Source organism: Neltuma alba, unplaced genomic scaffold, assembly GCF_004799145.2.
Source record: "Neltuma alba isolate B1F8T4 unplaced genomic scaffold, ASM479914v2 tig00011490_pilon, whole genome shotgun sequence".
Taxonomy (NCBI): Eukaryota; Viridiplantae; Streptophyta; class Magnoliopsida; order Fabales; family Fabaceae; genus Neltuma; species Neltuma alba.
Window position 1 is genome coordinate 79,309 of NW_021636159.1, and position 72,089 is coordinate 151,397.

General features: G+C 33.3%; 1 protein-coding gene across 2 annotated transcripts; it reads right to left on the reverse strand.

The window, feature by feature from the left end:
• Positions 1–29,864: 29,864 nt before the first annotated feature.
• On the reverse strand, positions 29,865–34,749 carry LOC114714186 (bone sialoprotein 2). Of its 2 annotated transcripts, XM_028898911.1 has the most exons (7): positions 34,441–34,749; positions 34,195–34,318; positions 33,967–34,065; positions 31,395–31,465; positions 31,225–31,287; positions 30,090–30,442; positions 29,865–30,053 (listed from the first exon to the last, which is right to left on the reverse strand). In XM_028898911.1, the coding sequence occupies exons 2-6, from the start codon at positions 34,256–34,258 to the stop codon at positions 30,107–30,109; spliced, it is 633 nt and encodes a 210-aa protein (XP_028754744.1). In that variant the 5' UTR covers positions 34,259–34,318; positions 34,441–34,749; the 3' UTR covers positions 29,865–30,053; positions 30,090–30,106. The 2 variants fall into 2 exon arrangements, with proteins under 2 accessions (XP_028754744.1, XP_028754743.1); XM_028898910.1 differs by having other exon boundaries at positions 29,865–30,442; positions 34,441–34,748.
• Between the last annotated feature and the right edge of the window lie 37,340 nt (positions 34,750–72,089).

A 72,089-nucleotide genomic window follows, 5' to 3' on the forward strand; every position in this document is an offset into this window, starting at 1 on the left:
AGATATTTAAAAGACAATCAAATAAAATAAATTAAACACAAATACATATATAACTATATATATACTATATCAAAAAGGAAAATAACAATAATTTAGTAAGAGTACACACACATATATAATAAAAAGGTGAAACGGATGAAATCCAAAATATCTCAAACAACTTGGTTATCTTGAATATCTAGTAGTTTCAGTAGGAATATAAATATATATACATATCATATCAGTTTAATTTACGTGGCTATATGTCCCAGGTATAATGACCTTCTAAATTCTCAATTTTCTGCAATTGTAATCCTAGCTTACACACACACACACACACAACTTTCTCCAGATCATGTTGTACTGTAAATTAACCTTGCATGTACCTTTATATATTTACATGGGTTGCCATTTGATTCCTTCTCTATTTTCACTTCCTATTTGTCACTTTTTCCTTCATGTACACCTTGTCCTTCCTTGTCAGATGTCATAAGTCCCATTAAAACACACACAATAAAATATTCTTGTATATTAATGTTACCTTTGGACACTAGTAGCTTACAGCATTTTTCCTACCCTTTTTCTCACTCAAATGTCACATTTTGATCCTAGGATTGCAGTACCTCTGATTAGATTATTTTAATGTTATCCCTCCTCCTAAACCCCCCCCCACGCATATATATATATATATATAATATATGATATAAGTCTAAACTATGATTTATAAATTTAGAAGATGTAAAAGATTTTGGGTTTTGCAAATTTAATGTTTTCAATTAGCTTATAAATATAATAAACATCATTTTAACCTCCTAAATGGCTAGCCTGAGTATATATTATTATGATTTATAACTTTGAAAAAAAATAGATTTATATAATTTTAATCATGTGAAAAGAAATTAATCGTTTTGGGTCTTTTGGAGAAATTTTAAGGCTATAAAATTTGACCAAGTATTATTTAATAATAATAATTTTATAAATTTTACTTATAAGAATTTAATAATATTTATTTTGGATATAGTTGCTCTAGGATACTTTTAGAGTAATTTAAGATAAATAGCTTTGTAGTTCAAAGTATAAATTAATAGTTTGTTATGTGTGTGATTGTTTTTTTTTTTGTAGACTCTTATTGATTAGGATTTGCTGATTGACTACTTATGATCTTGAGAATACCAGATAACTTGGGGTTTTTCTATGTGTGTGCAGTCTTTATCTATCATGATTAAATTGGTATTAACAGTAATAGATACACATAACTCTATTGGCTTAATGGATACAAATAAATAAATAAGACTGAAAAGGCAAAGGGATAAAATTGTATTATCTTCTATGTTATTTGAATTCTCCTTTAAGTATGAATGTGTTTTGGTTATTTTTGTGAAAATTTATGGTAATTTGTTTTCTTTCAAGCATGTTTGCATATACTGGATTTGTTACATATTCATGACATGCATAGGCGGTTGGACTTAGGAGTTTATGATATCGATATATGTGACAAACTGTGACTACGTGATTTGCCTCCACTTAGCACAAAGTGGTTGGGCTTTTTAAGGTCCCATTCTTTAATTCTTACCTGGCCAGGTTTGTAGAAGGGAAACATGGGATAGTGACACCTCCTGGTTCTTTTAAGGAGGGGAGCCATCGTCTAGGCTTGGGCTCTGTATCTTTGGCCAAATACATTCTAAGTACTGGAGTTGTAACATCTCCTTTAAATAATCCATTATACATCAATTATAATGCATTTCCAAATGTTTCCGGGTGAAAATTTTCAGTTTCAAAATTTCACCTTTAATTCTATCTGTACACTGTTCATCCGAATTTGGGCCAACTTTGAAAATTCATAACTAATTCTAAAAAAATTAAAACGAGGTGGACCTAATTTTCACACAAATCTTTCTAAGAGTTAGAGGAAAAATATTCATTAGACTCAATTCCATCTAGAACAGTACCGGAAAATTTGACAAGGTGCACTGTTTATATGGTAAATTTTTGAATTTTCAGGATTTTAGCCCAACTTTGGAAGGGCGTAACTCTTAGCACAAAACACCAAATTTAATAGTTTATCACTTGTTTTCAAGCTAAAAATGAGATCTATTTGCTTGTTAAATTTCATGCCCAAATTCCAACAATTGCTCATCATTTTACGTGCCATAATTTTGGTATTATTTAGGGAGATTTTATCCCCTAATTCCCTTTTCTTAAATTTTTATTTCCTTTTTTTCTTGTCCTTAACCTTGTGTCATTATACCATTCAATATTCCAACATTAATAAATATCACAACAACATAATTTACATCATAACGTTATCCAAGATTCATTACAACTTAGCATAAAGTTCATTAAAAGCATAACATAACATAACATAGTGACATTAATTCCACAATGCTCTTCTATCCCAACACCAATTCCTTGCCTTGATCCATAGTTGAGCCACTTCTTAAATGAGACATAATTTCACATAGGGAATGAGATTTTATGAAAATCTTAGTAGCATTGAATTACAATTCATATGCAAATCAAGCAAGTTACCATGTAACATATTATAGAACTCCAAGACATCCTCAAGTCACATAAAATCATACTTATTCTCATGCTAGGAAAGGAACATCAACACTTCCACATTAACACCAGTCAATGCATTTGGCCAAAGCATAAATAAAGGTCATTCAAACAACCAATATCACAATACAAGTCTCTTGATCCAAGCAAACAACATGTCACATTTAACAAGTAAGATAAACAATCAAATTATAATTCAAAGCTACCTTTTATCACTTGATCACTAGGTTACTTCAAGGAACAAAGCTTCTCCTTAGTTCCTCCTCTCAATGCCTATTAAACCAAGTATAAACATAGGCCACATTAATCACTAAACAACTTAATTACAATTCTTGAACTTTAACTACATAATTCCCCCCTTTTTTTATTTTTAACAAAGTGATTCCTCCTTTAGAATCAATAACCTGATGACTCATTCCTACACAAATTTTTCATGAGGAATCTAAATATGCAATTAGATTTTTGAAATTCAAACTCCTTCCCCATGAACTTGGTTTGGCCGAATAGGGGGTTATAACTTCCAAAAAATCTATTTTTGATTCCAATAATTTTAAGCACTTCCTAACCATATATCTCTACACAAAAACATGTTTTAAAGCCATTGGAACCATCAAATTAAGCCAAAACAATCAACTCCTGCATGAACAGTGCTTGGATACATAGGAACCCTAAAACCCTAACTTTGATTTTCTTCCACAAATCAATCCATACACCATTTAATCTTGTTCATTCCACTTGATTATTAAAGTTTTTATCCTTCCCTAAGCATCACATGGCTAGACCGAATTTGGCAGCATTTTCCCATGATTTTTCCAAGCCAAAATCCTAATCCAATTAATGTAAAATTTAGGGATAATGATGCTTAAACATACCTTAACATTTTCTTGGTGTAAGTTAGATGATTCCTTGCCTAAAATACTTGAAATTTTTGAACAAATAGGGCTGGAGCTACAGTGACAAAGTCTCCCCTTGTTTTTCCAATTTTCCAACATTTATTTGTATTTTCCAAAGGGGTATTTATAGAAAAATTGGTTTGCCTTTCTCCCCCTGATTTGAATGCCCAAGATAATAGATAAGAGGGTGTGTTGGTAGCCATCAAGTGCAAGGGAAGTTCAGATTTGAACAAGTGTCCAGGCTCTAGATCTTTCCAAATTATCCCTTAATTTTTGCATTTTTCTTTAATTAATTTGAAGCCTCCAGATCCTGCAGAAAATTGGGCCCTTATTGGGCTCAATGTGGCCTCAAAAATGGTTTGGGCTGGTCTAAAAAGCTGGCCCACAAACCAAATCACTATCTCAAACCAATTTAAAACTTTATCGGTTACTATTCACTAGTAACATTTCATAATTTTTCTAGACTTCCAAAAATTTATTTTTCTCCATGATAATTCACCTTTTAATATGAGAACATGATTTAAAAATTTTTAGAATTTTCACCCCCTCTAGGTATTTATTTTGAATTTTCTCTAATTAGGCCTTTATCGGTGTTAGTACGGGAAAGTAAATTCCCTAAAATTTATTCTTGAGCTTCCAAGGCCTAAAATCAATTTGATAAATTCAAATAAATATTTAGATGATTTATCCATCTTTTTTCTAAATTTATTAAGGACTCTAACTAATTAAAATAATTATTTTTCTCTAATTTTCTAATAATTTCCTGAAAAACCTTCGATAACGGGAAATTCTATAATGATTTATTTTCACAATAATTCCACCTTTCAGGCCTCAACCGAGTTTCCAAAACCTCTATCTTACACCTTTTTTATTTTTCATGAATTTTCTCAAATTTTCCTGTTTTACCCTTCCTAGATTGATAATTACAGAAATACCAGCCTGGATCTTATTGTGGTTTTACATCAAAAGTTGTTTCATCTCCCTATCTAGTCTTTACATTGGCCCTCGTCCTAATTTTTGATTTCCTATGTCCAGTTGAAATTTCTTGGGATGTGACAATTCCTCTCCATTTTTAAATAAATTTCGTTCTCAAAATTTAGAAACACACCTTACACGAACAATTCTAGATATCTAGTCTTCATATCGTCTTCCCTTTCGCTAAGCAACTTCTTCTTAAGTTACATCCCTCTAGATAGCTTTGACCATTGAGATAGTCTTGTTTGATACCTGTTTAACTTGTCGATTTATCACTTTTACCGGTTTCACCTCGAAAGTGAGGTTATTTGCAGCTCCATGTTTTCATATTCCAAAATATAAAAGGGATCTGACTGATACTTTTTCAGTTGAGAGACATGGAAGACGTGAATCTAACTAAGGTTATAGGGTAGGCCAACTCTTAAAAATTTTGAAAGGTCTTCGGCTTTACGTATTTTGTCTTTTAGGGTTTGACCCATTCCTGTGGTTGATTCCTCCAACCATAATTTCTAGTAGCCTCCTTCTTATGTCCATACCCTTTCTATCCACTTTATGCGGCTAACGGTCCTTATCAATCATCTTTATTTATTCCCAAACTGGATCATCATTTTTGGACTGTAAACTCTTCTCATACTTATTTCAATCCACTACAGTGGTGATCAATACTTTGTGCCATATAAGGTTTCACACAAAGCTGCTTATATGGTAGGCTAGTAGCTATTGTCGCGGACAACATCTACCTTCAGCAGGCGTATCAGCATCTTCAGCCATCCTTCCTTTTGCCTTAAAGGTCTATCTTCGTACTTTCCCTTTTCATTTTACCACTAACTTGCCTGGATGCACACAGTTTCAGACTTATAGCTTTTGGCCCAATTTGACAATAATGGCATCTGTGAAAAATCAAGGGTACTCTCTCGGTACTAATTAACCACTGGAATGAGCTTCTATATCTTAAACTCATCCTTGGTCATGTCATTATCAAGCCTTATGAGGAATTACCCTCATGACTCAACGTGTCATCCTATGCTTATGCTGTGAGAGGCACCGTCCCCTCAGCTTAACGTATAAGCCCTTTCTCACGTCTCAAGAGGTATCATCCTCTCAGTTTCTACCACACCTCTCTTTATAACCCATTATATGTCAATTGGAACCAATATAAGTTGTTTCATAATACGTCTGGGCAAAAAATTTAAAATTCAAGATTTTACTGCTCATCCTGTCCGTACACTGTTCATCTGAAAATGGGCCAACTTTGAAAATTCATAACTAATTCTAGAAAACTCAAAACAATGTGGTTCTCATTTTCATGCGAAGCTTGCTAAGAGTTCTAGAGAAAAAATATTCATTAGACTCAATTCCATCTAGAACAGCACCAGAAAGACCCACAAGATACACTGTTCATTTGGTCAATTTTCTAATTTTCAGTATTTTTGTCTAAATTTGGAAGGGCATAACTCTTAGCACAAAACTCCAAATTTGATAGTTTAGCACTTGATTTAAAGCTAAAAATGAGATCTATAGGCCTATAAAATTTCTTGTCCAAATTCCAATAATTACTCATTATTTCATGTGTCACGGTTTGGCCTCTTTTAGGGAGATTTTATCCCCTAATGCTATTTTCCTTAATTTATTTCCCATTTTCCTTTTTCCTACACTCTTTTGACATTATACCATTCAATATTCCAAATTTTAGGCATGTCATACAAACATAATTTAGATCACATATTATTCATAATCCATTATATTCTCAACATAAAGTTCATTAACACATTACACAACATAACATAATAGCATTAATTCCATAATGCTCCTCTATCCCAAAATCATTTCCTTGCCCTTGCCATCGGATGAATCATTCCCTATTTGAAACATAATTTAACATAGAAGGAATGAGATTTTCATGAAATCTTAGTAGAATTTGAATTGCAATTATAATGCAAATCAAGCAAGTTATCATGTGACATGTTATCATACCTCAAGGCATAATCAACCATATAAAATCATGCTTAATGCCATGCTAAAAGAGGAACATCAACACTTCCACAATGACATAATCCAATGCATTTGGCCAAAGCATAAACCAATGTTATTCAACCAATTCATGACACAACACAAGTTCCTCTATCCAAGCAAACAACAAATCACATTAAACAAGCAAGATTAACAATCAAATTATAATTCAAAGCTACCTTTTTAACACTTGTGCAATTGGTTACTTCATGAACAAAGCTTCCTCTTGGTTCCTCCTCACAATGCCTATTAAACCAAGCATAAACATAGGCCACATTAATCCCTAAACAACCTAATTACAACACTTTAACTTCAACTTAAGAATTTTCCCCCTTTTTCTTTAATTTTTAACAAAATGATTCCTTCTTTAGAATCAATCATCCCATGACTCAATTCTACATAATTTTTTATGAGGAATCCAATAGTGCAATCAGATTTTTGAAATTCCCATTCCTTCCCCATGAACTCACCTTGGCCGAATAGGGGGTTATAAGTTCCAAAAATTTCATTTTTGATTCCAATGATTTTAAACACTTTCTAACAACATATCCCTACACAAAAACATATTTTAAATCCATTAGAATTATCAAATCAATGAAAAACAAACTCCTTCCCTATGAACAGTGCTGGCCGAAATGAAGAACCAAAACCCTAACTTGGTTTTCTTTCAAAAATCAATCCATACACTACTTAATCTTCCTTATTCCACTTGATTATTAAGGTTTCTATTCTTCCCTAAGCATCACACATCCCAATTGAATTTTTCAGCACTTTTTCAGCATTTTCCCAATCAAAAATCCCAATCCAATCAATATAATACGTAGGGATAATGATACTTAGACATACCTTAATGTTTTCTTAGTGTAAGTTGGATGATTCCTTGTGCAAAACAATCAAGAATTTTGAAGGAATAGGGCTGGAGATACAGTGACAGAACCTCCCCTTGTTTTTCTAATTTTCCAACATTTATTTGTATTTTTAGAGGGGGTATTTATAGACCAAATAATCTGCCATTTTCCCCTTAATTAGCACACCCCAAATGACATATAAGAGGCTGTGTTGGCAGCCATCAAGTGCCTTAAACCTTCAGATCTCACCATGTGGCTTTTCTCTAGATTTTTCCAAGCATTTATCCATAAATTTTGCATTTTATTTAATAAAAATGGAGGGACCTAGAAGGTGCACGAAATTAGGCACTTATTGGGCTCAATGTGGGTCCTACAAAAGGTTCAGACTGGCCCATAAACCAAATCACTATCCTAAACCAATTTGAAACTTTATCTGTTATTATTCACTAGTAACATTCCAAAATTTTTTCAGACCTCCAAAAATTCATTTCTCTCTATGATAATTCACCTTTTAATATGAGAATATGATCTAAAAATTTTTAGAATTTTTCACCACCTCTAGATATTTATTTTGAATTTTCTCCGATTAGGCCTTTATTGGTAGTTCTGAGGGAAAATAAATTCTCTAAAATTAATTGTTGAGCTTCCACGGCCTAAAACCAATTTATAAATTCAAATAAATATTTAGATGATTTATTCATCTTTTTCCCAAATTTATTGAGGCCTCCAACTAATTAAAACAATTATTTTTCTCTGATTTTCTAATATTTTCCCGAAAAACCTTTGTTTACGGGAAATCCTATAATAATTTATTTTTACAATAATTCCACCTTTTGGGCCTCAATCGAGGTTCCAAAACCTCTAACTTATAATTTTGCTATTTTTCAGAAATTTTCTAGAATTTTTCTCAAAATTTTCTGTTTTGCCCCTCCTAGACCAATAATTATAAAAATACCAGCCCAGACCTTATCAGGGTTTCATATCAAAAGCTGTTTCATCTCCCTATCTAGTTTCTACATTGACCCGCATCCCAATTTTTGATTCCCTATAACCAGATGAAAATTCTTGGGATGTGACAATTCCTCCCCCTTTAAATAAATTTCATCCTCGAAATTTAGAAACATACCTTATTTACCAGTTCTAGGTATTGGTCTTCATGTCATCTTCCTTCTCCCACGTGGCCTCTTCCTGAGCTAGATCCCTCCAGATGACTTTAACCTTTGGAATAGTTTTATTCCACAGCTGTTTGATCTGCCGATCTATCACTTTTATCGGCTTCACCTCAAAAGTAAGGTTATCTCGCAGCTTTATATCTTCATATTTTAAAATATGAGAGGGATCTGGTTGCTGCTTCTTTAGTTGAGAAACATGAAAGACGTCACAAATTTGGCTCAAATCAGGGGGTAGGGCCAAGCTATAATTCTTCAGGAAACTTTTGATAGGATTTGGAAGGGTCTTGATGAACTTCAACATCAATTTACGGGCTTTAATTGACCTTTTTACACTCGTGGTTAGAGGTACCTTCAGAAAAATGTGGTTTCCAACTTTGAATTTCAGAGGTTTCCATTATACAATGGCAAAGCTTTCCTGTCCTTTATACAAGCCTAGCCCATTTTTATGACATTACCATGGCAGTGCACCTGTCTTTATGGCTTTTTACTGTACCATGACATTTTGGGTTCCTCTAACATTGCTTCTATTTGTTACTCCTAGCATACCCGGTTGTTTCCATCTTCACTTTAATGGCATGCCTCTTTCCTTTCATATTCTCGTCTCGTATTTAGCTTGCCTGAATATGTACTCTTTAGGACTTACAGCTTGTAGTTCCCTTAACTCTTACTTTTCTCGCCTTCTTTCATTGGCTAGTGTAGAATTGAGTTTAGCCTATTCAATGCTAATGGTGTCTGTGAAAAAGTCAAGGGTACTCTTTTTGTGCTAAGCAGCCAACTTGAGGAAGTTTTCCCATTTTAGACTCATCCTTGATCATCTTATTCCCATGTTCCAAAGAGATATTATCCTCATGGCTTGGTAACCTTCCTTTAGGCTTGGTCTACTGTGAACTTGAGAGCTACCACGCTCTCCTGTAAGCCTCTTCAGGACCTACTGTGACCCTGAATTCTTTCCCTTTTTGTTCAGGCCATGTTCCACTCTTTAGGAGCCTTTAGACTAGTGGACTGGGTTATAGAACAAGTTGCATATCCTCAATTGGTGGCTTAACTGATCATTCCCCAAGACTGATCATAGGTGCCAGTACTATCTTTCCAAATCTGACTCAATTCTTTCTGTCATCTCTGAAATCATTCATCTCTCTTGCGTTTTCTTTTTCCCTCAACTTTTTGTTACCTCAGGCCATTTTCTAATCATAGTGCTCATGAAATTTTTAGGCCACTGGCTCATCTCTATGGCCTTCTGGGCTTGTTATCATAACCATGCCAATCTGCCATGCCTTGCGGTTTTCTTCTTCATCTTGCGAGGAGAGATCCTATAAAGTCATCTCTATGTTCTTCTTATATTTTCCATCCTTTCCTTATTCTTGGCCAGTTTCATTCTTGTTAGGGTAAGGTTAACTCCATGAATCTTTCCTGCTTTTCAGAGAATAGCTCACTCTTGGTAGAGCGGCGTCAGCTCGTGTCAGAGAATCACTCCTTCTTCAGAGAACAGCTCGCCCCCCCCAATGGAGCAACGTCAACCCTAGATCAGAGAATCACGTCCTCTTCAGAGAACAGCTCGCCCCCAATAAAGCAGCGTCAACCCTATATTGGATAATTACTTCCTCCTCAAAGAACAGCTCACCCCAATAAAGCAGCATCAACCCTCCATCAAAGAACCACTTTCTTTTTAGAGAACACTTGCTCTCAATAGAGCAGCTTCACCCTAAGCTGCAAAACCACCTCCTAAAATTTTTTTTTGAAACACTCTATGGCCAAGACAAGTTGGTTGCTTAGTCTCTATCCCGGCATATTCTTTTTATACCATATCCCTATTAAGGAACCCTCTCCACCTACTTCATTCAATCACTATGCCAGTGGCATCCATCCAAACGAGTATTATCTCTTGCATTCTTATTGGCCTGAGTGCTATGGTCACACTTCTCATTGATGCTTGAGGGACATAAAGGGATATTTACTAGTGCCCATCGTTACCATGTATCTAAATATTATCAAACTCTAGGCATTATTGGGAACTTGCTCATCGCTTTCTATATCTCACTTCTCAGTGCAACCATCAGCTATCACATTCTCATCTATTTCCTTTTCATAATATCCTCAAGAGGGATCTTGCCTAATTCTAATTTCTCAATTTACCTCACTTTCTAGCCAATTATTCTTACGGTCAGATACCAACTGCCCTCCTTTGATCACATTACACAGCAAATATTTAATCACCACGCTATGTTATTTAGGTCAGGCACTTAAGTTAGCATTAGTTTCTCATTCCATATCGTCTCATCTCTATCCCTCTTGGTTTATCATGCCTAAGGGCTTTTATCCCTATTCAGGGTCCTAATACAAACTTCAAGTATCTTATCCTATCGTCTTACTTCTATTTACTCAAGTCTACTGCAACCCTATCTTAGGTATTTACCCATCTTTGCCTCCATAATGCAATTTGGTTTCACTTCAATGTGAAGACCAAATCTTCCAGTAGGTAAGGTCAATGCTTTCTTCCTACAATCAAGGAGTAAATTATGCAAGGATAACCCATTCAATTCGAGTATAGCATCAATATCATTGGAAGGCATGCTTATGGGGTTTAATATAGTGCTACAAGGAATGTATTGGAACATGCAATTTAGATAACCATCATAAATTAAACCTCTAGTGTCCATATGATTGAAAACACAAAGATCATGTAATAACGTGTCAAAGGTGAGGCCTATGTGTCTAGCGTCATCATACGATATAAAGGAATGATTGGCGCCTGAGTCAAACAATGCATGTATAAAGAAATCATTCAGAATAATTATACCTCGAGGCATCTTAGGTGACTTACTAGACTCTTTCTTACTAAGGGCAAATACCCTGCCCTGAGTTTGTGGCCTCAAACTATCCATATTCTATGGGCACTCTCATATGAAATGTCCTGGCTTTCCACACTTAAAGCATACGTTCTGGCCTATTAAGCATGGCCTATCCCCATGGCTCTTAGCACAGATCTCACATTCCCTTCCTCAGCGTATAGGATCCATTCCTTCTCGTCTTGCTCTTCCTTCTCACTTAAGTCTTCATGACAAACCAGGCCTTTTTCTTTTCTTGCTATTACCGTAGGAAGTCCCTTCCTGACTTGGCCTCTCCACGACTCTCTCAACCTTTTGGGTTGCCCTAGTTGAAACTTGATGATTCTGGCTATTCTCCGTAATACGGAAGACCTTCACTGTCTTGTTAAATACTTCAAGTTGTCACAGGGCTACCTTTTCTCTTAACTCGAGCTTCAGCCCTCTGATCATTTTCTCCGTGAACCAGCACTCGTCGTTCATATGCTGGAGATAAGTGGAGTACTTGGATAACTTAATATACCTTACCAAGTACTTATCAAAGGGTTTATTCGCTACTTGCCTTATGGTGAGGAACTCTACTTCTTTCTTGCCCCTCAGATCGGGAAAAATATTTCAGGAAAAATTGATCCTTAAACACTTCCCATGTAACAGGGGTTTCGTTAGCCTGAAGGACCAACTCGGTGTTTTTCCACCATCTGTTTGCTTCCCCTTCTAGTTTATAGATTGCCATTTGTGCCTTCCTCTCAGACAGACACTCTAGTATAGCAAAGATCTTTTTTAGCCCAGTTATCCAGTCTTCGACTACCTGCACATCAAAGGTTCCCTAAAAAGCAGGAGGATTGTGTTTGCCAAACTTAACAGTCCATTGCTGTAGTATATTAAGCTCTACAGTAGGTTGGGGCCTCATAGGAGCTATTCCTGGTGGTTGCTGTGGTGGTTATGGTGTAGGTTGGGCTGTCCCGGCTATACCTGGTCTGGGTTGCCATAACTGTGCCAATGTTGCTGCTACTGCTGTAGCTATAGCAACATCTCTCTCTTGCTCTTGCCTAGCCTGAGTGGCCTGTATCTTAGCCATGGTTCTCTGCTATTCCTCTAATCTCTCTATAATCCTTTCCATTAGACCAACCAGGGGTCTTGACAATTCTCCCCTTCCTCTTGACCCTCCTCTTATTCTCACCATTTTGTTGTTTTCGTCTTAACTACAAGAGGAACAGAATCATTAATTTACATAAACGATATGTGTATTACTTTTCAATTTATATATACATCAGGCACAATCAGCAAAAAGTAAGGTCACAGCCTACCACAGTTAGTATAGTATATAGTCATCCTATATTTACAACCCAGCAGAGGAAGAGGGAAACAGAGTAACTAGAAAAGGTTCCAAGTTGTCTAGTAGCTGATCAAAATCACTGGGCATAGAGGATTTGCAGAGCTGTCGAATCTGTGTCTGCCAAACTCAGGTGGTAGGTAATGCCTCTAGGAACACTTGGCACCATAAGGCATCATCTACATACTGACCCTATTCGACTGCTTCATTATGCAGTAACCTCGAGTAATAGAACTAGTCCTAGTAAACTGTGACGTACTGATTCTAAGTCGGATCTATGTGTCTACCGAGTTCAATGAATTCCTAGAAGAGACTGTTATGATCTCTAAATATCTTCTTTACTAGCAAAGGTCTCTTCTTGATTGGCAGATCCCTGGCCTTAATCTGCTCTGGCTTTACCATTCAGATAGGTACTGCCCTAATGGCACTGGGATCCGCCTCATCAGGATGTGGCTGAGGTCTTGTGGTGCTCTGAGCATCACCCCTTTCTAACCTGACTAGGTCATTAGAGTCCCCTTCTGAATATATGTCCTCTATCTCCTAAAAAGGATGGTAGTATCCGGATAGTGGAGACGAATCATCGGGGTTGGAAACATGCGAGTGGTACCAGTCTCGGTACGGTTCCCCCGACATCCTCTGGTTTACCATTTTCCTGGAGTCACTACTACAGCAGGCCATAACTTCCTGCACTCAACTTAATCTATGACATACCATTCCACCACAGATATAATCCCAACTAGAAGCATTCAATCAAACAACCACAATTCAAGTTCAAAAAGAACAGTCATAACAATGCAACTACCAAACACTATTCACAATATCAATCATTATGCACAATACATAACAGTAAACACAGTACACAAAAATAGAGCCAGAACCTTTGCTCTGATACCAAAAAGTGTCACACCTCTCTTTATAACCCATTATACATCAATTAGAACCAATATAAGTCATTTCGTAACACGTCTGGGCAAAAATTTAAAAATTCAGGATTTTACTGTTCATCCTATCCGTACATTGTTCATCCGAAAATGAGCCAACTTTGAAAATTCATAACTAATTCTAAAAAAATCAAAACGATGTGGTTCTAATTTTTATGTGAAACTTGCTAAGATTTATATAGAGGAAAAATATTCATTGGACTCAATTCCATCTAGAACAGCACCAGAAAGATCCACAAGATACACTGTTCATTTGGTCAATTTTCCAATTTCTAGTATTTTTTGCCCAACTTTGAAAGGGCATAACTCTTAGCACAAAACTCCAAATTTGATGGTTTACCTCTTGATTTAAAGCTAAAAATGAGATCTATAAGCTTGTAAAATTTCTTGCCCAAATTCGAACAATTGCGCATTATTTCATGTGCCAAAGTTTTGGCCTCTTTTAGGGAGATTTTATCCCCTAATGCTACTTTCTTTAATTTATCTCCCATTTTTCTTTTTCCTACACTCTTTTGACATTATACCATTCAATATTCCAACTTTTAGGCATGTCATATAAACATAATTTACATCACATATCATTCATAATCCATTATATTCTCAACATAAAGTTCATTAACACATTACACAACATAACATAATAGCATCAATTCCATAATGCTCCTCTATCCCAAAATCATTTCCTTGGCCTTGCCATCGGATGAATCATTCCTATTTGAGACATAATTTAACATAGGAGGAATGAGATTTCTATGAAATCTTAGTAGCATTTGAATTACAATTATCATACAAATCAAGCAAGTTATCATGTGACATATTATGATACCTCAAGGCATAATCAACCACATAAAATCATGCTTAATGTCATGCTAAAAGAGGAACATCAACACTTCCACAATGACATAATCCAATGCATTTGGCCAAAGCATAAACAAATGTTATTCAACCAATCCATGACACAACACAAGTTCCTCTATCCAAGCAAACAACAAATCACATTAAACAAGCAAGATTAACAATCAAATTATAATTCAAAGCTACCTCTTTAACACTTGTCCAATTGGTTACTGTTCACCAAATATCTTAACCGCAGGTGGACGGGTTGCAAGTAATATAAAAAGTATCGTTCCCTCAGAGACTAAGGCTAGATGAGTCGAAAATCATAATTGTGTACTTGATTAGGTTAAGTGAAACAATTGTTGTAAAAGAGTTTGTGAAATGAAATTAGGAAAACAATGGTTTAAAAGCAATATAAAATCAACTCAACCTTGAAACAATTAAGAGACTAGGGTTATTCTTCACTAAAGTACTTCATGAAACTGGGTTAATTACTTCTCAAGTAGTGCTTTACAATAAGTTCAGTTAGCCTGGGTTTGCAGAATTGATTAAGCTTTCTCAAGTCAAAATCAAATGTTTGCAATCACGATTAAAACACAGCAATCTCTTGCACTTGTTTGAAAAGGTTGCACTTTAAAAACCAAAACTCATTTAGTCTATGCTAGGTCAACAGATACATCTCTGCTCTATCGACAAACCATCTATTTACTCAATTAAATTTCTGGACTAGCATGTTTTTACCAAAGTTCACGAATTAGTTTAACTTTCTCAAGTTAAACTAATCAATCAATCAATCCAAATGATGGCCAGACAAAAGGAAGCATTAAGCTCAAAGTAAAAAAAACTGAATATTATCATTAACACTCAAGAGATAGTAAAATCAAGTATCAATCCATACAATAGATCAAAATAACCCTAGTAAAACAGATTTAGCTATATATATCGAGTAAAGAACTACAACTATAAGAGTAGCTAGTAGTCATAGCAGAAACAAGAAGGGAAGAAGAAGAAAACCCAGAAAATTCAAGTTACAAGCTTCGAATTTCTTCTAGCTTCAAGCCCAAAGATTCCAAGCCTCCAAAACTCCAAAGCCTAGCAGAGCCAGCCTCTAAAATTGCTCTAAAGTCGAAGTCTCCCCAGAAAAACTGAGTATCCACCTCTATCTGCCCTAATTTTTTAAGTTACCACGTAAAACGCACAATTGCAAGGGGCCAGGCGCCGCGGCGCCTATTACAGAATGACTTTCCTTCGAGGCTCAAGCACCGCAGCGCACATGATAATCGGCCACAGCGGATTATACCGAACAAGCTTCCTCCGAGATAGCTTGGGCGCCGCGGCGGATTCAGTAAGACGCCGCGGTGCCTTTTACAGAGACGCACTCCTTCCTTTCTGTTTGATCCACCGTGGCATTTTCTCCTAAAGGCCGCTACGGCTGCCTTCTTTTCAGCTTTTCTCCATTCTTTACTCTCCTCAGGCTTTGTTTCCTGCAAAATTGACTTTCAAACCCAATAAAAGAGCGTTAAATCAGCTTAACTCAGTAGGAATTTTGAGAGGTTATCAGTTACTTTAAGAACAAAGCTTCCTCTTGGTTTCTCCTCACAATACCTATTAAACCAAGTATAAACATAGGCCACATTAATCTCTAAACAACTTAATTACAACACTTTAACTTCAACTTAACAATTTTCCCCTCTTTTCTTTAATTTTTAACAAAATGATTCCTTCTTTAGAATCAATCATCCCATGACTCAATTCTACACAATTTTTCATGAGAAATCCAATGGTGCAATTAGATTTTTGAAATTCCCATTCCTTCCCCATGAACTCACCTTGGCCGAATAAGGGGTTATAAGTTCCAAAAATTTCATTTTTGATTCCAATGATTTTAAACGCTTTCCAACAACATATCCCTACGCAAAAATATGTTTTAAAGCCATTAGAATCATCAAATCAATGAGAAATAAACTCCTTCCCTATGAACAGTGCTGGCCGAAATGATGAACCAAAACCCTAACTTGGTTTTCTCTTAAAAATCAATCCATACACCACTTAATCTTTCTTATTCCACTTGATTATTAAGGTTTCTATTCTTCCCTAAGCATCACACATCCCAACCAAATTTTTCAGCATTTTTCCAGCATTTTCCTAATCAAAAATCCTAATCCAATCAATATAATACTTACGAATAATGATGCTTAGGCATACCTTAATGTTTTCTTAGTGTAAGTTGGATGATTCCTTGCCCAAAACACTTAAGAATTTCGAGGAATAGGGCTGGAGAGACAGTGACAGAACCTCCCCTTGTTTTTCCAAATTTCCAACATTTATTTTTATTTTTAGAGGGGGTATTTATAGATCAAATAATCTTCCATTTTCCCCTTAATTAGCACACCTAAAATGATAGATAAGAGGCTGTGTTGGCAGCCATCAAGTGCCTCAAACTTTCAAATCTCACCATGTGGCTTTTCTCTAGATTTTTCCAAGCATTTATCCATAAATTTTGCATTTTATTTAATAAAAATGGAGGGACCTGGAAGGTGCACAAAATTAGGCCCTTATTGGGCTCATTGTGAGCCCCACAAAAGGTTTAGACTGGCCCAAAAAGCTGGCCTGCAAACCAAATCACTATCTCAAACCAATTTAAAACTTTATCGGTTACTATTCACTAGTAACATTTCATAATTTTTTCAGACCTCCAAAAATTTATTTCTCTTTATGATAATTCACCTTTTAATATGGGAATATGATCTGAAAATTTTCAGAATTTTTTTTCACCTCTAGATATTTATTTTGAATTTTCTCTTTTCGGGCCTCAATCGAGGTTCCAAAACCTCCAACTTATACTTTTCCCATTTTTCGGGAATTTTCTAGAATTTTTCTCAAAATTTCCTGTTTTGTCCTTCCTAGACTGCTAATTATAAAAATGCCATCCCGGACCTTATCAGGGCTTCATATCAAAAGTTATTTCATCTCCCCCTCTAGTTTCTATATTGACCCTTATCCCAATTTTTGATTCCCTATAACCAAATAAAAATTCTTGGGATGTGACAGTTTCGTATCTTCCCTTCAGGCTTGGTCTACCACGACCTTAGGAGCCACTGTGCTCTATCATAAGCCTCTTCAGGATCTACTATGATCCTCAAATATTACCATTGTCAACTTGCCATGTTAGGATCTTTAAAAGATCTCAGACCATAGGACTATGTAATAAAATAAGTCGCCTCCACTCCGTGGGTAAACTGACTGATTATTCCCCAAGATTGATCATAGACACCCATATTGTCTTCTTGGACTTTACTAAGCCTTTCCTGTCAACTCTAGAATTCTTAGGCCTTTCATATTTCTTTAATCCTTGAGGTGGCTACTTTAGGTCACTTCCTTTTATAGTACCTCATGAGTCTCTAGGCACTGTCTCTTCTTTGAAGTCTATTAGCTTATCATCATATTAATGCCAATCTGCCTTATTTTAGGACTCCACAGTCCTTACTGCTTCTTCTCCACTTAAACAATATCGGGAGAAGGTTTATATTATCACGTTCTTATTATCCATCATAATGCTATAGTACCCTAGTAAGTTTAAGGAGTCGCACATATTTGCCTCATAATACCCTTCTAATACACTTGGCCAGTTTTGCTCCCCTAAGGGCAAGATTCACTCCGTACTTTGGTTTGGCAGCTTCCGCTATCCTCCTTAGAGAACCAGCCCTCATGGACGGATGCATCGTTCTTAACAAAGTAATTAACTGTTCACCATTTCCAGTACCCCTGATGGAGGATATATCACTATCAACTCTATTTGGGCGGTTACTGTAATCCTTGCTGAGAATGATTTGCCCTTGCAAATGGAATAGAACTTCTGTGATGGAGGATCATGCCCACTTTCGGAGAGGTACTTCATGGCCAAGACCTTCCCTGTGCTCAATTCCCATTACACTCCTGGATTCCTTATCCCTATTAGGAGGGAGCCTCTCCCTTAAAATTATGTGGTTCCATAAGTAGTGGCATTCCTTATTGGGAACTTCGTCTCTCGAATTTCACATTAGCCTGGGCGCCATGGTGATATACTCTTAATTGTTCTAGGGATACTAAGGGCTACTATATGATCCCTAACATTATCAACTATTTAAGCATCTTCCGACTTTAGGCACCATTGATAACTTATTCGTCTTTTATTACCTGTCAATTGCCAGAGTAACCATTAACCATCATACGCTCACCTATTTCTATCCAATTCTATCCTGAAGAGGGATCTTGTCTGACACAACCTTTTTAACTTCTTTAACCTTTTGGTCATCGGTCCCCATGGTCAGCTATTAATTATCAGACATTAGTCATATTACATAATAATAGTTTAACTTCCTTGTTTTGCATATCCAGTCAGGCATCTAGCTCATTATCTGTTCTTCATTTAACATTGTTCAATTTCTATCCCTCTTGGCTTACTATTCCTTAGGAATTTTACCATTAGTCAAGGGTTTAAAAAACCTCAAACATTTTTTCCTATTACCTTGCCTCTTTTGAGGTTACATCGATTACTTAAGGTTTGAATTGTCACCCTATTTTCTTGTTAGGGTATAGGTTCCTATCTTCTTCGGGCCTACCCTATCTTAGCCATTCTATTAGGAGTCTTGCATAGAGGAGTCTTTGAAAATCAAGCCCCTTTCTGGCATCCTTTCACTCATAGCCTCTGCTTCCCTTATTTTGATAGAGGTTCATTAACCTCCTCTAGGAATTTCTTCAAATATTCCCTTATCAATGGTATTTCTTCTATCTTCACTTTTACTTTGCCTACATCGAAGAGTTCTCATGCCAACATGCTTGCATTATCTTATTTACCTCATCACATTGCATATTCCTACTTTAACCACGCCCATGTCCAATTATGCACGTGTTACTCGTCCACTCAAACAATTAATAAGACTTACTTTGAAGTAGGCTTGACCGAGTTCTCGCTGCTGGTCCATGATTCCGTGAATCTATCTCTGGTTACTAGTTTTGTCTATCCTTCACAGGGAATTTTTCTAACCTTTTTTAGTTCGAGTTGATCTCTAAATAGTTTATTTTGGCTTTTCTCAAATAGTATATAAATAGGCTTTAAATTCTATCAAAACCAGTCTCAAACCTCATATGAGCATTCATAAAATACAATTTCAACACTAATTCCTAGTCTATCAAACTTATTTAGCATGCAACATAAAGTAAAGTGCAGGCACATATTGATAAAGATAACATACTAGGAATACTCAACTTCTACAATACATCAATACTCAGTTCTTATTGCCTAATATTGGATAATATGAATAAATAATTCATTTTTAATTTAAAGATTATATCCAAGGAATACCCATCACTTAATTCGTACCTCGAGTTAGATGAAGCGGCTCTTGGATCTCATGTTGTGGAAGGGCAGGAGTTCTTTCTTCATCATGGAGTATTAAGGCATCTGTTGTTCAACGGCAATGCCTTATATAGTGCCCTGTTTCACCACACTTGTAGCAGACATTTGACCTTGCTAAGCAAGGCTTCCTCCCATGCTGCTTTCCACATAAGTTACACCCTTTTATCCCTCTTGGTAAATAGAACCTCATTTGTTTACTGCTTTTTCTAGTTCGCCTGCTCTTCCCAGCTCTCTTCTTTTGGAAGTACTTCCTGGTTCAAATTTTCTATTTCTAAGGGTGTCTCCCATCATGGCTTGCAGACTTCTATTGTATTGAAATCCATCAATTGCATAGGGGCTATGCATTCTCGAAGGCTAGGCTTAAGACCTTTAACTAACTTCTCTGTATTCCCTTTACGGCTTGCTGTAAGTAAGTGAAATAATATAACAGATACATATGTCTAGCCATATAGCCATCAATAGACTCATCTTCAGCTTGTCTCAGAGTAAGGAATTCCATTTCCTTTTTATCTCTTTCAACTTGACGAACATACCTTATGTAAAATTGGTTATTAAATACTTCCCAAGTAATTGGGATATTCCTTGCCTATAAAGTTGCTTTCAAGTCCTCCCACCATCGTGCAGTATCTCTTTTTAGTAACAAAGTAGTCAGCGGTACTCTTTGTCCATTAGGATAATTCATGTTTTGAAAGGCTATCTCCAAGTTCCTAATCCATTCCTCCACAATCTGCATGTCAATGCTTCCTTCAAAAATAGGAGGATTGTATCCATAGAATTTTGAAATCCATGGTTGCCTTCCATCCTGTTTCGTAGTTATTCTGGCTTGGTCTGATGAAGGGATTTGGAATTGTATTCGCATTTTAGGGAGTCCTATGATCCTTTGTTCTTGGTACGATGGATGAGTACCAGCCACCCCTACTGCTATTGCAGCTTCCCTATCTTGTCTAGCTTGGGTTGCCATGAGTTGCGCCATCATCTTTTATTGTTCCCCTAGACAATTTACTAGGGGCTCTAGCGGATTCATAGAGGATCTAGCCTACTCCTCTTGTTGTGTTCTCATCTAAATATTAGTATTGAATCTGTACATCCTGATGTCTCCCTTTGCATTGAAAGAAATACAGAGATCACATGTTTACATTATATACCTTTCTATTTATTATTATCATAGCATAGCAATCATAAGGGTTTCATCTTTATATCAAAATAAATAGCCAATAACTCTCTTTTCCCCTCGCTTTGCCTCTATCGAGATCTCAGTGTTTCGTTAGCATATCAAAACATAAGCTACTATTCCTCTTACCTGTTTTGCTCTACTAATGCCATCTCTTTTCGGGAAAGATCTCTTGACTTTGCTTATATCTTATTCAATACTTTCAATTTAATCATTATTTTGCTAGAGGGAAGTTTCTCAATATTCCTCTGTTATCCCTCACTTCTTTTCTTTGTCTACTTTCCCTGAAGTAGTCACCTTGCCCTTTCAATCTTCATGGGATCCCATCCGGGCAACCCATCATTTTTTATTTCTACACTTTCCTTATAATGCATCAACCAAATAACTAAATATAAATCCGATCACACACAATAATCCATCATCAAACAGACACAATCCAATTCCCAAACCATAACAACAACCAATCACATTTGGTGTCATACAGCAATCAATACAGTACAGCTATACAGAGCCAAAACCTTTACTCTGATACCAAAAAGTGTAACACCTCCTTTAAATAATCCATTATACGTCAATTATAATGCATTTCCAAATGCTTCTGGGTAAAAAATTTCAGTTTCAAAATTTCACCTTTAATTCAATCTGTACACTGTTCTTCCGAATTTAGGCCAACTTTGAAAATTCATAACTAATTCTAGAAAAATCAAAACAAGGTGGTTCTAATTTTCACATGAAACTTGCTAAGATTTCTATAGAGAAAAAATATTCATTAGACTCAATTCCATCCAGAACAACACCAGAGAATTCGACAAAATGCACTGTTCATATGGTAAATTTTTGAATTTTCAGGATTTTAGCCCAACTTTGGAAGGGCGTAACTCTTAGCAAAAAAACTCCAATTTAATGGTTTACCACTTGTTTTAAAGCTAAAAATGAGATCTATTTTCCTATAAAATTTTATGACCAAATTCCAACAATTGCTCATCATTTTATGTGCCACGAATTTGGTATTATTTAGGGAGATTTTATCCCATAATTCCCTTTTCTTTAATTTTTATTTCCATTTTTCCTTGTCCTTAACCTTGTGTCATTATACCATTCAATATTCCAACATTAATAAATATCACGACAACATAATTTGCATCATAACGCTATCCAAGATTCATTACAACTTAGCATAAAGTTCATTAAAAACATAACATACGATAACATAGTGACATCAATTCCACAATGCTCTTCTATCCCAACACCAATTCCTTGCCTTGATCCATAGTTGAGCCACTTCTTAAATGAGACATAATTTCACATAGGAGAATGAGATTTCATGGAAATCTCAGTAGCATTTGAATTACAATTAATATGCAAATCAAGCAAGTTACCATGTGACATATTATAGAACTCCAAGACATCCTCAAGTCACATAAAATCATACTTATTCTCATGCTAGGAAAGGAACATCAACACTTCCACATTAACACCAGTCAATGCATTTGGCCAAAGTATAAATAAAGATCAGTCAACCAACCAATATCACAATACAAGTCTCTTGATCCAAGCAATTAACATGTCACATTTAACAAGCAAAATAAACAATCAAATTATAATTTAAAGCTACCTTTTGTCACTTGATCACTAGGTTACTTCAAGGAACAAAGCTTCTCCTTGGTTCCTCCTCACAATGCCTATTAAACCAAGTATAAACATAGGCCACATTAATCATTAAACAACTTAATTACAATTCTTGAACTTTAACTTAATAATTTCCCCTTTTTTTCTTTGATTTTTAACAAAGTAATTCCTCCTTTAGAATCAATAACCTCATGAATCATTCCTACACAATTTTTCATGAGGAATCCATGTGTACAATTAGATTTTCGAAATTCAAACTCCTTCCTTATGGACTTGGTTTGGCCGAATAGGGGTTTATAACTTCCAAAAATTTCATTTTTTATTCTAATGATTTTAAACACTTCCCAACCATATATCCCTACACGAAAACATGTTTTAAAGCCATTGGAACCATCAAATTAAGCCAAAACAATCAGCTCTTACATGAACAGTGCTTGGCCGAATAGGAACCCTAAAACCCTAACTTTGATTTTCTTCCAAAAATCAATCCATACACCATTTAATCTTGCTTATTCCACTTGATTATTAAGGTTTCTATCCTTCCCTAGGCATCACATGGCGAGACCGAATTTGGCAGCATTTTCCCATGATTTTTCCAAGCCAAAATCCTAATCCGATTAATGTAAAACTTAGGGATAATGATGCTGAAACATACCTTAATGTTTCCTTGGTGTAAGTTAGATGATTACTTCCTAAAACACTTCAATGTGGGCCTCACAAATGGTTTGTGCTGGTCTAAAAAGATGGCCCACAAACCAAATCACTATCTCAAACCAATTTGAAACTTTATCGGTTACTATCCACTAGTAACATTCCATAATTTTTCTAGACTTCCAAAAATTCATTTTTATCTATGATAATTTACCTTTTAATATGAGAACATGATCTAAAAATTTTTATAATTTTTCACTGCCTCTAGGTATTTATTTTTGAATTTTCTCCGATTAGGCCTTTATCGGTGTCTCTACAGGAAAATAAATTCTCTAAAATTTATTCCTGACCTTCCAAGGCTTAAAATCAATTTGATAAATTCAAATAAATATTTATATGATTTATCCATTTTTTTCAAATTTATTGAGACCTCTAACTAATTAAAATAATTATTTTCCTCTGATTTTCAAATAATTTCCTTAAAAACCTCCGTTTACGGGAAATTCTATAATAATTTATTCTCACAATAATTCCACCTTTCAGGCTTCAACTGAGTTTTCAAAACCTCTACCTTACACTTTTTTCATTTTTCAGGAATTTTCTCAAATTTTTTCGTTTTACCCTTTCTAGACCAATAATTACGGAAATGCCAGCCCGGACCTTATCGTGGTTTTACATCAAAAGTTATTTCATCTTCCCGTCTAGTCTCTACATTGGCCCTCATGCCAATTTTTGATTCCCTATGTCCAAGTGAAATTTCTTGGGATGTGACAAGAGTAGCTTTGGTCGGTCCAGTGTGTGGGCCAGATCATTTATAAGCCTATGGTTCCAGTCAATGAAATAAAGTTGGGTAGAGCAATAAGAGAAGAAGCATCCATTGCATATGAACATGGTATATTATTAAATTAGTTATATATTTTTCTAACTATTATTTAAGCTTTTCCAATATTTGTTTCCCTAGCTAATATGAAAATTTTGGGTAATGGTTGTATCTGCATGGTTGAGCTCTGAGTTACTGAGACGTTAGTGCTCACCCAATTATTTAACATTTTCCAGGTGACAATTCTTATAGGAAGCAAGGGAAGGTACCAGAAGAGTGAGCTAATGGCTCTTACACTTCTCAAGTACATGTTGAGTTAATTTGATTATTTACCATTTACCATGACCCTAGGACACAAAATCATTATTTTGTTAATTCCTTGAATTGATGGACTTTAGCACTTTATTTCAAGTTTTCTCCACCGTTAATGTTATGTTAGACTTTGAGACTGCGGACTTGGATATTTATGCTCAAATTATATTATAGGTTTTATTGCTCATGTTTATTCGATGTAGTGGTTAAAAGATTGAGTCTTTAAGTGTTAGCTTTATTATTGAGACCTTAAGATCAAACTAGTTTTATATGGTGTTTTGAGTAGTTTAGAGAATGAGTGTTACAAAAAGTACACCAATTGAGCTAATTATTTGAGATAGTAAGAAATCTCAAAAATATATGTAAAAATGAGGTTAGGAAGCTTAAAGGCCATGATAAATTATAAAATTAGTCTCACTTCTAGAAGATTTGCAAAATGGCTGGAATAAAATGGAAGGCTCAATTATGTCGGTTAAGGGTATTTTAGTAAATAATTTTTATGCGAGGCTTAAGGAAAGTGTTATGCCCCAAGAAAATTCATAGATCTTCTCTAGAATTAAAAGAAATTTATGGAGTAAACAGAAAAAAATTTTGAGCTCTAGAAGGCCATTAAGAAAACTAAATAAATGTGAGCCAAGTAAATTGGAAGGAAACTTGGAGATTAAGTTTTGATCCAATGGTCAATATTTATTGTTCCTTCCTCTCCATTAGATTTGTGCCAGCTAACTCTCTTCTAGAAGGATGATGTAAGGAATGATGTAAAAAGATGATGTATTGATGATATAAAAGTACACTTGAAGTTTAAAGTTTGCCCTTACAATTTCTACTCACTTTTAAGGGCATATCAGTCCATTCAAGACATAAGTTTTGGCTATAAATACCCCATCTTGGAAGAGCACTTTGGCAAACATTTGCAGAAGGAAAACTTTGCCAAAAATCAAAGAAAAACGTAGGGGTGAAGGCCAAGAAGAAGGAACAAGATTCAAGCTTCAAGATCAAGGTATGTGGTGATTCTAACACCTGCTTTGATGCCTATTTTGATTAAGTATTGTTCCTATCTGATTCTTAGATTTGGCATGATTAAAGTATACTCTCTAATATTTAAATCCATAGGTAGAACACTTCATTTAGATATATGTACAATTTATGATGATTTTTCAAAGTTAGGACTTAAAATCTGAAAACAGTTTTGACCATTAGAGCAGCAGGAAATTTATGTACAATTTTGGTACTTTTCTGGACTGAATTGGTTCCTGAAACTATTTTTCTTTAAAGATAACTTAAGGATCTTTCAGTAGGACTTGGAACCACTCAGTTTCGATTTTTTTGGAATTAATTATGAATTTTCAAAGTTGAGTAAAAATTTTAGAATTTCTGTGTGAACAATACCCGTGAAGCAAAAATTTCAAATTTGATCTTTTTGAATCTAAGGCCATCTAAAGTGGTCCCAGTTGACAAGAAATGGAACTTAAGGATGGGAAATAATGAGATTTATGTTAGAAAAATTAGACAGAAAACCTTAAAATCAAGAGAAAGGGTGAAGGTTCAAGAGAGCAAGTCTTGACCTTTGTGTGACTTCTTGGTCCTAATGAGTTGTGTGAACCTTATGGTTGATTTTAGGACCTTGGAACATCCAAGAGGATGTTTTGATGATGTTGACTGAAAGCCCTCATGGTTGGATAATCAAGCGAGTCAAAGGAAAAGTAAGAGGAAAACTTATAGTACAAAGTAGTGAACTTATCTATTATCATTGCTTGATATTGTATGCTTGTGTATTGATATGTACATGATGTTTGAATGTTGTTGTGGCATGTTTTGACTACTGTAATTGTTATTTATGATGAGTAAATTATGTCTCCATGGTCATGCATCAATAAGGTAGCATTAAGCTGCTAATATGTCACTAATTAATAAGAGAATAAGCAAGTTGCATTTAATGCATTAGCATCCATCTAACATGATTAATATGGTATTGTTTGCTACTAAGATTCTCCCGAATCTCATCCCTCCCTAACCAACCATTTAGGTCGATCAATGATGGGCAACGAAGGCATGAGAAGGAAGGAGAAGTGGAGAATTATTGATGTTAATGAGTGAGACTAATGTTCAATGTTTAATTCTCCTATTATGTAAATTATGTTTGTGGATGCCAACGAGGCATTATGATTAATTAGAATATCTATGACATGAATGGAAATGTATGAGAATGAATGGAAAAAAGTAAGCCCAAGTTATACATGCTAAAGTAATAAAAAGAATTAAAGCTAGAATTGTTCAAGAGATAAAACCTAGGTCTTGAAACAGTCATCTTCCAGCTCCAATTTGACCTATCAAATGAATGAATTAAGCCACAAAATTTGGTAGGCATATATTAAACATCCCAAGGTTTAAAATGAGAGGTAGGCCACCTCAATTGGATGTGTACACAAGGAAATACGAATTTCCAAAGTTGAGGTAAGAAATCTAGAAGTTCCAGAATTTACCAAATGAACAGTAAAGTTTAATGAAAAAACTGTACGAATTGGCAAGAGATAAGTCCAGTTTGATTTTTTTTTTCCTTAAATAGCATTGAAAGAGCTTTAAATAGAATTTGGAGCACCTCCATACGATTTTTGTAGAATTAGTTATGATTTTTGGAGGTTAGACCTGTAATATGAAAAATGCACAGTGAACAATAACATGAGGAATTAAAGGAAAAGTTTTAATTTTTGGGCCTAGGTAAAGCTTCTGCATATCCATTTCGCTTTCGAACGTGTACTCTGAGAGGTAAAAGTAAGGATGTTTCAATTGTTGCATAATATGATTACTTGAATATATGCTATGTTATGTTTGAGATTATTTTATGAAAATGACATGTTAGTTGATTGTATTGTATGCATTGGCAACATGTATTAACACGTTGTTTGTGAGCAAATTGTGATGATATTTGCATGGCATAGAATGTTCATGAACCTATATGTAACTTACCTTGCATGTTTGACATTATCATTGTAATTCCTGCTACTAAGATTTTTATGAAATCTCATTCCTTTATATTCAAATATTCACCAATTAGGGATTGGATCAAGCAAGTAGAAAGGAAAGGGATTCATTTGGAAGATGATTGAGCGTAACACCATTGAAGTTATGTTCTATAATTACTATGAATTGTTATGTATATTATGAATTATATTGGAATACTGTATTAATGTTTAAGGATACTTTACATGTGAGCATCTGATCAAGGAATCATGTTTAAGCATGTGAAGTGTGATTGGAAAGATAATATGGAAGGAAAAAGAAACCAAGAATTGTATGAAAAAGGTATAAAAGTTGACTTTTTAAGGGCCAACTTTGACCAATGAAACCTTGAGCAATTGGATGAGTCTTGAGCTGAAACTTGGTAGGCTTATAGATCATATTTTTAGCTTTAAAACAAGTGTTATTTTATCAAATTTAGAGTTTTGTGCAAAAAGTTATACCTATCTAAATTTAGGCATAAATTCTGAAAAATTAAAAAATGACCATATGAATAGTACTACTTTGCACAAATTTTAGGATTAATTGGTGAATTCTGGATGCCAATGAGTATTTTTCTCTTAAAGAGGGCATTAAGAGCTTTAAGTAAAACTTGTAACCACTTCATTTAGATTTTTCTAAAATTAGTTATAAATTTTCAAAGTTTAACCTTTATAAGGATTACAATAAATAGTAACCCGAATTTAAGAAAATTTAAGGTCCAAATTTTTCTAACTTAAGGCCATAAGAAATGATCCAAAATGGTTCCAATTGAGATAAAATAAGGTTTAAAAGTAAGGTGTGATATGTTCCTTTTGATAATTATGATAGGCAAATTTGCTCCTTAACCCTTATATATATTTTAAAAAAACTTATTATTTTATTTCTATCCCCAATCCCTAAAATCAGTCCCTCCCTCCTCATACCTCTCGGCTTCTTGCTCTCTTACCCTCCATCCCTATCGATCTCTACTCCCTTAGCACTCCCTTCTCATCAATCTTATTCTCTCAGCCTCTCTCCCTCCTTCATTGCTCTTACTCTTACTCTCTCAGTCTCTGACCTCTCTCCTTGTCACGCTCGCAAATGGGTTAATTTAGACTTTAATAATGATTTGATTTGTATTAAATTTGTTGATATCTTTAAACTATATATATTTGATAAGAGAGTATTTTATACTAGGAAAATCCCAGAAAAAGCCCCTGGAATATACCAAATCCCAGATTGGGTCCTTAAATTTCGAAAATGACAGAATGGGTCATTGACCCAATCTGTCATTTGTGAAATTCAGGCGAATTGACATTTTTGCCCCTGAGCAAAAGTGAGTAGTTATTCTCTAAACAAATCTAGGTAACGCTTACACTGTTCTAGTGATTACAAGATTCGTTGTAGTTAATAATAAGGTACCTGACAATAATAAGATACCTGACTATGAAAAAATAAGTAGTTATTCTCTACACAAATCTAGGTAATGCTTACATTGTTCTAGTAATTACAGAATTAGTTGTAGTTAATAACAAGACACCTGACTATGAAAAAGTGAGTAGTTATTCACTACACGAATCTAGGTAACACCTAAACTCTTATAGTGATTCCTTGAATCATTGTAGTGAATGAATAAATGAGGGCAAAATTGTCAATTCGCTTGAATTTCACAAATGACAGATTGGGTCAATGACCCATTCTGTCATTTTTGAAATTTAAGGACCCAATCTGGCATTTCCCATATTCCAATGACCTTTTTTGGGATTTTCCCTTTATACTAATATAACTTGTGATTCTATAATTTAAATTCAAAATTTAAGAGTTTCAACAACAATGTTTCTCAAACTAAAATAAAACAACAGTTAGACTGCAAAATTTAAAAATAAAATTCCTATAAAGAAGAAAAACTTGATATTTTTGCTACGAAAGAAAACATACTTATGAAGAAAACAATTGATTATAGTGATAATAAAGTTTCAAAAAATTAATAATAGTATTTATCTATTACACATTTACAATATTAATTAAACTTTTAAATGTTGTTCTTTTGTTGTTGGATGTTTTAGATATTCTTGAATGTCAATAAATATTTAGATATCATGATATTTTGTATTTATCACTTAATTTTATTTATATTTATGTTTTTCATTAATAATTTTATTAGTTTATTTTTATTTTTAATTATAGTGTGATAAATATTAAAATAACATTTTTTTCCCCGAGCAAAAATCCACAAGTCAGCTTTGAACCCATCAACTTAAAAGCATATCAGCTTTGAGTCCATTCACTTAAAAGCCAGGCCCAGCAAACTACAATATTTTTCAAATTCTGGCCCCACAAGGCCAACCCTATAGAGGACAAAACCGACCCATATTCCAACTTCTATTTTCAAGCAACCCTTTAATATTGCATTTATTTTACACTGTATTCTAGAGGCAGTTTGTCTTTCCAAATTTGGATATTTTCCTTTGAAATCTCTTCATTTGGCTTTATTTTAAGCCTTGAGCATTGAATCAATTATAAAAAAGAGACGAATGTGAAGGTAATTCCAATGAATTTCCTAAAGCATGGTACCCTGCAACATATATAGGACTGACCTTCATGAAAAATTTCTACATACTCGAGTGTTACATTAATAATATTCAAGACTCTTGCCGCAACCATTTGAGAACATGGGTAGTCATATTTGATAAAAATGTCATGCATCAAATTCTCACAGCTCTCCTCCGGTCCAAAAAAAAAAAAAAATTCACAGCTCTCCATGAATATGTTGATAACTAAGAAAGCTCAACTATCTTTGGCCGTTTTTTGGGATGCTGATTTCTCTTTTGTTTGCTGATGATCCTGTCCTCCCCAGAAATTGGTCTTTCACCAACAGAACATGTCTCTGAACCATCTTTTTCACAGCCATTCCTGTCTTCACCATGGCTGCTTTCATCATCATCCTCCTCCTCCTCCTCCTCCTCATCGTCATCATCAGAAGAGGCTTCATCAGAATCTGTTTCACTAGTATCACCAGCTGACGGAATCACTGGTTGAGAACCAGAAATTGCAGATTCAGCTGCCGCCACAGCTTCTGGTGTGTGGAGGTCAGTAACACCAAGCATTAAATCCTGTGATAAAACAGCACCCCAAACTTAACTGACTCCAAATTATAAAGTAAATTCAGCTAACTTGAATAAGTGTGGCGCAGGAGGGGGGGTATGTGAGAGGGGGGACCCACTTATGTGAGACCCACTAGGTAAAAGTGAGCCTTACTGCTCTGCTCTCTTTCTTCATTTAAGCAGAAACAGACTTTGAAATATTTCTGTTCCAACTATCACAGAAATCCTTTGCATTCTGAGGTAATCGCACATGACATCTACACCTCTCTTCGATAGTCAACATTTAATTTAAAAAGTACAGGTCTAATTATTTTCACATTTTACTTCCTTCAAAACATTAAAAAAATCAAAAATAAAAATACTCCTTCAGTCCTTAATATAAGACCTACTTAACTAATTTGATTAGATTAAAAAAATTAAGTAAGTTAGTTATTTATAAGAAAGATAATATATTTTTCCTAAAACACCATAATCATCTTTCTTAACATCCTTCCTCTCTCTTTTACTTGATTATGCTTGGAGAGTATCAATAGGGGTAATTTAGAAAAAACTGATAAATATGAGAAATATGTCTTATACTTGGGACCAAAATCAACTCAACAATTAGGTCATATACTAAGGACCGAAAAAGTAATAAATTTTGAACCACTCAATCAGATCAAAACAATCCAATAGGCCATGTATATCTCTCCAAGTGAAAGACGATCAAGTTTGTAAATCTCAAATATGAAAGCTATTGAGATACGCAGATAATGTGTAGACTCATAAAACAAGATAAGAAATTTAAATACCATCTCAATAACTTCAGATTCGTTTCCTGTCAGCTCTTCAATGTCATAATTCCGTGGATTGTCCTACATTACATCAAGATCAAGTCTTAATAAATATAGAAACTATAAAGAAATAAGATCGTTGTAAAGCAGTTAAAACTTATGTTTTCAATCAGAAGTCAATTTTCAACCTTGGCACCGAGTTCCAGCCGTTGATTGGCTTCTGACATCACTCCTAGGAAGTCTTTCACTTTTCCTAAAACTGCATCAACAAAAGGAACATCTAATATCTTGATAGAAAAAAATGATTGACTTTTACGATTTTACATTCAAAAAAATGAGACGTTAATAATATAATGCATAGGGATCTCATTCCACTGGACAATAGATATATAATATCTATTTACCTCTATCATCATTATTTGATAGTAATTATTTTTACTATTATTTTTTTCATTGACGGTTATAAAAGACATTTCACATCTAAAAAATCACATTTTAATTATATTCTTTTTTCTATTCAATTTCATTAGGCACGCCAAACATGCCTCTAATACATATTTTGAAATTGTGATGAAGGCAAATTATCCAAAGCAAAAGAAAATAAAATAGACATGAGCAGATCTAATAATGTCTGTAAAATAACATAAGCGCATATGTTTATGCAGTGAAATCCAAACGGCCATCATAATAAATAGTCAATCAAGAGATATCTACAAGATCAAGGATCACCAACATAACAAACTTTATCCCCTTAGATGAGGTCGGCTATATAAAAAGCATAATGTCATTGCACTCTATCAATAACCAAACTTTTGGATATATCATTAATCCAAAAGTCCTATTCAATAACTTAGTGTTCCCTTCAGTTTTCTTCTATCTCTTTCTAGGCATTTGCTACCAAACCGACTAATCTAATCCTCCTCGTGGGTACTCCAAATATAAAAATACCGAACCGAATTAATGAGTGATAACCGAATAACCAAATAGAATAAATTTAAAATACTGAACCGAAACCAAAGACCAAACTAACCAAAACTGAATTAATCGAAATATTTCGATTCGGTTAGCCGATTAACCGAAATATATAAATATAAGAGTGATTTTAAATTAATAATAATAATAAAACACAATTACAACCATTAATTAATAAATATTTCATCATTTAATGTGATTTATTACAATAATACTTGTTATAAATATATTTAAAGAGTTCACATAAACCTACATATATATTTATTATAATAATATTTATAAAATATAAATATATAATATATTTATTTCGGTTTTTCAGTTATAACCGAATTTTTCTTCTACTAACCGAACCGAACACCGAAACCGAATTATTACAAAAATAAAAACCGAATATGTAACTGAAAGCCGAAATAACCTAACTGAAAAACCGAAATTAAATTTGGTTCAGTTCGGATTTACTCACCCCTAACTCCAACGGCCTTGTCTACACAGTACAATGGAAAATCTAGAATTTGAAAACTTAGGTTTCTATAAGGATTTCACACTACAAACATTTAGATTATTGGTGATAGGAATCTACGGTAATTTTAGGATATACTATTGGCCAAGTAGAAGAAGCCCCACCAGATGATCATTCGAGCAATTAGTAATTTATTTTCTTTAATATTAGGATATACTATTTTAGATATATGAGTTATCAAATAGGGACCTCAAGGATATTTTTTTTTAATATCTCATTATCATGTTGCAATGTCCTTGATTTAAATTAGGTAAATCACATCTTATCATTCATATTTTTAGAATATTTTTCAATATTCTTTTCAATATTTAGAATCATTTAATGTCAAAAAATTTGTCCATTTAAAGACCAAGCTGTACTTAGTTATGAGGACAAGTTTTGAATGAGATTTTTCTCAAAATAATTTACTTGTTTTGATATTCTTGATAGAATAATTCTAGGTCGCAAGAGTCTAGTCAACTCCTGTTGTGCCTTTTATAGCTAAGGATCTAGAGACAATTCCTCTAGGGTTTTAGCTGATCACATTTTCTGTTCTTTCGAATCTTTATTCTGTATTTCCTGGGGTGTCCAGACAGGTTCCTAGAGGATGTATATCAATTGAGCTTGTAAAGAGTGTAAAACCACTACGTGTCATAAGTATCAAACAAAAATGGCCATCCATAGTATAGCACTAAAGATGGATACAAGTTTTCAGCCAGTTGCTACGAAATTACTGAAGAGTAGATACTTTTTACAATTGAGAACCACAAAAGTGGGTCTGTAAGAATGAAATTCTATGCGTAAGATGTTCATAGAGAACCAAGAACCTGATAACAGTTGAAGAACTTGGCCAAGTCTTGTCTCAAAGTAAATTATTAATATCATCAATACCAATATTAATAGCAATAGCAACAGCTATATAAAATATAAAATTATAACAAGCCATAAATTATTCGACTTATTTCTCATACACTCAGTACAATGCAAGAGTGATCCACCATCATCAGCACTCATAAAGGAGATTATAAAGAGATATAAAACATTAAGCTAGTTGTCAACAGGAAAACCAAATTAACTAGATTCAGCATCAACCAGGAAAAGCACAATCAATAATTGTTGTAAATATAAATGTGTTTGGCAAGAATGCACGAGTCTCACAGATTTTGTCAAAATCAAACTAACAATTATCACCCTCCACTTAAAAAAGGAGAAATCCATCATCGACCACAAAACATATTTTAGAAAAAGGGTAAATTTAGTAAAACATGGAATTCAGAAACAGGACTTACGGTGGCTAGGGGCTACCGGGGCTGTGAGGGGTGTTCCGTCAGAGGGGAGCTTCTTAGTGACAAAGCTTGAGTCTTTTTTACAGAAAGAAAGGGAAGATTCTGCAAGACAAAGGAAGAAGCATTGTAAAACCGACACAGTTAACAATTAAGAAGAAAATAAAAACAGAGAAACATAAATCCTATTAAGTCAAAACCAAATAGAGTCGAGAGAGAGAGAGAGAGAGAGACCTAAAGAAGAAAAGGATGTATTCTTGTGTTCTATGCGGAGAAGCTCTTTACTTCTTCGTTCCATCTTTTCCTGCACTTTATCTTTCCGTGCACTTTAGCTGCTTGCTTCTGTGTCTGTGGGTAACTGAGTTTACAGAAAGCTCTCAATGAACTTCAGATTTTCTAATCTTGAATCGATCAGATGAAGGTCCCCCAAGGCATAATAGAATGAAATGAGTTGAGAGTTGAAGAGAGAAGATGACTCACTGTAAGGGGGCTCGACGGTTGAGAGGCCGGAGACGCCGAGCTGGGAGCCTGAGACGCCGGAGATGCCGACGTTGGGAGCCTGAGAGTGAGACGCCGGCGGCCGACTGTGCGAGCTCAGCTGAAGCTGGTCCGTGCCATGGTCGACTCTCGACTGGGCGAGACTGGAGACAGAGGAAGAAGAAATTGGTGGTGGTCTGGTCCGTGGTCTACTGTGCGAGACTGGAGACAGAGGAAGAACCGAAGAAGAAGCGGGGAGCGTGGTCGTCTCTCTGGTCCGTGGTCGACGACGACGAGCCAAGTGAAGGAGGAAGTCTAGGGCAAACCAAACCGTTTTATAGTTGGTTTGGTACAAAGGAAATGGAGCCGGAAAAAAATTTAATCAACTCTTATAAAATTTTAATAAAAAAATGTAAGATAAAAAAATTAATAAATGTTATAAAACTAAAAAAAAAAAAAAAAGAAGAGTAATAAATTAGAGAGAAAAGAGGATAAAGGTTTTTCTCATTTCATTTAAAATGCTGAATAAATTATATATATTTTTTATTTATAGACATTTATATTCTCTATTTATAGATTTAGCTTTACATCTTTAACAGAATGTATAGATAATCTAATAATAACAAATAACTATAGGATATAGAGATAATGTAAGATATTATAGTTAATAGGAGAGATATGGACATACACACATATATTATTATATTTATAACAATCCTCCTTATATGTTCATTTTATGTATGTGCCTCATTAAAAATTTTAACTAACAAAATCTCTTGGAATAAAAATCTAGCAAAAGAAAAAGTATATATCATTCATTAATATATTATTCAATACTGTCTCATTAAAAACCTTATTCAAAAAACCTAGTGACATCAAACCATAGATAAGGGGGAAAAAAAGAGTATAACGTGCATTAACTCCCCCTCTTAGCAATATCAGTTGACGTCTTCAAGTCTAAAAAGTCTAATATCACGAACAAGCCTTTTAAATATTATGCCGAAACAAAAATAACATATATTGATTTTACATTCTTTTGAAAATCAGGAGACAATTAACTTTTTTGTAGTCTATTGACATATAAATCAAACTGTGATCTCTCGACATGAAAATCAAACAAGAATCTTTTATCTACATAACTAGTAAGATTAGTTTTGAACACATTCAGATGAAATAATATCACCTCCATAATACCCTTAGAGTAATGAAGAACATATTTAATTTCATTTCAACATCTTCATATTGGTAAAAAACTATATCATGCTAATTAGTAAATGATAGCTAAATATATAAGTGCTCCAACGACTCTAAAATATGGTATATTTTTGGACCAATTATTTATTCATCACCTTCTTAAGATCTAAATGGATCTTTAACCATATATCAAGATCTTGCAACTATCAAAGCACATAATAGATGTAATTCATCTATATAAGAATGCTTCAAGACCTTTCTTGTATGAGTTTCTTTATACAAATTTCAATAGGAATATCCAATTTGTAATCCAAGACAACTTCTTGTTCTTTTCAAGTCTTTCATTTTCAAATTTTTTCTTCAAACAATTCACAACTTTTGTAAATTCTTCACGTGTTTTGATGCTATTTATATCATAACCATAAATAGCAATGATAATAAACTCATTTCTAAATCTTTTCATACATAGACAATTTAAAATATTTTTATATAATTATGTAGTATTCTTGAGAAAATAATTGTATACTTGTCGAAACTTGAACCCTTTAAGGATTTTCATATATTTTGATTCAAATCCATTCATGTAATAGATCACTTGGAATTCACATAAAGATTTGAATCCTCTGAGATTCACATATAATTTCACTATATAATAAATCATTATATTCTCTAGATGCATATGAAAAATTATCATATATTATCAAACTGTCAATTGATAAAACACATAAAAATTTAATCCATCATAAGACTATATTTCACCTTTCTTGTACAAGCGCTTATTTATATAATACTAACATTAGAATCCAAGTGCTTGGGGTAAAATACACAAATCCCCGCTATAATGTTGCATGTTTCATATTTTCTGTTTTGTTGGCCAATCATCTTTTTGTTTGTATTTCATGATAGATTTGTATATAAAATTCTCATTTGATCATGTGATATCATCACTAAAATTATTATCGACAATTTTATTCATTTTTGGACCCTTTTCTTTTGTGACATAACATATCAAGATCTCTTTATTGCTTTTAAATACTTAAACCTTTTCAATAGTTAAATAATTATATCTTAGCCTCTTTTACAATTCGTACCTCTATAATCATCTTAATTATTTGCTCCTTTTCTTTTGGAATCGATCATTCTCTCATGCTTCTAGCATGCCTTATTTTCATTTTTAGGGATAGAAGCCTTTATAGCTGGAATAAAAAAATTAAAAATTCTTATTTAGATCAGTAATTGCATCTAGCAGATATTTAGCAACATTATATGAATGGAATATTTTATGAACTTCTTGTTCATACTACTACATCTGAGGATCTATGTTTTATAGTAAAAATATATTCCATATTTTTTCCTAGCTATTTATTTTCTCTCCGTCATATTGGGAAAACTTTATTAAATGACAATCAACTAATCATGCCATATAAGTCTCCCAAATCGATAAGTTTCCTTTAAAAACATTCTTTTATTTCATTTAAAGATAAACAAGAAGAATGGGGTTTTTATCCAATATTAATCCCAACTGTCTTTTAATATCTATTTATATGCATCATTGTGGTAGAATAATGGATATTACACATTCTAAGATCAAAAATGCCTAGCTCCTCACCAAAAACCAATTATAATGAGAGAATTCATAATACATTATTGGCTTGATGTATTGTGTGTGGGAATATTTAAAATCAATTATCCCAACATTAAAATGGGAATTTTAATTTGTTCTTGTAAGCTTTGGTTTAGCTACTTATGGAGGCTTTTGCTAAGCATATAATCATTAATAACTTAAAAAACAATCACCAGCAGTTTCAACGGGAATCATATGATTGCATAAACTGAGAGTTATGCACTCAATGTAATTATTTGAACATATTTGCAAACTTCATGTTACAAGTTGATCATAAACACTTATGTGACCATTTTATAGATAAATCTCTTATTCATAATGTTAGTGGTAGCTTCACCCAAGAGGGGGTGAATTGGGTGAATTATAAAAATTTAACATAATAAAACAGTGAGGTAAATAAAACAGAGAAGATGAGTTAGAAGAATTTCACCGCAGAGCGAAGACACAGGATTTATACTAGTTTGGTTTAATCACTTGACCTACATCCAGTCCTTAGAGCACTTCTGAGATTTCCACTATGATCCAAGATTAAATGGGCTCTTGGCACCTCTGTACAGTAATTGATTTCCTTAATCACTCCCCCTTACTACCATAAGACTAAAATCCCCCCAAGAGTCCACACTCTTGAGTTACTCTCAGAAAATAAGTAAAAAGATATATCAAACTCTCTTACAGAGTAAATGAATAATAAACACTGAAACTCAGTGAAAGAAAACAAAGTATTGAATGCAACAATAAGTATTTCAGTAGATGGTAGCTCGCGTATTCAATGCTTCATTCACTGCTCTTCGCACCTTTTATAGTTAGGGAAGATTAATTAACTGTTAGACTGAAGAGCTTTTAGCCGTTGGAAGATCGGTTGTGTGTTTTCAATAGTTACAACAGCAGTTCACCATTAATGTTTTTGACACAGTAGGTAACAGGCTACTAAATAATTGTTGAGCTTGCTTCGTAATCTGTAACAATACTTGAAACAAGTAAGTTTCCTTTCAGAAGGAAACTTGTGAAGATAACTGAACAAATAATGATCATTGATATTCATATACCAATTAAAAAAGCAATGAATAAATCAATAGGTACTTTAAATATAAACTGAACATACTTGATCGATGTCTTGATCGATAAGTAGTTGATCAATCCAGTTATTGATTAATTACAGAGAAAAAGTCACACACACACACATATATATTTATCAATAAGCTTATGGATCAACAGATGATCGAATAAGTAATCGATAAAGGATGAGAAATGAATATAGTGACTTCTAAAGAAATTTTGGATGAATAAACTTTAAATTCATCTATGCCTTTAAATCTCTTCAATACAGAATTATGTGTAAAAGGAAGGCTGAGAAAAGCTTAAAGATAAAAAGATAAAAGATTTTGAAGATCATTGTGAATAGCTGTAGTGAGATGAACTGGTGCAATGATCGAACAAGTGATCGAAAACTATTTGATCGATCATATTATTGATAAAGCTAAGTATGAGAGAAATAGATTTTCAAAAAGCATTGATCGAATACTTTATCGATAAATAAATGATAGGTAAACTGATCGATAAAAGATCTAGAAAGGAATTTCACATTGAAATCACAGAATATATGATGTTTGAATAATTAATCCATTAAGGATTAATCAATTAAGTCATCAATAAAATATCATTGAAAACTTAGTTCAAAAAGGTCAGGGCAAGAGCTTGATCGATCATGCTACATGAAAACAAAAGTTTCAGAAGTTTGGATGATCAATTATTTTATCGATAATTCAATGATCGATCAGGTGATCCAAAAAGACTTAAAAATGGTAAGTGCAGTGAGATGATAATGATCGATCATTTGATCGATAAAGGACTGATTGATCAATTGATTGATAAAGGAACCGGACAGAAAACTTTAAACAGAACCTTATTATCAAAAAGCCAGTAAGTTAATCAAGCAATGTCAGAGTAGGTTATCGATTAATTATTAATCGATAAAGTGATCGATAAAATATGTATTAGAATATAAAGTAAGTAAGAGGATTTTACCGTTTATCTGTGTTCTCATCAATAACTCCTTGATCAATCAGTTGATCGATAAATGCTTACCAGAATTGTGTATCTTTTTTTGTCAATTGATCAATCATTAAATTATCGATCAATTGATTGACAATCTTTTGCAAACTTGTACACTAAATAGCGTTAATGATGATCGATAAATTGATCGATCAACTCATAAATTTTTTATTTATCTAGTAAGTTATCGATCAATCTTACTACTAAGTTACTTTTATACAGAGACATTTTATCTGACACCAGATCGATTAACCTTTGATCGATCAACTTACTAAACCAAATCTTACTTAAATTATTATTATCAAAACCTTAAATCTAACATTCTCTCCCTTTTTGATGATGACAAAACATAGGTGTAAGGTTAATCAAATTGTATCAGATAAAAGAATATAAATTAGATCCAGAACTCAGCAACAATTCACAACAAATAATAATATTCATCAGTAAGCATTAAACAGTCAAAAATGAACAGAAATGTGCAACTGATAACATTCAATCACTGTCAGAATTGAAATTACATAGCAGAAAATAAATTACATAACAAAAAAACAAAAAATAAAGCATAGAACATATGTAAAACACGGAAGAACTAAGCAGATTTCTTCTCCCCCTTTTTGTCAGTATCAAAAGATGGGGAAGGAGAAGAGATAGTAGGCAAGGTAATGGAAATAGGGAGAGGGGAAGTTGAGAAATGGGAGAAAGAGCTTGGGAAATAGGTGGAAGAGTAAAAGGAGGAGTAGGTTGAGGGACAGGGATAATGGCTAAGGTGGTGGAAGGAGGAGTAGAAGAAGAAGTAGAAGGGATAAAAGGAGAAATAGATATAGGGATAGGTTCAGGGTCAGGATGAGGAGGAGAGGGTAGATGTGTGAGAAGGTCCTTAAAGTTGAAGGAAGTGCTAAGGGTCGAGAAGTTTGTGCAGAGTGAGGCAACCATTCCCTTGAGCTCTTTTAGCTCTTTCTCCACAAGATCAAATCTCAGGGACACCTCCTTTTCCAGTATTGCCATGGCTTTTTTGTGGAGGTCCAAGATAGTATGCAATCCTTCAAATTTCTTATCCAAGATTTCCTTATAATCCTTTACAGTGGCATACACCCTTTTCTCAAATTCTTGTAATTCAGCTTGGAACATATTCCGGATGGTGTTGCCATAAAATGAGGGACCAAAGGTTTGAGAGGGTTCTGCAGAAGACTCAGCCTCATCCTGGCCCTTTGAAGTACTGGTCACTGGTTGTTTTCCTTTCTCTTTCCTTGCCAGTTTTTGTGAAGACCAAAAGGGTACTAGAATCCTCATTTTGTTGAGCTAATAAATTCCAAACACAGGAACCTTCACTTTGACTTCTCTAGGCTCAAATAGTGCAATGTTGTTTACTTGGAGAAAGTATGTGACTAACTGAGGATAAGGAATGGGTGTGGATTTGGACTTGTTGAGAGTGAAATCCTTCATCTCACTGTCAATCAAGGCTCTAATAATTTTCTCTCCACTAAGTATTCTGGCCAAACGGAGGTAGTCATCCTAGTTTAAGTGTGAGAAGCTGCCAGACTTGTTCACCATGCTCCTCGAGTAAATGTAGTGGACTATTCGGTAATAATCACACATTACCATTTCCAGCTTGTTTGACCCTTACCATTTCTCGCTACACAGAAAGATTCTGAGATTGATCAGTGGATTGAGTGTTTAAAGGGTTTGGTAGTGATTGAGAGGGCTTAACAAGAGATTTTGAGTGAAGTAGAGTGAGAAATTTAATGAAATAGTAGATTTTCAACCATTGCGAGAAAACAGGGGAAGCGTTTATCGAGCTAGGTTCTAAAAACTAATAGGTTTTTTCAAATTCTGAACGTTATAAGCACAAAATTGATCGATCAAGTTATCAATTAATGCATGATCGATCACGTGTTTGATAAATAAGAAGAACACATAAGAACACTAAATGCAATTATCAATCAAGTTATCGAACAATGAATAATCGATCATGTTATCAATAAATGTTAAGTAAAAACGCGTACCTAGTCTAGTTTATTGATCATTTGATAGATTAACAGGTTATCGATCAACTTATCGATAATTCTTACCTATTTAACTGATCTGACTATGATTCTTTGTTGTTGTTGATCGATGCGTTGATCGATAATTGAGTGATCGATCAGCTTATCGATAATGCTCCTTCCATCTTTTCTGGTCCACTCCATATGCCTTATTTATCGATCAGGTGATTGATAATTCAGGCCATCTTTATAGCATAATTATCGATATCTTCATCAATCATTCCATACTCTGTTTACCTCTGTTTTTTCATGCTAAAACAGAGTTTTCTACAGAACAACTTTCTATCCACTCCACTGCTTAAATTAGTCTTTAAATCATCAAAACTTTAAGTCTAAATGCTTAACTTAAAGGAGTAACATGAGATTTCTTACAATTTATTGGGATTTACCATTTCCAATTCTCTTCTAAAGTAATTAAATTTCTGTTGATCAAGAGGCTTTGTGAATATGTCTGCTATCTGGTATTCAGTAGGAATGAATTCTACTTTCACATCTTTTTTTTGAACATGGTCCCAAATGAAGTGGTGTCGAACATCAATGTGCTTGGTTCGAGCATGATGAATTGGATTCTTAGACAAGCTTATTGTGCTCGTATTGTCACGCAGGATTGGTATCTCTCTCAAGTTGATTCCCAAATCCTATAGTTGTTACTTTAGCCATAGAATCTGGGCACAACAACTAGTAGTGGCAACATATTCTAATTCTGTAGCGGATATTGCCACAGTATTCTACCCTTTACTCAACCACGAGACAAGGCATCCTCCTAGAAATTAATATTGTCCACTAGTACTTTTTCTATCTATTTTATAACCTCCATTATCAGCATTTGAGTATCCCATTAGATATTCTGCTCCTTTCTTTGGATACCAGATTCCCAAATTTGGCATTCCAACAAGATATCTGAGGCTTCTCTTGACGGCTGCTTCATGTGATTCCTTAGGAGCTGATTGATATCTTGCACACATTCCTACATTGAATTGAATGTCTGGTCTGCTTGCTGTGAGGTAGAGCAGTGATCCAATCATTCCTCTATACTTGGTCAGATTCACGTCTTTCCCCTGCTGGTCTACGTCTAGTGAGATGGTTGAGCTCATAGGAGTCTTTACACTTTTCGCATTCTCCAAGCCATATTTCTTTAGCAACTCCTTGAGATACTTCGTCTCGGATATGAATATACTATTTCTCTTCTGCTTGATTTGCAATCCCAGGAAGAAGTTCAATTCTCCCATCATTGACATCTCGAATTCACCCTGCATTAACTTAGCAAACTCTTGGCAAAGGTCCTCATTAGTGTAGCATCCACATAGATTTGAACAATTAACAACTCCTTTCTACTTCTTTTGATAAAAAGTGTAGCATCCACTTTTCCTCTTACATAATCTTTTTCTATTAGGAAATTGCTAAGTTGTTCGTACCAAGCTCTACAAGCTTGTTTTAAACCATATAAAGCCTTCTTTAGTTTGTAAACATGATTAGGGAAATTAAGATCTTCACAGCCAAGAGGTTGTTTGATAAAAACTTTTTCCAAAATATAACCGTTCAAAAATGTACTTTTAACATCCATTTGATATAATTTAAAATCTTTTATGCAAGCAATGGCTAAGAGTACTCGTATGGCTTCCAATCTAGCTACTAGAGCATATGTTTCCTCATAATCAATATCTTCTTCCTGATTATAGCCCTTAGCTACCAATCTAGCTTTGTTCTTGACAATTTGTGCAGATTTATCAAGCTTATTTTTGAATACCCATTTGGTGCCTATGACTAGATGGTTATTAGGTCTAGGTACCAATTCCCAAACTTGATTTCTCTCCAATTTGTTCAACTCTTCCTGCATTGCTACTATCTAGAATTCATCGAACAAAGTCTAGTCAATATTGGTTGGTTCAATGTGTGAAATAAATGCAGAGAAACGTACTTCATTGAATACTTGTCTCCAGGTTTTGACCCCTTCATTGACTTCACCAATGATTTGTTCCAGAGGATGGTTTCTATTATGCCTCCAAGCTTTAGGCTGTTCCAAATTTTCTTGAGAAAAAGGTTCAATAAATCATCCTTATTTTCTAAAATCTCTTATGAGGGTACTTTCTTTGAAAATTTGTTTAAGTTCAGTTTTTCAAAACTTTGAATGATCTCAGCATCATCATCTAAAGATTTTGAAATCGACTCAGTTTCAACAAACACAACATGTATTGACTCTTCAATAGTAAAAGTGCGTTTGTTAAAAACTCTATAGGCTTTACTATAGTTAGAGTAACTGAGAAATAAACCTTCATCAGCTTTAAAATCGAATTTACTGAGATTTTCTTTGTTATTATTGTGAATATAGCACTTGCTTCCAAAGATTTTTAGATGAGCCAGGTTAGGCTTCCTTCCTTTGTAGAGCTAATATGGAGTTTTCCCGAGCAATGTCCTAATGTAAGCTCTGTTAGAGATATAGCAAGCCGTGCTTATTGCTTTAGCCTAGATCACTTGAGAAATCCCCTTTTCATTCAGCATTGCTCTTGCCATTTCTATGAGTACTCTGTTTTTTCTTTCCACAACTCCATTCTATTAAGGAGTTCTCGGTGCTAAGAAATTGTGGTCAACCCCATGCTCATCACAGTACTCTGCGAATTTGTTGTTTTTGAATTCTCCTCCATGATCAGTCATGATTGACACAATATAAATACCTTTCTCATTTTGGACCTTTTTAGCAAAAATGATAAATGTATTAAATGTCTCATCTTTAGAGGAAAGAAACAGAGTCCAGGTAAATCTCGAATAGTCATCAACTATCACAAGAGTATATAGATTTCCACCGAAACTTTTGACTCTTGATGGACCAACCAAATCCATGTGAAGCATTTGGAGTCGTCTTCAGTTGAGACTATCTTCTTTGATTTAAACAAAGATTTTGTTTGTTTATCCTTTTGATAAGCATCGCAAACAATATCATGTTCAAATTGAATTTTAGATAAACCAATAACTAAATCCCTTTTTGTTAATTTTGAAAGCTGATTCATATTAACGTAAGTAAGACGTTTATGCCAAAGCCAACTTTCCTCATTTTCGCTAACAAAACAGTTTTCAAAAAGTTTTGAATCAATTTGAATAGTATAGCAGTTACCGTCCCTTGGAGCTCTCAGCTTCACATTCAATTCTTCCTTCTTTAGTGGCAAATCATCTTTGCTTATGACTAGACATTCCTCTGAATCGAAGATCACCCAGTTGTTTTTGTCGGTACTCTGACTGACACTGAGGAGGTTGTGACATAAGTCTTCTACGTAGTAGACATCTTCAACTTTCATTCCTTTGTCACTTCTTATTTCTCCGATTTTAGCAATTCTTCCAGATTGATTTCCACTAAAGCTCACTTTGCCTCCTTCTCTTGGTTTGAGTGATAAGAACTTCTCGGTATCACCTGTCATGTGTCTGGAGCATCTACTATCGATGTACTACTTGTTTGTTTTGGATGCTTTAAGACATACCTGTAACAGAACAATCATGTTTTTGGTACCCATACCTTCTTGGGTCCTTTTTGGTTAGTATGATTTGTCCTAGGTACATAAGTCCCTTTGGACACCCATTTTAATGTCACATAAGTCCCTTTCCTCTTGTGATAATAAGAAGAGGTTGTATGACCTCTAGGGTTGCAATGAGAACATGATGCAAAAGGATTAGAAGAATAAATAGCGTTTCTAAAAAATGTTAGATGTGATCGACTACCACTTTTCTTCTTTCCTTTTCTCTTATCTTGAGTAAGATCATATCCTATTCATGTCTTATCCATCAAGCACCATTGAGCTCCTAAAATCACTTTGAGCATTTCACTGCCCCTAGTGAATTTCTCTAAAGTTTTGTGAGCTCCTCCACTTTCTTTTTGTTTTGCTCACATTATACGCAAATTGGAAGTAGGATGGTTGTCTACTTCACTTGCTGTTCTTCCAAAAATTTTATCCTCTTTTTGGAGCTTACCAACTTCTTTGCAATTCTTACTAGTTTTGAATGTAATGCATTATATTCAAATTGTAATTCATCATGAGAGTTCAAAAGTGATTACCTCATCTGTCTCTGAATCTTAATCCTCCTGTACCACGCGACAGATGTTGGCTGTTTCTTTATCATCGCTTTCTTCTTCATCCGAAGAGCTGTCTCCCCAGATTGAGGTTACAAAGGCCTTCTTCTTTCTGAACTTTCTTTTTGTCTTTATCCTTCATCTTGGACAGTTGAGGACACTCTGCTTTGATGTGTCCCGGCTTCTTGCACTCGAATAAGATAATAGGATCTTTGGACTCGTTTTGAAATATGGAGGCTTTGTATTTTTATTGGAATCTCCTACCAACTTTGTTCCTATAGAACTTTTTGAATCTTCTGACTATGAGACCCATTTCATTGTCCTCTAGGTCCTCTTCGTCATTGTCTTCACTCTCCTGAGTCTTGAGAGCGATACCCTTATGATTTTTCTCGTTCATCTCCTTCTTGTATTTTTGTTTGCTTTCATATTCTGTTAAGCTTTCGAATAGTGCCGTAACAGAGCCGATTGACTCTCCTTTTGTCTCCTCAATAGCTGTCACCTTTGGCTCCCATTCCTTCGTGAGACCGCTTAGTATTTTCCCCACTTGGTCTTCTTGATTGTACTTCTTGCCAAGTGCAATGAGGTGATTGATGAGGTGTGAGAATCTAACTTCCATGTCTCAAATGCTTTCTCCATCCTTCATTCTGAACAATTCGAACTCTATGGTGAGAGTGTTGATTTTGCTCTGTTTCACCCCGGTGTTTCCCTCATGAGTAATCTCCAGTGCCTCCCGCATTTCCTTTGTAGTTTCCAAACTAGAAACTCAAAAATATTCTTTTCGGCTCAGGGCACAGATTAGTATGTTGATAGCTTTATCGTTCAACGTCACCAGCCTTTTATCTTCTTCATCAAACTCCTTGGGACTCTTACAAACTTGTTGACCTTCTACCGTTTTCATTGGAATATAGTTATCATGCTCAATCATGTCCCATAATCCATATTCCGTAGCTTTGATGAAGATCTTCATCCTCATCTTCCAGAAGGTATAGTTTTCTTCATTGAAACCCGATGGCTTTGATGTTGAATACCCTTCGGGTAGTATATTGTCTCTGAAACCTGCCATAGATCTCTCTTCGGACGGTTAAGTCTTTAACTGAAGAGACCTGCTCTGATACTAAATGTTAGTGGTAGCTTCACCCAAGAGGGGGTGAATTGGGTGTATTATAAAAATTTAACGTAATGAAACAATGAGGTAAATAAAACAGAGAAGATGAGTTAGAAGAATTTCACCACAGAGCAAAGACACAGGATTTATATTGGTTTGGTCTTAACCACCTAACCTACATCCAGTCCTTAAAATACCTCTGAGATTTCCACTATGATCTAAGATTAAATGGGCTCTTGGTGCCTTAGTACAGCAATTGATTTCCTCAATCACTCCCCCTTACTATCATAAGGCTACAATTCCTTCAAGAGTCCACACTCTTGAGTTACTCTTAGAAAATGATTAAAAAGATATATCAAACTCTCTTACAGAGTAAATGAATAATAAACACTGAAGCTCGGTGAAAGAAAACAGAGTATTGAATGCAACAGTAAGTATTTCAGTAGACAGTAGCTCGCGTATTCAATGCTTCATTCACTACTCCTCGCACCTTTTATAGTTGGGGAAGATTAATTAACTGTTAGACTGAAGAGCTTCTAGTTGTTGGAAGATCGGTTACATGTTTTTGGCAGTTACAACGACAATTTGCCATTAATGTTTTGACACAGTAGGTTATAGGCTACTAAATAATCGTTGAGCTTGCTTTGTAATCTGTAACAATACTTGAAACAAGTATGTTCTCTTTTAAAAGGAAACTTGTGAAGATAACTGAAGAAATAATGATCATTGATATTCATATACCAACTAGAAAAGCAATGAATCAATCATAATGTACTTTAAATATGAACTAAACATACTTGATTGATAGGTAGTTGATCGATCAACTTATCAATTAATTGCAGAGAAAACTTTAGTCACATATATATTTATCAATAAGCTTATGGATCAACAGATAATCGAATAAGTGATTGATAAAAGATGAGAAATGAATACAGTGACTTCTGAAGAAATTTTGCAAGAATAAAACTTTAAATTCATCTATGCCTTTAAATCATTTCAATAGAGAATTATGTGTAAAAGGAAGGCTGAGAAAAGCTTAAAGATAAAAAGATAAATGATTTTGAAGATCATTGTGAATAGTTGTAGTGAGATGAATTGTTGCAATGGTCAAATAAGTGATCGAAAATTGTTTGATCGATCATATTATCGATAAAGCTAAGTATGAGAGAAATAGATTTTCAAAGAGCATTGAGTGAATACTTTATTGATAAGTAAATGATAGGTAAACTGATCAATAAAAGATCTAGAAAGGAATTTCACATTGAAATCACAGAATATATGATGATCGAGTAATTGATCGATTAAGGATTAATCGATTAAGTGATCGACAAAATATCGTCAAAAACTTAGTTCAAAAAGGTCAAGGACAGAGCTTGATCGATCATGTTATGTGAAAACAAAAGTTTCAAAAGTTTGGATGATCGATTATTTTATCGATAATTCAATGATCGATCAGGTGATCCAAAAAAGACTTAAAATCGGGAAGTGCAGTAAGATGATGATGATCGATCATTTGATCAATAAAGGACTAATCGATCAATTGATCGATAAAGGAACCAGACAGAAAACTTTAAGCAAAACCTTATTATCAAAAAGCCAGTAAGTTAATCAAGCAATGTCAGAACAGGTTATCGATTAATTATTGATCGATAAGGTGATTGATAAAATATGTGTTAGAATAAAAAGTAAGTAAGAGGATTTTACCATTTATCTGTGTTCTCATCGATAACTTCTTGATCGATCAAGTGATCGATAAATGCTTACCAGAATTGTGTATCTTTTTCTGTCAGTTGATCAAACATTAAATTATCGATCAATTGATCGATAATCTTCTGCAAACTTGTACACTAAACAGTTAATTGATCAACTCATAAATTTTTTATTTATCTAGCAAGTTATCGATCAATCTTACTACTAAGTTACTTTTACACAGAGACATTTTATCTGACACCAAATCAATTAACCTTTGATCGATCAAGTGATCGATCAACTTACTAAACCAAATCTTACTTAAATTGTTATCATCAAAACCTTAAATCTAACACATAATACATTAATTTAGTCCACATGTTATCTAAATGGACCTATATATGAACTTGACATTGTATATATATGTGCATGGATTTGATTTCAATCACGACTAGTAATGTTCTCTTATATTATTCTGTTGAGAACAAGGAGCACATATGTCAATGCATATTCTTAGTATTTGTATCATTATAATTCGGAATGATTTAACTGGTCATACCAAACAATAAATATATGAAATTCAGGTTCATTGTAATATTATTCTCAAACTCAAAGGAGATAATAAATCATATAGCTCTTTTAGACTTTCATATTCCTACCTTTCACCTAATGGGAGAAACTTGTGCATTGTAATATTATTCTCATCAATGGGGATAATAAACCATGATGTGGCTCTTTCAGAGCCATATATTTTTATCTTTCACCTAATGGGAGATACTTACGCATTGTAATATTGTTCTTAACCATCAATGGAGATAATGAACCATGATATAACTCTCTTAGATCCTTGTATTTTCATCTTTCACTAGATAGTAAAAGCTCACACATTGTAATATTATTTTCAACTATCAATGGGGATGATAAACAATGATAGAGCTTTTATTTCACCCAATGTGAGAAATTCACACACCACCGAAGGGTCAAATTCACAACCTCTTGCTTAAGTTAAGGCTTAAGCAAGTGTCTAGTGTTAGTTGAATCTAACATAGAGTCTTAATTAATATATTATTTTCATTATTATATTCTTACCCATATAAATAAAATAAAAGATAATTATATTATGTTCTTTATGAGCTAAAAAAATTTTCAGGGATTGTGAAGAGAAATTCATTATAATAAATAAAATATAATCAATTTATTTTTTTTATATTTCCCTCAAAATCTAATTATAGGGATAAAATGACATCTCTCTGTGCAATCTTTTCTTTTTTGTAGATAATATTGAATGAAATAAAATACTCTTCCGATCCTTAATATAAGACCTAATTAGAGATAATATTAATCCTAAATATAAGACCTATTTCATATAATTATCATTTTTTTCCAAATTCACCTTGTTAATGTTCTCTCAACAATAATCAAGTAAAAAAGGAAAGAACGAAATTAAAAAGATACTTAGACTGTTTTAAAAAATATATATATATTATATTAACTAATTCAACTAACATTCTTAATCTAGTCAAATTAGTTAGTTAAGTCTTATATTAAATATGGAAGATTATTTTGAGTACTGGGGTTCCTAACTATAATTTTTTTCAAAATACAAGAGAAAAGAGGTTGGGGATTGGATGAAAATATGGGTTTTTGAGTGTAATAGTTACTAAAAAAATTGGGTCTTTGAACATAATTTTTCAGAATTAAAAAATTAAATAGTGACATAATTGAGCCGAATGCAGTTATAATATTAATATATATCAAACTAAATATTACAAAAATATAAGAATAAATTTTAAATTTTAAATTAATAAAATGTATAGTATGAATATTATATAAAATAATGAGAAAATGTAAGTTCTTATATCTTATACAATGAATATGAATCTTCACTACACGACCATATTTTTTTCAACAAATTTGAGCTACATTGAATTAATATAGCTACTAGCTATTTTATTATTGTACTTTACAACATATTAAGTCAATTGATATCAAATTGAGATAATCATAATCATAAAAATAAAGCAAAGACTTTAATTAAATAAAAATATAATAAAAGTAAGGAATGTAATGTATATCCGTGTACTTTTATGTGGTGAACAAGAATCTCATAAACAAACATAATGTGCATCATTTGTTATAGTCAAGAGTTTCTTGTAATATAAGATATTTGAACCAACATTTTTCTGGACTATATTACTTATACTATTCAAAGAATAAAATTACCATAATTTTTCTTCATAAACAAACCACCTCATAATGATCCTTCTCAAAATAAAAACTATATGACTTTTGGCCATTTAATAAGATAGAAATTCATAACTGTATGGCTTCTAGCCATAACTTAAAAAATCAAAGCTATGTAGCTTCTGGCTATAACATTGAAAGTCAAAATTATATGGCTTTGGAGCATTTAATCTCAATAAGATAGAAAATTAAAGTTATATAACTTATGGCCATTTAACTTTAGGGAAATGAAAAATCATAGTTATGTGGACAAGTCTATCTCTGATCTCAATAATGAATCTGACGGTAATCATTTAGGGAGACTGCAAGTAACAATTGGATTTACATTAATTTCTAATATTTGAGCTTTATAAGTGTTTATCCCACACCTTATGACCTTTTGGCTACACAACAAATTTTGCCATTTATTGCTAGCATTTGAACTTTCTAAGGATATCCCAACATCTTGTAACCTTTTAGCTCCACAGCAAATTTTTCCATTTACCTTCAATAAATATATTCATAGAGCATTTACTTAAATATGACTTCTAGCCATATCATAACCATTACTCCCTCAAAATCTCAATTTGGGTATCGACCATATATAATCATAAGTATTGATTGAAACTCTAAGTTCTATCAAAATTACCGAGGCCAAGTCACCAAGAGATGTATAAAAATATTGTTTGAAACTTCAGATTCAATCGAAAATAGTAACATCAAGTTACTAAGGAATAGATAAAAACAAATTCATCGTATCACAGTTAGTTCAAAAGATATAATATTCATATCAAAATTCAATTATAGTGCAAAAATAGAAAGTAATAGTAATCTCCAATATTAGCTATAGAACCCAATATTTAAAATAATAGTAAAGAATCCTTTTAATTTCATATAATGGCTCAGATTATTCCAGATAAATTGAACAGAGATATGAATACTCCGTAATCCTCGAGATATTTTTATTTGAAGAGAGCAAAGGGTACTCTAAAAAATCATAGTGATGATGCTCTAAAGTTATGCTAAAGATCATAGGTAGATCATACATACATTGGTTAAAGTTTCGTGCTCGTGCTAATAATGTATTATAAAACTAAAGAAAGAGTAGAGAATAATTAGAGAGAAGAGAATACAAGAGTATTTCTCATTCCATTTCAAGGCACTGAATAAATTATACATGCTCTCTATTTATAGGTACAACTTTACATCTTTAATAAAATCTACAAATTACCCAATAATAAGAGATGATTGTGAGATATAAAGATAATGTAAGATATTGGAGATAATATGAGAGATATAAATATCTACATAGATATTATTATATTCATATTATTAAAAGTTTTTAACTCCACTTGTTAAAATTCCCCTTCTTTCCAATTCCCCCATAAATTTTATAATTAAAATTTCACATTAACAACGAAATTCATCTGGACTTCTTTGTTTACGTTGTGTGGGTTGAACTTCATTATACAGGAGATGTTGGAAAACCCTCATAATGATTTAAAAAATATGTTTTTATGTAAGTCAAGATAAAAATCCTCTCACATACTCACCTCAAACTCTATAAAATCACTTCTAAAAGGTTATTCCAAACACCCACGTAAAGTGAGTTTGAAATTTTGATGTTGGACTTGGGTGGGTTATTGTGACTTTTGTAAGGAATGAAGATTGATATATATATATATATATATATAAATTTAGTAACATCAATTTTAGTAATACATTCTAGTTAAAATGTGATGTAATATTTCTCTTTTAAGTGAAATATAATTGAATTGCACATTGGAAAGTAGCAACATTTTTAGTTGTCAATGATCTCTATGTCAAATGCTAATGTTTACACCTCGACTTATTAATACTAGCACTACAACTCGATAATTTTCCTGCTGATATATGTGATTTTGAGAATCACTATGTTTTTTTGTTTAAAAAACTAAACAATATGAAAATATGTCAATTGTACGAATATGAAACTAGTTATGATATCATATCACTAATCAATTTTCTTAATCCAAAATATTCTTTTAACAAATGAGTTATCACTTGTCAATACACTCGCCTATAATTAGGGGAATGCATAAAATAGACTAGACCTGGTTGACTGTTAACCCGAGGTTTGTTCTAATGAAGACCTCAGGTTAAAAAAGACAACCTGAGGTCAGGTTAAATTGATTTTGATCTACTAGATTGTTTGGACTAATCCAAGCAATCCAAGACCTCAATTCTTTTTTTAATTTTTTTTTAATGAGAGACAAGATTTCAACTTAATACTTGCAATAAAGACAATAAAAAATAGCTATTAAAACTCATCTCAATAAAGGGAGAAGACAAAAATTGGTCAACACGAGACGTTTGCTCAATATCCTTAATTGCACAAAAGATAAAACACAAGTATTAATCAATTAATAAAATAATTATTGAAGATAAAAAATATTAATTAATAAAAAAATAATTATTGAAAATAAAATTTTGCACATGTTATGATTCAAGCTTCATCAAATTTGATCATTATTTTTCATTCTCTCAATAATATTATGTTTCATTTATTAATCCTTATCAATTTAGATCTTACATTAAAGAAAATATGTACACGTGCACTTATGAAGTTAATAGATAAATCTTGGTTATTTGAATTGACAAAAACCTATATAATTAAAAAATTTAAATTATATAATAATGACTGAAAATTAAAAAAAGAAAAAAAAAAAGAAGTCCAGCCAAATTAGACCCAATTGGTCTAAGGACTTAGTCCCCTATCCAATCTAGCCCGATGAGACAAGTTCAGTCTAATCTTGCTTTGTGCCAATTTTTTTTGGACTGGACTAGACCAAGTTTACTCAGGTTCGACTAGGTCATATTGGATCGTTGGATTTTTGCACAGCCTACCCATAATTGTCAAGATGGTGGCACCTTAAATTATCCACACTAGCTTATCAGCTAATATTTTATTGCAACATTTAAATAGTTTGATACACAATATATCATTTGCAATAACAAGTGACATAAGCAATAAAGTCATCTTTTTTTTTTCCCTCTCTTGCTCTAACTTTTGCTTGGTAGCATAGACAACACTTTATCACAATACAAGTTATTCCTATGAGTAACAAGATACTACAAACATACAACATCTAAATCATGGACATCTTGCCGGGAGTACTTGGGCATCATGCAACCGTACATCATCATCATAAATTTTGTCATCCCATATCTCCCGCATGAATCCTTGGAAACAAAACTTCATAGTTATGCATCTTGAATCATAAACAAAAAATAAAAAAAAATTTAAACAATCAAACTAACTCACATATCAGTTTGAATATGAATTTTTGCCTAAATAACTTGCTTATCCATTTGCTCCTCATGCTGAAATAGTTATGACGTCACCCTATGAAGCATTTAGTAGAAGCAATCTCTCCACATGAAGGGAAAAAAGTCAATGAAATGACAAGTTTGCAGCCTATAATGACAACTAATAATGTAATAATTGATAGCTACTAATGTAGTGATTGGCAAATAATGCATACATATCCTGTCACAAGTTTTTGTTTATGTCTACCATTAAATCAAGTACATAGAATGTCATATTTTTTATGACTACAACATAATAACACCAGTGACACTTGAACGCTGTGGGGGCAAAATGTGAAGTTACACTCTCCGGTATTGTATCCTAATGTTTAGGCAATATTTGTCTTTCATGGTCTTCCAACTTCCATTTCCACGGATTTTCACCATTTTTTGCATAAATTCTAATGTAAATATATGCCTGGTCTATCTTTGCCTTTTGGCACCAACCATGGAGATCTATACTCTTCGTTCGTTCTTCTTTATTCCCTTTCCATCTTCTTCTTCTGTAGGTTATTAGGATTGCCACGCTCAATGCTTCTCGACATGCTTTTGTTATTGAATAATTTTGGTAATCATGAATATCAACATCCTCGCATGAATAGAGTATGGAACCAAGGTTGTAACATTTCTGTAAATGAGTTGTCGTCGGTGTCTCATCATCTTCGACTGTTGCGATTTATATGGGACATGAGTGATGCAAGCTCCACAAAACATATGCGGTGTCTCATTTCTTGGAACTCACATCTAGTTCATTGGTGGTCATTTACTCCGCAAGTTAAACTAGGTCCATTATTGTGCTTTCAACTTCAGATGCTATATCTGGCTATTTTACCTTTGTTCTCCAGCAAATTCTTATTCTTCATGCTGCGCCTTACCCTTTGTACATGAGCGTAGTTGAATGTTCTCATGCAAAACTGTTATGTAATGCTAGCATGGTCCCTTGGAAACGTGCTTATGTTTTTTTATGACATTAGGGAAAAAGTTATAATTATTCAAATTTAATAATTATAAAATTTTAATTTTATATACTAAATATACTTTATAATTATATTTTATTAAACACCTTATAAACTTTGAAAAAACTACTTAAAAAAGACAAAATTGTCTATATAAAAATACCTTTCCTTTCCCTTCCCTAGATTAAAATCACCTCCCTTCTCCCTCCTTTTTCCTCTCTCAAACAGACCTTACTCAGGGAAATGGAGGGAAGGGGGAACAGAAAATTTTAACGAGCTCAATTTAAAAAATTTAAAAAGGTGGGGTTTTAAAATATTAATAAAGAGAGGATATAAGATAAAAGAGTAATAATTATTAATTAAAAAAGAGAAGACGTAAGATAAAAGAGTGATAAAAATTAATTAAAAATTTTTAACCCCACTTCTTTAATTTTTTTAAATTGAGAATATTAAACTTTGCTCTCCCCTCCATTTCCCTCTTACCAAACTCTGCTTACCCCTCGCCTTAAAAAAACTCAACCAAACCCCACGTTAGGGCAAGAAGGGAGTAATGACGATTCGCGGTCATACGCAGAGAAGCCAAGAAATAAGAAGATAAGGTAGATGTAGTTTTCCTTCATGATTCTAATTAAGTGAGCCAAGCGAAGTTGAGAGGTTTAGCTTCAGTGTCAAGAGTGACAATTATGGTTTTTGGTCATCGGCTTGTTTGAGTACTTCATTGCCCTTTTGATCTGACTTGCTTATTAATTTTATCTTCTCAAAATTTCCTTTGTAGGCATCCTCAATCCCATTTCCTCAATATCATTTTCAGATTCCGAATTTGAAGGAGGGTTTTGATTTAACAAGGAATCACTTTGCACCCCAACAATATAATACCCTGCTCTTAAAAAATTTTGATTTCATCACCAAAACGTTCTCTCCTATTAGGTCTTGATTGATAAATTTAATATTCCAGCATGGCACAAAATCATTTGGAATGTTTGCTTCATATTGCATTCTAAAATTATAGTCAGTCATAGGGTTTTTTTTTTTACAAGAGTAGCATACTTTGCGATTTTTTTTAATAGTTTTAAATGGGATATTTGGATTATGCATATAACAGAAGAAACAAAAAGGACCCAATAAAATAGAAAAAACAACATAGGGACCTGGAAAACTATAAGGGCCGTTTGGTTCAAGGAAAATCTGGCTTAGAAAATGAAAAATCTAAATTTTTCAGTGGCGGCGATAGCTTAGCTCAAAGAAGAGGAAAGAAAAGAATGAAATGCGGACATTTATTTTTCTTTAAAGAGCTGAAAATTGGTTCCCACCAAAAGCAGTGGGAACAATTTTTCAGTCGCTCATGATAATTCCTAAAAAGTGTCTTTATAAACATGAGAGCAAAGCTTGTGAAAGACGATAGTGTTGTGCGTGGAGAAGCCTGAGGAGGGCGAATACTGTTGTGCAGGTGTCTAGAGAAGGAGCTAGCTTCAACTATAGAATCCCAAAAGGTGTGCTCTACTCAAACTTGTTTTTGTCAAGTTTGAGGATTCTTAAACTCACAGGAGAGCTATAGCTTCCGGAATTTTCCCAGAAAAATAGTTGTTGGACAAGTCAAAAGTTTCAAGGAGATTAAAGTTACCAAAGTTGCTGGCAAGTGAACATGATATTTGATTGGAGGAGAGGTTGAAAATCTTCAAAGAGCCTAAACTCATGCTGTAACATTGGCCTATAATTACCAAAAATTTAATTCTTTTCGAAACATTGTTTCAAACTTTGCTATGGTAGCAGGCATAGAACTTAATTTTAGAAAGAACTATATTGCTATAGTAGAAAAGAGACTTTTCTACATTTTGAAAAGAAACAACTTAATTTAGAAGCTAATCATAATAGAAAAGAGTGAAACCAATTGAAAGTCTACCATAGTTACAAAAATTTAAATCGTGATTTATAATTCTCATCATAGTCAAAAGTACGATATTTGGACCTTGGGCACATGAGCCCACCATTGATTCCTTACTAAATGTTTTTTTTAAAAAAAAATTTAATGGGTCAGGGGATTACTCCCCTGTACTTGCATTATAAATATAAGCTATAGTACATATTTAATCTTTTAATTTCGTAAAAAGTTTTAATTTGGTCCCTTAACTTTAAAAAGTATACTTTTAGTCTATTAACTCTAAAATTATTAACAAAAAGTGGTGATATTGAGATCTTAAATATTGATAAAATATTTGTAAATGCTAACATGTTAAGTTTAATTTTTAAAATAGCCATGATTGTTACAAAAAAAATTATCATTTAAGTCTAACGATTTTATAGTTAAAGAACCAAATGTATACTTTTTAAAGTTAAGGGACCAAATTAAAATATTATATAAAGTTAAATGACCAAATATATACTTTAGCCGTATATATTTCTTTTTTTTAAACTATCATTAATGAATTTTTTCTTTTGAAAAAAGCAATTTACCCCCTTTTAATCTTATAACATTATTTGATTTTTTTTCCTAACATACTTTTGTTTATTTTCTCTCTCTGTTTTTTTTTTTGAATTATGATTTGCAAATAAGTCATTAAAATTTTATTTTATTTTGAGTAAATTTTCCTTGCTCAAATAATAATAACATGATAAGTTCAACTATCATGAATTAGTTCTATCAAATGTTACTTAAATAATATAAATAAAAATCAGGATGTTACACATATTCTGCAAGAACTCAAACGCAAAGAAACCACCAGCATTTGGTTGCTAGCCAACCAAATGCTGAAAAAGAAAGAGGTCATAAGTATTATGTAACTAAATGCCCCAAAACCCATTTGGAGGTAATTTCTGAACTGAGAAATATGAATATAGTCATACTTAACTCTTATTTGATTCGGTTTGCTTGTTTAGTTATGATTGTGATTGTAATAACTACGTAGATATATAAATATATCAATGATAAATTATATGTTCATCAGTTGTTGTGGGTGGTTACAGTATGTCATATTTTTTATTTGAATATTATGTTTGGTGTATAAAAAATAGAGTATAACTGACTGAGGCAAGATTGGAATTTTGCATACAACTTGGTATGTAGTGTACGAAATTTGAATTTGTTGGACATTTTGTTGCAATTTTTTAGGACTCCTTTCCTTATCATATCAAAACTTAAATTCCACAGGAACATAACTTTAAAAACGAAAATACTTTTTTTAAAAGGGTCTTATTGCATTAGAAACTAGGCTCAATGGGCTTTTCAATGATATATCATTTCCCAAATAAAGAAATTAAAATATTGGCTAACTATTCTTATAAGCTCAATGGGGGCAAACAAAGATTTTTTGTCTTTTTAATATTGGAACATGTTTTTTGTTAGTAAAAATTGAGATGCTGGTTGGCTATTTTTGAAAGTTTGGTTTGATGAATTATCATCTTCCATTGTTATGAGGACTTTTGATATAAAAAAATTGTTATAAGGAACATAGTCAACAAATTATATAACGTCTTATGATTTAAAGACAAAATGAGACTATCTTAAAGTATATTATATAAATTTTGTCTACAATAAAAATATTCAATTGATAAAAGTATAAACAAAAAATTTTAAAAAAAAGTACAGTTCTCCTAACAAAATTATTGTGTATAATCTTTATATATTATTTATATTTTTCTCATATTCGAATTTAATATTTTGTTATCTTTAATATATTTTATTTTTTCTTTATTATTTATTTTTATTTAATTATTTTTATTAATTTAATGTCCATAGTGAATCTTATATTTATATCGAATATTGATATTTATTTATTTATTTAAATTATAATTTATTAAATTTTTTAATAATATTATTATTCTATAAGGTTAAAAAGTATTTTTTATTTATATCATTTTGTTCTGATTTTAAAAAAATTTATTTAAATAATGTTATATTTTTTGTTAAGGGTAATATGGTAAAATAAATGAATTTTGTCATCTTTTTTTTTTTATTTAACCAAACATAAATTTTTTATTCAACCCATTTTCAATTTCAATACGAACCAAATACTTACTCAGTTGTAAATTTTTCTTTCTTTCTTTTTCTAAATATTTTTTATTTATTTATATTCTAATCGATTTTTTGAGCCAAACTGTAATGTCGCCACTTACCTAACTATAACTAACCATAATAGAAAGGAATAAAACCAATAAACATACCCTATCATGGTTATTTAGAAGCAATCACATCTTTAAAGGGCTAACTGTGATAGAAAGGCATTCAACCTCAATTAAAGCTATCGTGGTTAGAAAAAAGTACCTTATCATCTCTAATCAATATACACTATCATATAGTACATTCACATGCAACCTATGTTAGGAAAGATTAATCATAGCTAACCTGGTTATAAAACAACACGTCCTTGATTGATAAATTATAACAGCAGTTCATATTTGACTATCTCAATTGACATTAACAATGACTAAACTTGTAGAGATTGCCATTATTGCATTGTGGATCCACAAATAATCTAATCACACATAACCTAAGGGCCTTAGACCCACTACCAGCACTCCAACCTAGCGTCCAAACAAAATAAACCAAAGAAACAAGATGCAATACATTCATCAAGACAAACAACATAATAATATGAGAAAGTAGAATAAGTTCCAAATAAATGCAGTTATGATGTCTGGCATTATATTAAAAGATTGCATAAAGTAAGGCTCAGAAGCTCGACACTATCAGCCGCAGCTATTGAGCCTCAGGAGTCTTTCTCGAAGGTCCTGCTGATGTATTGTTTCCTGAAAATAGTAAAACAATAGTAGTGAGACAATGTCTCAGTAACTAAATCTCTACCTATCATACACACTAGCATGAGCTAATGAGGTGTCCGGGAAATATACTTTTTGAAACAAATATATTTTCACTCAGTAGCTATAATATATTTACCATATTTATTAGCCAGTCTCAAAATATCTTGATCAATCTAAAAAATAATATAGCTATTATCTTACCCACAAGATGGTAACTTAGGAATTGATCAATCTAAAAATTAATATACCTATTATCTTATCCATAAAATGGTAACTCATGAATCATTCAAATTAAACACGCAAGTATAACCCCCAAATCCAACCTTATCTCTTCCTTATTTCTGCCGATTGAATCCATAAGCTAAGTCTCACTATATGACTGGCTACTCTTACAAGCTCACCACATGAGTGACATAGACCAGCCAAAGTCTATAGAGCACTCAGCAGACCATGGGTTCTCCCTATAAGAACTAGTAGAGTGTCACAGTCCCTCGAAGAACTAGTGGGACAAGAACAGAGGCCAACCATACAACTCCGTATGGAGGCCAATACCATGTGACAAGTATATAAATCTCAGTAACTCCAATCATCTCCTGCCCCAACCCAAACTAGATACACAGGATTCATAATAACACATTTATATACATAATCATCCGAATTCTAGAATAATACCTCATAATCATAATAATTAATTTCTAACAACACAAACAATTTCAATCCGTTTCAAAATAATATCCCCAAGACAATTCATACAAACATAATATACGTATACAAAAATTGGGTACAAAACCACTCACCAACCTTATACTAGAACATGCAACAGATAGAAATTTAGTTATCTAGTCCTCTAGCTAACAGTCAAATACAATCAAGGCCCAACCTCGAAAATGCCACAATAAGGTTTATATCTACAAATGAAATTAAAATATTATCTCTACAGTAGTAGAGTAAGCTACTCATAAAATCCTAACCTCTAACTCCTTTTCTAAAAGCTACTCAGAATTCTAGCTGAAAAAGCCTTTTTTAAGAGTTGGAGTGAGAACATATATATATGATGTAGACTCTATTCCTAGATTTTTCTTTGCTTAAATGTCCTTTAATTATTAGGTTATATCATTAGAATCGTCAAATTCATAACGTAGATAGAAAAAACCCAATTTATAACTTATGTTTTATCTTCGAAGGAATTAGATAAATAGATTTAATATGAGCTAGGTTATTCTTACTACAAAAATTAAACCATTGATTTGACTGTTGAATTTAATTTCTTATCTATCATGATTTTATTATCCAAATTATGGCTCAATCTAACGGTGAACGAATTTAAAAATGCTAATTTACTATTCAGGACTCTATCTACCAAATCTGAAAAAAAAAGAATTAAAAACGTACCTAATAACTTGTAACTTAGAGATCGGATTGATGATCCAACCATTAAAATTGATGATTTAGATGTCCCAAATGGGCTTACCAAATTTTAGACTGATCCAATGATTAACAAACTCAAAATTAGCACTTTTTGAGACTGCTTTAGATATGTGTGAAAATTGTTTACTTACTCCAAACTTTACCCACCACCTTCTATATATAGGCTCCTCAAGCTCTTTCATTCTAGTAATTAGTCGATGTGGGACTTCTATACTATGCTATACTTATTTATTTATCAACCAAAAAAAAAACTCATCGCTTTATTTATTTTTTTTAATGGAATTTTTTTAAAATTTATTTTAGTTTGGGAAAATGACAATGAAGTCCCATGGAACACAAAATACTACAAATGGTCCCAAAAAATTTAGTAATGAATATGAAGTCCCAAAGGGACTTGAGTGCAATTTGGTGAATTATGAAAAGAAACCTCTGCCCCTAATGAGATGTACCCATAGTAGCTGAAAGTTGCCATGTTTTTCAATATGAAAATTGGCACTCAGTACGTAGGAAGCAAGATAAAAAAAACTCAAACTTCATTCTGTTTCTTCCCTACTCCCATATGGAAATCTCATCCTACTCCACTCATGTCAATCATTGGCAAAAATTGCTTGTGTTTTTGGTTTGGTGTGTGTTTGGTCATTTAAGTTGGGGTTTTATTTTGGGTGGGTAAGGTAATTATGGGTGTTCTATTTCTGAGTATATTATGGGTGGGTTGAAGTTGGGTTTGCTCTATATGGGTATGTTTTAGAGGAAATTGATGAGAAAGATGAAGGTTGGTGTGGCTACAAACCCTTACTGCAAAATAGAAAAATATGTTGTCAATATGGGTCGTGATAGTTGTCAATATAACTTCTTGACTTGTCAATAATAACAGTATTGTGCAGATTTATCTTAACTGATTTTTTTAAACTTTTTACACAAAGGCCATGACTTTCTGTGCCCTTGACTCATTAGTAGAGGTTACAAAAAGAGAAAGAAGAGGTAATAAAGAAGGGTAAGCAGTCACATGAGGTAAAAGAAAAAAAATAGCAAAAAGAAAGGCCACTTTAAACCTAGACAATGATGGCAAAAGAATTTTTTTTGTAAATAAAAGTGACATGAATATTTTTTGTAAATGTCATATTACACACAAACAGTTAGCTTGATACGGGATCTATTTTATATAAGATGATATAATAATTCTATTTTAAGTGAAATATAATGGAATTGCAAATTTGGATTAATGTTCTTTGCATCAATTGTTAATGTCTGCATCTTGACTTATTAATAGTGGTACTATGACTTGACAATTTTCCTGATGATATATATGATTTTGAGAATTGGTTTGCCTTTTATTTTTTAAAAAATAAATAATACAACCCTAAGGAGACATGAACACCACAAGAATTATTATAAAAAAATTTAATATGTAAGGATCAAGTAGTGCTTATTATAAACTATAACAAAGAAAGTAACTTAGGTTAGTAAAATAAACTCATTTATCAGTATAGACATTATATAACCTCAATTCACATTTTTTCCAAACTTATATCAACAGATAAATTAACAAATGATAGTGTAACCATTGACAGGTCGTACTAAAATTGTTAACAAGTAAATGTGTTGTTTATGACAAATGATTTCATAACTTCATATAAGTAATGATTGACTTTTAATAACGATTCTATATCACATTATAAAAAAAGGGATTAGTTTTGAGGAATTAGTGATATTATATGATGTTGTATAACATTATGTACCATAAAATCACATTTTTCCAAATTTATATCAGCATATTAATTGACAACTGATAGTGCAGTGAGTGACAAGTGACGAAGAATATATTGACAATGAGCGAATAATAACAACTAATTATGCATCAGAATGTAATACATAACTAACTTTCATTTACAACTTTATATACATGTAATTACACCAATTTCATAACCCATTAAAAAAAATACAATTGCATGTATCAAGTATCAAACTAACTGTTTGTGTGTATTGTGACATTTACAAAAAGAAATATGTCACTTCTATTTACAAAAAAATTCTTTTACCACCATTTATCTATGTTCAAAGTGGCATTTCTTTTTGCCATTTTTTTCTTTTGTCTCATGTGACTGCTCACCCTTTGTCATTGCTGCTTCTTCCTTTTTTTGTAATCTCTACCAATGAGTCAAGAGCATAAAAGGTCATGGCCTTTGTGTAAAAAATTTTAAAAATCAATTAATGTAAATCTGCACAATACTGTTATTATTGACAAGTCAATGAGTTATATTGACAACTAACATGACCCATATTGACAACATATTTATTTCTCCCTATATCTGTTTACTTCTCTGTCCTTCTTCTTCCTCTCATACTCCCTTTACATCCCTTCTTGTTCCTCGTCCTCTTTCTTCTTCGTCCTTTTTCCCCTTTGTCTACATCAGTGGCCATGAAAGATGCGTGGAAATTTTACCATAGAGAATGGAAGTGAACATAACTACTTTTTATAAATCGAACACTATTACTTTGTAACATGTAAGAAATAAATAACCTTTGGTGGTCTAATAATATTGGTCATCGTCATGTTTCTTCATTATTTCTTACCCTGGATAATGCTATTTCTTCAGATAATGTCAGTTTTCCACCCACTCTACCAGCATGACCAAGGATCCTCACTCTACTTCATTGCAAACTTTGAATCGTGTGCTTTAAATTTGAATCGTCTAGAATTATACTTTTGCAGTTTTATTTTTTTCTTTTTGGTTAAATAAGAAGTAAAATATAAAATCAAAATAATCTTCTAATTGTAGAATTTGAAAGAAATAGTTTAATGAATGTAAGATAAAAATGAAATGATACAAATGAATTGTGAACAATTTGGAAATGGTAATTGAAATGAAGATCCCCTCAATTGCTATAATTGAGGGCACCCAAACTCATGCATTGGTTGTATATAGTGCAAAAGTTTTTGATACTCTATTACAAAATTCCTTAACACAAGTATGCTTTTCATGTGCAGCTAAAATGTAGAGTGTATGAGATGCTTAATTTGCAGATGGCTAAGATCAATGATAGAATCAAGAACCAAGAAAAGTAAAAGGTTTACTTTTTGAAGGACACCAAATTTATGAAGTAACATCACAATCAAAAAGAGGGAAGCTTACTCCTCATACAATCCTTAGTACCATGGTGTATTAACATGGGCTTGCTCTCTGGTTGGTTATATGGCTGACAGTGGTTAACAATTAAGCATAAGAGGGTGAATCTTGAGATTCTACTACAACATGGCTGCTTAACGGCATTGACTTGAGTTTTGAAGAAATCTTAATACATCAGAAACCCTAGAAGAAACTATATAAACTAAATCTTTTTTGACCTTCAAGCTTTATGATCCATCTTTGGCATAACAATTCATTGATACTTTATGTAAATTTGGTGTAATTAAATCCATTGTTACAAATAATTAAAATTTTCTTTCATGTTTTATTGTTCTTTGCCTTATAACTCTTCCTCTGTCATTGTTATCACCTCATAGAGTAACAAATTTCAAAAGAAAAACCTTGATTTGGATTTTGGTGTTTGTAATTATACTTGTACAAAGTGATCAATATTAAAACTAGGCCCCACAACCTTTGTTCTTGAAACTAGGTTGGTCTTAATTTAAAGTAATGGACTAATCTTAGGTTGATAGGTGCTTTTATCTACTACACTAGTGAGATTCCATCTCAATGTCCACTTAACTTTTGCTCAAATGGTTTGTATTGATAGGTGCTTTTATCTGCTACACTAGTGAGATCTCATCTCAATGCCCACTTAACTTTTGCTCGAATGGTTTGTAGAGGAGCCCTACCTTCTTTGGTCTACCCAATTCTTTGCAATTTCTTTTCCATCAATGTGTCTTGCAATTTCTACTTGAACTCCTTTTGTACCAGCTTGTTCAGTTAATTCAATAGCTTTCTTCATTGCTTTACAAAAGAAAACTATGTCCATGTAATTTTAACCGCAGGGGGTAAAACCTTTCTAAATCTATTTAATGTAGCAACTTTACAATGGGCTCATTTATCAAGAACTTAAATGTTGAAGCAGTTCGGTTGGGTTGTTATTTGTGGACTTGATAAATTATGGCACTGGCGATATATGAACATATACACTATAGAGATTGATCCCAATCCATAGAGCATATGTATTTTTCCCCCTAATATTGGCTGTATGTTATTTTGTAGATATTGCAATCTATACAATGATATACATATGAGGAGGATGTTATTGTGTATTGTGCTAGACTCCTCTCTCTTGTATATATACCCTAATCCGCAGAATAAATGAAACAACATATTTTGAGTCATATTTAGCCTTAATGCACATCAAAATAGATTGCAAAGGAAAGTTGAAGCCTAAGGAAAAATAATTCTTTCTCATTTCTGAATGGTACATCACATCTCAATATATACACCTTGAAATAGCCAAGAAAGTAATGGCTAATAGAGTCTAACAAAAAACTAATTAAAACCTAATTAATGATGATATGCAATCTATACAATAAATGACAGAATATTCCAACACTCCCCTTTAAGTTGGATCATATGTATTACTTATGTCCAAATTGTTGATGCATTCATCGAAACTGTGTCTTGGTAGTCCTTTAGTAAGGACAACTGCAACTTGCTTCTTTGATACAACATAGGTTAGGCACACGATTCCATTTTCAATCTTCTTTTTGATTAAGTGCCTATCTACTTTAACATATTTTGTTCTGTCATGTTGGATAGGATTATGTGACATGCTTATAGCTGCCTTGCTATCAGAATAGAGTTTGACAGGTAACTTCGCCTTAACTTGTAGATCCTTAAGGAGTTTTTGCAAACACAACCCCTCATAAATTCCATGTGCTATGGCTCTAAGCTCAGCTTTTGTTGCACTCTTAGACACCACATTTTGTTTCTTACTACTCCAAGCTATTAGGTTGCACCATACAAAAGTGCAACACCCAGATGTGGATCTTCTATATCCTCCCCATAAGTGGCATCAACATATATTTCTATATTAGGTTGTTCGCCTCTTTTAAAGAATAGGCCTTTTCCCCGTGTATCCTTGAAGTACTTCAAAATTTTTTACATAACTCGTAGGTAGGTCTCCTTTGGTGAATGCATGTGTTGGCTCATAAAGCTTATTATAAAGGTAATGTCTGGCCTTGTATGTGACAGGTATATTAATTTTCCCACCCGACTTTGATATCTTTGCTCATCAATAAGGGTTCTCTCTTCTTTTTCCTCCTCCTCTTCTATTTTATCATCATTGTTGTTATCTTCTTCCTTCTACAGTGATGGGAGTACCAATTGGCTTGCAACTGAGCATTCCAATTCTGTCAAGAGATCCAAGATATATTTTTATTGTGAGATGCATATTTTCTTCTTTGACCTAGTAACTTGCATGCCGAGGAAATAATGCATATGCCCCAGATCTTTCACTTCAAATTCGAAGGCTAAGACTTTCTTCAATCTTTCTATTTCCTTAATGTCATCTCCAGTTAGGACCATATCATCCACATAGACAATTAGTATGGCCTTTTTTCTGTTATTGTGTTTAACAGAGAGTGTGTTATCAGATTACCCTTCGAAATAGTGCTCTTTTCTTAGCACTTTTGAGAATCTATCGAACTAAGGTCTAGAAGATTGCTTCAACCCATAAAGAGATTTCTTTAACTTGCAAACTATGCTACTTTTTCCCTTATATTCGAAACTAGGAGGTAGGGTCATGTAGACTTCTTTTTCTAAGTCACTATTTACAAACACATTTTTAATATCCAGCTAGGGAAGTGGCCAGTCAAGGTTTATAACTAATGACAGTAGGGCTCTGACTGTATTGAGCTTTGCAACAGGAGTAAATGTCTTATTGTAATCTATGCCGTAGGGTTGAGTAAACTCTTTGGCCACTAGTCGAGCCTTGTATTTGTCCAAGGAGTTGTTACCCTTATACTTTGGTGTAAAGACCCATTTGCATCCCACAGGCTTCTTTCCTCGTGGTAAATCAACAACCTCCTAAGTGTTGTTTTTTTTTCAAGATCTCTCATCTCTTCCATAACAGCCTTCTTCTATTTTGGTGCTTCTAAGGCTTCATGGATGTTGCTAGGAATTTTTATCCTATCTAGATTAGTAGTAAAAGCATGAAATCTTAAAGCAAGAGCCTTGTAAGATACAAATCTTTCTATAGGATGGTGAGTACATGAACTAGGTTGCATCCTAAGAGCAACAGGAAGACCAAGATTAGTGGCTTTACTTACTGAAATATCATATTCCTTTGAAGACTCTGCATTTGGGGCAATAGAGTTTGCTTCTTCTATCACTCCAGCTTTAGGAGCTACCCCTGGTTCTGACTATCTTGGTGCCTCAAGCATAAGTTGCTTACTATATTCTGATTTTTCCCTTCATGACTTGGTTGATAACTCTCCCTTTTGTGGTCATTCTACGTCTCCCCCTATTTTCACATTTTCTCTAATTTCTAGCATAAGAGAAGGAAAAGAGGAATTTAGTCTTGGTGATGGGTCAAACACTTGTGATAAAGGATCAAGAGTGATAGGAGTGAGTTTAATTGGTTCAATTGGTGGTGTTTTTGAAGTGGGGTTGTTGTTTGGCTCTATATTTTTCCAAGACTAAAGTTCACCTATATTCTCCCCTTGAAGTGAAGGCTTAGGATAAAACAATGTATTCTCAAGAAAACGAACGTCAAGCCTCACAAATATTCATTTAGAGACAGAGTCCACTACTAGAAAAAAGACTTTTAACGTCGCAAAATAACAGTGGTTAAGCAGAAAAACGACGTTGAAAAAAAGGCGGTGGCATTTTTGTAAATAAGTTGAATGAGTTTTGATTTTCCACAGCGGTTTTCTATTTTTAACGGCGGCTATTTAAATAACCGCCGTTAAAAATACTTTCCATGGCGGTTTTCTAAAAAACCACCATGGAAAGTTTTCACTTAACCCTACGGCACCTTCGTATTCTGTCATTTCTCTTTCATTTTCATCAGTGCGCTGTGGTCCGCCTCTGTCCCACCACCAAAAAACTTCCATTACCGGCCATTCCCCCCACTGCCCCCTGTTTAAACTCCTCCATTTAGCTTGTGGTGTCTTGCCGCCATCCGCCGCCGTTCGAACGCCCCTCATTTTGCATTTGAATCATCTGTACTCTGTGAGTATCCTCTTCTTTCATTCTTTTCAATTTTTCTTGGTTTGTTGAATGTTTTGACCATGAAAATATGTTGTATTTCAAATGGGTTTGTTAGTTTTATATTGTGGTTGGCTTGTATTGTTCATTTTGCGTTTTTTATGTGCTTGAACCGTTGATTGATGGGCATTTGGTGTGAGAAAACCTTAATTTCTTCTTATATACTATATTAGAAACATGTTTAAATGTTTGAAGTTGATTAGTTGTGAAGTTTTTATTTTTTTATAATTTTTTGATATTTATTTCGAATTTTTGGTAGTTTTTTTGTAATAAATTTGAGAATTTAGTAATAAATAATCTGTTTGTTATTTTGTGTTTTTTTTTTGTTATGAACTTTGATTGATAGTAAAGTGTTGTTTAAAATTTCACTGCAAATAGATATCATTTGTGCTCCCGTTTTGGATCCAGAAGTTTTAGCTTTAAGAATCTTTATTAATTGAATTGGTTTGAAATTGAATTTTTATTTTTATTTTTGTTTTATTTGTTATATTTCTTCAAATTTGTTATATTTCTTCAAATTTATCATGTTGAAATATGTTATGAACAATAGTTTTTTTTGTTTATTAAAATAATTTTTGTTTAACTATTTCACCATTAAAATATGTTATTTTTACTTTTGTTTTATTTGTTATATTTTTGGATTCATGTTGATTAAAAATTTTGAGTTCTTTTTTCCTAATTTGGTGTTTAATTTTTACATAGTTGTTAAGGGGAAATTTTGTCAAATTTTTTACGTTTAAAAAAGAGACATTCCCTTTAATTTGTAATTAAGTGTTAGTCAATTTTAATTTATTGATTAACATTTAATGATTTTATTACTTCAATATTTGAATTAAGGAATTAGAATTGAGCTTGACAACTATATCCATTGACTCTGTAGAACAATGGATCGTAGTTGGATGAAAGCTAAGAGAATTAGCAAGGAATATGAGGATGGGGTTGAAAGGTTTCTTGAGTTTGCTCAGAGAAATACCCCTAGTAAAAGAGATGGATTGTACTATTGTCCTTGTGTCAAATGTTTAAACAATAGTCAACGGAGTATTTCTGAGATAAAAGAGCATCTTATCTATGATGGGATAAATTTGAGGTATACAAATTGGATATGGCATGAAGAAATTAGAAAGACTACACTGTTTGCAAAGGAGAAGGTTGTGAATAAAGACTTTAGTAATAGAATTTCGGATATGTTTCGTGATATAAGGTCTGAATCCTCTACACAGTTCTCTCCCACCTTTGAAACTTTGTGTAGTGATGCAAAGACGCCTTTATACCCAGGGTGCAAAGATGATTACACAAGGTTGACAACCGTGTTGAAACTGATGAACTTAAAAGCAAAAAATGGTTGGACCGATGCTAGTTTTACAGAATTGCTTGAATTGCTGAGTGATATTCTTCCAAAAGGGAATTCACTTTCGAAACGAATGTATGAGGCAAAGAAGATTTTGTGTCCGATGGGTTTGGAATATGAGAAGATACATGTGTGTCCTAATGACTGCATATTATTCAGAAATGATTATGAAAGGTTGAATAAGTGCCCTAAATGTGGGACTTCAAGATACAAAATGAAGAAAGATGATAGTGATTATAATGAGATGACCAAAGGTTCTCCTTTGAAGGTTCTATGGTATCTTCCAATAATACCACAATTTAAGCGTCTATTTACTAATGCCATAGATGCAAAGAACTTGAGATGGCATTTCGATGAGAAAATATGTGATGGAAAGTTTCGTCACCCGGCAGATTCTCCTCAATGGAAAACAATAGATTAAAAATTTCCTCAATTTGGTGGCGAGCCAAGAAACCTTCGGCTAGGGCTTTGTACGGATGGAATTAACCCATATGGTAATCTTAGTAGCACACACAGTGCTTGGCCAATGCTCCTCATAATTTACAACTTGCCTCCTTGGTTATATATGAAAATAAAGTATGTCATGCTATCTTTTATGATCTCGGGGCCAAAATAGCTGGGAAATGATATCGATGTGTATTTGGCATCTTTGATTGAGGATCTGAAGAAATTATGGGAGGAAGGTGTTGATGTGTTTGATGCATATAAACAAGAGACCTTCAATTTATGTGCCATGATCTTCACCACGATATATGACTTTCCGGCATATGGAAATTTGTCAGGATACAGTGTTAAGGGGCATAAAACATGCCCAATATGTGAAGAAGGCACCCACTATATGCAACTTAAACATGGCAGGAAGACGGTATACCTTGGTCACAGAAGGTTTCTTAGTTGATATCACCTTTACCGTAGATTAAAAAAGGCATTTAATGGCTCATAAGAATATGAAATGGCTCTAAGACCATTAACTGGAGAAGAAGTTTATCAGCAGGTGGAGTGAATTAATGTGGTCTTCAGTAAAAAGAAGAAGAAGACTGCCAGTGAGAGGAATATATGAAAAAAAAGATCTATCTTTTTTTATCTTCCATATTGGCAAAGTCTTAATGTGAGGCATAGTCTAGATGTGATGCATGTGGAGAAGAATGTGTGTGAGAGCCTTATTAGTACACTTTTGCATATAAGTGGAAAGACTAAGGATGGAATCAATGCAAGACGAAAGTTAGTCGAAATTGGAATAAGAAATGTCCTCCACCAACAAGAAAGAGATGGTAAGAGGGCTTATTTACATCCAGCTGCACACACATTATCAAAAGAAGAGAAAAGAAGTTTCTGTGGTTTTGTCAATAGTATTAAGGTGCCACAAGGTTATTCTTCTAATTTAAGTAAACTTGTTTCAATGCAAGATTTGAAGATAACGGGAATAAAGTCTCATGATTGTCATGTGTTGATATAACAATTACTTCTACTTGCTATTCGAGGCATTATGAAAACCGATGTGAGAAATACTATTACAAGACTTTGTATGTTTTTTAGTGCCATTTGCAGCAAAGTCATTGATCCTGCTGAGTTGGATGAATTAGAAAATGAAGGTTATGTGATCCTCTCCTAATTGGAAATGCATTTTCCTCCATCATTTTTTGATATTATGGTCCACTTGATAGCTCATCTTGTGCGAGAGATAAGACTTTGTGGCCTTGTGTGTTTAAGATGGATGTACCCTTTTGAGAGATACATGAAAATCCTAAAAGGGTACTCTAAGAATCCTTATCGGCTGAGGCATCAATTGTTGAGAGATATGTAGCTGAGGAGGCAGTTGAGTTTTGTAACGCATATCTTGATAAGGTAAAGGCAGTTGGTCTATCTCAATCTCGACATGATCAGGGGAGAAGAAGCAAGGGAACATGGGGTGTCATAGTGAGGTCTATGTCAAGAGAAGTTGTAATGTAGGCACATTTATACATTTTAAACAACACAGATGAAGTTTTTCCTTACTTGAATGCTCACAAGAATATGCTGAAGAACTTGAATCCAAAAAGGATGATATGCAACTAGCTAATGAACATAATAAATCATTTACAAAGTGGTTCAAGCAAGAAGTGTTAAAAGATGGCAATCCTTCTGAGACAATACAGAGGCTAGCTGCAGGACCTTCTTTTGAGGTTTTGTGTTGGGGCGGATATGACATAAATGGTTATTCTTTTTATACAAAAACCCAAGACGATAAGGGTACCATGCAGAATAGTGGGGTGATGGTAGTAGCAGAAGCTATGCATTTTGCTAGTTCTAAAGATAGAAACCTAATGTTGGCGGCAATGTCCTATTATGGAATAATAGAAAAGATATGGGAGGTTAGTTATACCAAGTTTAAAGTTCCCGTCTTCAAATGTAAGTGGGTTAATAGTAATGCTGTGCAAGTGGATGAAGAATTTGGATTTGTTTCGGTTGATCTTGAGAGGTTTGGATATGGAGACAAGCCATTTATTTTGGCAAGTCAAGCAAAACAAGTGTTTTCATTCCCGATCTAGCAAAAAAGAAATTGTCTATCGTGCTTCAAGGTAAAAGGCAAGGAGTTAGTGGAGATGATAGTGACTTAAAGCTTAATCTTGATGAAACCCTGCCTTTCACAGCTACTCGACCT

What these genes read in the sequence shown, in the direction of transcription:
- LOC114714186 (XM_028898911.1), bottom strand. Translation starts at nt 34,258, where the DNA reads ATGGAACGAAGAAGTAAAGAGCTTCTCCGCATAGAACACAAGAATACA. An exon ending in TACATCCTTTTCTTCTTTAG is followed by an intron (nt 34,066 to 34,194) that starts GTCTCTCTCTCT and finishes TTTGTCTTGCAG; the next exon opens with AATCTTCCCTTTCTTTCTGT. An exon ending in GGCTGGAACTCGGTGCCAAG is followed by an intron (nt 31,288 to 31,394) that starts GTTGAAAATTGA and finishes GATGTAATGTAG; the next exon opens with GACAATCCACGGAATTATGA.